Source organism: Sorex fumeus, unplaced genomic scaffold, assembly GCF_029834395.1.
Source record: "Sorex fumeus unplaced genomic scaffold, SorFum_2.1 ptg000026l, whole genome shotgun sequence".
Lineage (NCBI taxonomy): Eukaryota > Metazoa > Chordata > Mammalia > Eulipotyphla > Soricidae > Sorex > Sorex fumeus.
The window spans coordinates 7,148,031-7,208,978 of NW_026606083.1; the positions used below are offsets into that span (position 1 = coordinate 7,148,031).

At 49.9% G+C, this 60,948-nt stretch overlaps 3 protein-coding genes and 1 non-coding gene across 6 annotated transcripts; 2 read left to right on the plus strand and 2 right to left on the minus strand.

Moving 5' to 3' along the window:
- Positions 1-31,596: 31,596 nt before the first annotated feature.
- Positions 31,597-32,253, minus strand: LOC130024017 (malignant T-cell-amplified sequence 1). The gene has a single exon (XM_056114629.1). It carries the CDS (start codon positions 32,161-32,163, stop codon positions 31,618-31,620), a length of 546 nt encoding a protein of 181 aa, XP_055970604.1. The 5' UTR covers positions 32,164-32,253; the 3' UTR covers positions 31,597-31,617.
- Positions 32,254-34,092: 1,839 nt separating this feature from the next.
- Positions 34,093-41,013, plus strand: AKR1E2 (aldo-keto reductase family 1 member E2). The gene is made up of 10 exons (XM_056114650.1): positions 34,093-34,199; positions 35,988-36,155; positions 36,860-36,976; positions 37,413-37,490; positions 37,828-37,950; positions 38,526-38,623; positions 39,064-39,136; positions 39,227-39,310; positions 40,470-40,552; positions 40,889-41,013. The coding sequence occupies exons 1-10, from the start codon at positions 34,158-34,160 to the stop codon at positions 40,929-40,931; spliced, it is 909 nt and encodes a 302-aa protein (XP_055970625.1). The 5' UTR covers positions 34,093-34,157; the 3' UTR covers positions 40,932-41,013.
- Positions 35,689-35,795, plus strand: LOC130024106 (U6 spliceosomal RNA). Its single transcript, XR_008792552.1, has one exon. It is a non-coding gene; the product is annotated as a U6 spliceosomal RNA (small nuclear RNA).
- Positions 41,014-43,629: 2,616 nt separating the features above from the next.
- Positions 43,630-60,109, minus strand: LOC130024001 (aldo-keto reductase family 1 member C1-like). 3 transcript variants are annotated; one of them, XM_056114596.1, is made up of 10 exons: positions 60,009-60,109; positions 51,710-51,859; positions 50,511-50,678; positions 49,217-49,333; positions 48,813-48,890; positions 48,331-48,453; positions 47,851-47,960; positions 46,494-46,659; positions 46,068-46,150; positions 43,631-45,049 (listed from the first exon to the last, which is right to left on the minus strand). In XM_056114596.1, the coding sequence occupies exons 2-10, from the start codon at positions 51,797-51,799 to the stop codon at positions 45,007-45,009; spliced, it is 978 nt and encodes a 325-aa protein (XP_055970571.1). In that variant the 5' UTR covers positions 51,800-51,859; positions 60,009-60,109; the 3' UTR covers positions 43,631-45,006. The 3 variants fall into 3 exon arrangements, with proteins under 3 accessions (XP_055970572.1, XP_055970573.1, XP_055970571.1); XM_056114597.1 differs by lacking the exon at positions 49,217-49,333 and having other exon boundaries at positions 43,630-45,049; XM_056114598.1 differs by lacking the exons at positions 46,494-46,659; positions 47,851-47,960 and having other exon boundaries at positions 43,630-45,049.
- Between the last annotated feature and the right edge of the window lie 839 nt (positions 60,110-60,948).

The window sequence follows — 60,948 nt, forward strand, 5'->3', positions numbered from 1 at the left end:
ATCTTCCACCTTCTGCTTTCATTCTCAGAAATGAAAGCAAAAATGTGTGTCTTTTTCTGTCTTATCTGCTAATCCGTTCAGGTCGCCTCGGCTGAAAGGGATCACCCAGAACGATCTCCTTTAATACAAGGCCTTGGCGAGGTTCAATTTTTAAAACAGCAAGAGCTATTTCAACTGACTGAACCTTGAGCCAGAGGCAATCAGGAGTGATGGGAAGTGTCCTGAGTCTGCATCCCGTGGAAGGGACGAGGCTTTGGAGGTTGCACGCAGCTCAGTCACTGCCCTCTGGTCACTCAGTGCGGCTTTGTCCAGGGGCTCTGTGGGACCAGGGAGAAAGGTGGATCTTGACAGTAAGGGAGCTTGGAGGCCACAACAGGCACAGGTACCTTTTGTGGTGCTGGGAGGAGGTGCGGATCTGAGGGTACTGAGGAACCAAAGTCATAGCCGGGGGAGTGAGCACATGCCAGCCTGGACGGAGAGGTTAAGACAGACGCAGCCTCCTCCCTGATAGGAGGCTTGGGGACGCATCCATATGGACGGAGTCTCTCGAGGAGGTCACCTCTGCTAGGGCAGGAGGCAGAGCCTGGACGTCTATGCACAGGAAGTGTCTCTCAGGAGAGACAGAAGCAGAGGCTGAAGAGGGAGACTGTAATCCCACAATTCTATCATTCTACTGGGACAATTTTGTTCCCACTGACGTTCGTCCTGCTCCGCAACCCAGTTTAACTCCCTGTCCTAACCCTTGCATTCCGCGGGATCCAGGCACTAAAATGGTTTGACAGGGAATGGGGCTGGTTCTGGCTGAGGCTACTTGTTGCCACTAAGGTAACTGATCCTCATATGTATATTCAAGGACAACCAGCTCGTCCTGAATTCACAGAAACAAAACAGAAATGGCTGCAGGCCTGAAACGTTCCAACAGACTACTGCTACAGGACTGATATGCAAATGGAGAAAGGTGTGATCTGTGTTCATTAATAACACCCTGCCTGTACAGTGATCAGCAAACATGGGCGAGACATAGGAAAGAGGGTGGATAAGGAAGAACTTGCATTTAAAATCCGACTTGCCCCACTTGGCAAAGGGAGCAGGAAAAGTGTCCTCGGTGCTGGCCTGGGTAAAGGGAAGCACCCCTAGGTGAGGGAAGGCCCCCCCACCACAGACGAGAACAGAGCACAGCAGAGCAGTAAATGGGATGAAGAGCCCGGTGGAGGAGGACCCCGTGAGAGCCCGCGGAGAGGGCCGGGCTGAAGTGCCCCCCTCACCTTGCGGGCGCTGCTGAGGTGGACAGGAGGGACCCCGCACCAGCCACATGCCATGGGTGTCCTCCCCACCCCTCCTCCTCTCTGAGCTCTCCACACTGAGCCCCCCTGAGTCCAGCTGGACAGGACAAGTGTGGGGGTGCATTTCCCCTTTCATTTCAGTGTAGAATCTAGTTTTCTTGTGGAGAAACTTGTGAGATGGATTTCAACTGTGTATGGGAACATTCTCTCAAGAGGCACTTGGTGCTTTTAAGAATCTTCAGAGACAGAACTGAACGTTAATTAATGCTGGCAGTTTGCAGTTCCAGTCTGTAGTGTGATTCAGCTAATAAAAGTGCTTCCTAACCTCAGCGACTATGTCTGGGAGGAGGTGGGTGTCCCTTGGTCAGTACCCCACATGCTGTTCCGCACTTTCCGTGGAACTGGGAAAGCCTGAGATCAAGGTCACCGCCAGCCCACCCTGCCTCACCTATGAGGTACTGTACCTGCTAACTGGGCATGTGAAGCTTCTACAAACCTGACGCCCAACTGCAGTGAGGAGAGAGGCCCAGATCTGTAGTGCCTGGGAAACAAACAGAATTGGGGGGAATCTCAGGGATGACACGGTGTGGTGGCATATAAGCAACCAAACACGTGCAAACTAACAAACCAGGCTGCCCATGCAGCGGCAGGATAGACCTACCTGTCAGTGGGGCTATCTCTGGCAAGAGAGACGTCTCCATCCAACAGAAGACAAACTGGCTTATCAGCCAGGCCTCGGAGCCCTGCCTCAGGCCAGTTGTTGGGGGGGGGGGGGGCGGGGCACCTATCTCCTGCCCAAGCCAGCGACTACTTTGCATCCAGGCTGGTTACAAAGAATCCCAGATTCTTCCTATTACCCATGTTCCTAGAGCCTGTGATGGCGCATAGATGCATCTCATGTTGTAGGATAAAATATGTGTGAAACATGTCACAAAACATTGTCATCCTTCAAAACCCATTTTCAATGGATTGTGATCATTCCAATATTTAGATGTGACCATGACAACTATTTTTAAATGGAAAAAGATTCTAAAGGAAATCATTGCTCGGAGGGGACAGGAAGCACACGAGTCAGACTGACATGCACACACGTCGGTGCTGAGTCAGTGCTGAGTTAGTGGCAAGAAAACCCAGAGCATTCTGGGAGATGGAGGGCACACGTGTGGGACAGGGAAGTCTTCTCTGGAATGTAGCATTCCAGAGCACGAGTCTGTCTCCTTTTTATACAGCCTTCTTGTCCTTCCGGCAATGTCAATGAGCTGTTCATTGAGTGGGTGAATTAATGAATAAACGTGTAACAGGGAGAGGACAGCCTTAACTAACAGTTCGCTTTTTAGTGAGCAAAGATCTTAACTGGCCTTCTCGAGCTCTCTAAACAGACCAGGTGGAAATGAAACAGTGAAAGTGCCCAGCAACCACCCTGAGTCATGTTCCTGGACCTCAGCTAACAAGTCTGCAGTGCCCCAAGCGCAAGTGACCCTTTGTTCTGTTTACCTCGGCCAACTTCGGTCAAAGATAGGCCAACTGCTTTCACCAGATCAGCAGTATAAAGCCCAAAAAAGAAGGTGCATGAAGTGGAATTCAAAGCAAGGGAATCAGAAAATATGTTACTGAGGGATTTCTCTGGCTGGCAGCTGGCAGAGGGAAACTTATAAAGGCCACAACTTATTCCCAACTTTGCATAGAACACTTGAGTTTGGGGTCCCTAGTTCTTTGGCTAAGCCTCCCCATTCTTTAAGAATATTAATTACGCAAAGTACTCTTCCTAACACCCTAGCTCTGAGAGCGTCACGCTGAACAAAGTTAGCCAGAAGAAGGACAGATATAGATCCATCTCTCATCTGTGGGGACAGAGTGGGGCATTACAAATACCCAAAGGCAACAGGAGCTGAGAAATGGTCTTCAGTGGGAAGCTCATAAAGGGGAGAACTTGTAAGCAGGATATAGCGGGGTGGGGGTGGGGGACACTGGAGGGAAGTGGACACTGGTGGAGGGTATGATGAGGTGTTTCATGTATGAAACCCTACCATCAACAATCTGGAAGTCATGATGCCTAAAATTTGAAAACAACCTCTAGATTCAGTTCTCTGCACCATTGAACATCGCTGCCCGCATGTGTCTCTTCAAGTGTTGCCAGAGCAATCTGATATGGAGCATGAAGGCCAGAGAGATTGTAGCGGGTAAGGCACTTAGAGATCCCTGATACCCGCTATGGTCCCTGAGTCCTTCTGTCTGCACTCAGGAGCGATTCCTGAGTGAATACAGAAGGAAGCCCCGAGCACCCCCGGGTGTGCCCCCCCAAAATTGAGCATGAAAAATGATCCTTGTCTCTGTGTAAGACACCTCATAGGTGAGGTGGAGGAATGGATGGATTCCCCTCAGCAACTCAGTGCCTGACGGGTATGCAAGCGCCTTCCCTACAAGCTGCTCCTCCGCAGAGTTAAGATTCCTTGTGCTTCTTATGAAAATAACAGAAATATAGAAATGAAAGAAAATCATAAGAAACAAATATTTAAATGGTGCTATCCAAGCCCTTATCTCAGAGAAATAAACATCTCCTGCTTTAGTATTCTTTTCGCCCACTTATTTTTTGAGATTAAAAATCTCCATAAACACAAGTTTCTATCCTGCTCTTCTCTTCATCACTAGCACTAGCTTTCCTGGACCCCGGACCTGTTAGGGAACGCCTTCCGCAGGACAGTGCCTTCTCCCGCACTGGGGCCCTTTCTGTCCTTGACTGGGAAGGTTGGGTAGGAAATTCTTTCTCAATATATTTTATCAAAACCAGATTTCAAGATAGATCCCAAAACTGGAAACCTGGTATGCATCAAGAGTCTCTCACTGGTAACCTCAAGAAGGCCGTGGGCATCTTTAAAGCCTGTAGATTTATTTTTCTTTTCAGGGAGAGCACAGACCCCGTCCCCACCATCACAAGCAACTCAGCTGATACTCCCACACTGGGGGACTTGCAGGAGTCAGCACAGCTGAGCCAAGGATGAGCCTCACACTGGGACATCCTGGGGCGGGATTCTAGTACTTCCGTGCCAGGTTTGAGACACGCGGATAGTTTATGTTAATCCATGATAACACTTTCACTCCTAAAGGCAAAGTACCAGGAAGCATTTCACCGAGTTATACCACCTCCACCAACTCTGAATCTTCATAACGTGGTAGAAGTTCTCTCCTCACTCTCCTGTTTCAGATATTCCCAACCTCGAATGGCGTTCCTAGTGCCACCACATCTGTAGATGCTTGTGGTTAAGTCATCAGGTGAATATTTTCACCTTGGCATTTCTTTAAGGAACTTTTAGAGCTTTTTGAACTTTTATATGTTCAAATATACATACACACACATGGGGGCGGGGGATAATTGAGGGAGGGGAAGGAGAGGACAGAGAGAGGGAAAGAGAGGGAGAGGGAGAGAGAGGGAGAGAGGAAGAGAAAGAGAGAGAGGGAAAGAGGGGGGAGAGAGAGAGAAAGGAGGGAGAGGGAGAGAGAGGAGAGGGAGAAAGAGAGGAGGGAGAGAGGGAGAGAGAGAAAGAGAGCACATCTTTTTATCGTCCTGACTTGCTAATGAAGCTGGATCTTCCTTGCTTTTTACCTGGCACTTGTCCTTCCCTCAGCACTGCAGGTGCTGGACCCATTTCCCCCTGGAGGGGGTCCTCCATGCCAGTGTGTGTTTCTGATGTTTTGCCTTCAGGCTTAATTGTTGGATTTCTGGTGTTCAGAAATGTCCGTGATCTCTGCCACCAAACGTACAATCTTTTTTTTGGTTATGTTTGCCCTCAGCTGTTAAGCCTTCGAGACACATGATTGATTCCGGTGAATCTGCCCGGCGGCCCCTCCTCCTTCCTGCCAGCTTCCCCATGGCCTCCTCTCCCTCCCGCCCTGCTGACTCATTCATTGACTCACTAGGTCAGTGACTTATGAGTCTGGACTTCCTGCAGTGTTGGGTGGGCACTGGGCATGAGACCCAAGCAGGGAGACTGGCTGCCCTGGCACGGGAATGCAGCCTGTATATCTCTCAGACCGTCCAGGGCAGACGGGAGGCTCTCGGCAGGTCAGCGCTAAAAGACTGATGCCACAGTAAAGGGGAGCAGTGGCAGCCTTTGTGTTAATTTTGTGTTAACGATGCTCCAGCATCAGCTGTTTAGTGTGATTCTCTCCTCGCTCTCTTGCTTTCAATATTCCCAGACTCAAATGGTGTTCCTGGTGCCGCCACATTTGCAGATGCCCATGGTTAAGTCATCAGTGAAAGTTTCACCTTGGCACTTCTTTGAGGAGCCTTTGAGACTTTAATCAAGTCTCACTGATTAAGGACTGCGGATCTGGATCTGCTTCACCATTTGGAAGATCATTTGGTCCCCGGCCCAGGTCTCCCCTCTGCTGTGCTCAGTTGCTTGCTTTTCTCAGACCTGTCATGGCGTCAAAGACAAATCCCTCCAATACAATTTTTCTCCACAGAATGATTTTACAAAAGGTCTTTCTTTTTAGCCTCTATATTCTGTACTGTTTTCTGAGAATTCCTTCCCAAGCCCATAAAATATTGGTATTAAATTGATCCACTTAATATTGGAAAATTCTGACTACAGGGGTGAGTCATGCTCTCTTGACCAAGAACACAACTGTTCTTTTAAAGAAGGAAGTTCTGATTTAATGTTCTTATAGAGAAGATTCAAATAAATTATTTTTCTGTTTGAAGAACTTTAAGGGAACTTCCCAAAAAGAAAGAGGATTTGAGGTCTTTGAGCTTTATATGATCCAATTTTGGAGTCTCGAAATGATATTACAATAAGCACCTACCTAGAATTTTTAAACAGGTGAAGGCTAAAATAATATTGTTCTCAAACAGTAACAACAGAGAAACTCAGTCCATAGAAAGAAAGAAACGCTTCCGATTGCCTGCAGCGTCCCTTAGTTTTATTGATAGCCACTGATCGAACTGCCCCTTCACCAAGAGGTCTCTTGAAAGGAGCTTTACTTGAGCCTGGTGGTCTTTGCCCCAGAAGCATTTCTAGCGGAGATCTATCACAAAGGGTAGAGTGTGGCCTCACAAGGGGCCCCGCTTCTGTTCCAGGGCCGTGTTTGCTGTCTGCACTGTGTCCGCCATGACTCATGCTGACATAAGGTCAGGTAGGCTTCCCACCTAAAGGTGACTCTGATATTTAAAGAAGTCATGAGATAATGCTTGCACCCTCCCCAGAAACTGCCCTATCCAGACAGAAATCCTCAAATACACTCTGCAAACAGAGGTGAGCACGAAAGAGTTTCAGAGCCAGTGTTTTTGGAACATGAAGTTCTAATGCCACATGGAACTATCTCTCCTGAGGATTAGAGGAGTGAGGTTATTTATTTTTCAATGTCTTACCTCCCAAGTTCAAAGCCCAAAGCCACAGTAAGCTGACTCGAGATAAATTAAATTTAGTCATTGTTTTGAGTGTGGTTGCTCGACAGAGTGCTTACCAAATAAAAAATGTCACTTTTTGTCAGAGGCATTCACTCAGAAACATTCATCTGTATTGGAAATAGATTTTCAATAATTTATATAGCACTTAAAATATCAATTTCCAAGATTTTACATTTTCACGCAGAGAAAATATCTAGATTTTCTTGTTTTTTTTTTTTAACTTTGGTTTATGTACTTGTGAGAAAACCTCTCAGTAACTAGAGAGAGATTGGAGGCAAAGAGTTATCAGGGATGATCTCTGAGGCTAACCACTGAGCTCACTCAACATAAGCACAAATTTTGAACTCATCAAAAGTCAGAGTCCTAGCACAGATTGTAGCTCTAAAAAGGGGGAGGTAAGAAATGAACTCACAGGGAATCACAATTTCCTAAAAATTCAACAGTTTCTTGTTAACATATTTTGTCAATTTAAAAGGTTTCACATCTTTCATTTCCTAAATATCTGCAGTATCGACAATTTTAAAATAAAGTTCCCACACAAAACAGTGCTTTATACTTGGGGCTTCCATTTAAACATGCTTCTCTCCTTCTGAGCTATTGAAAAAAACACTCAAGAAAAATGCAACAATTTTCCACATGCTGGATTGGTGCTGGCCCAGCTGCCAAGAAGCCATAGTTGACCCCAACTCCAGATCCAATGAGCACTTTACCCCGAAACGCAAAACAGCTTTGTCGTGGAAGCATGCTGTAAAGCACTGTGGAAGAGTCATTACAAGAACTTTGGAATGTCCAAAATTCCACTCATTTGAAAAATGGCTCAAGGGGGAGGGGGCTTGGGTCAACACTTGACAGCATGTGTTGTGGAAGAAGGTCGCTTTGCTTCGGACTGCAAAATGCCTGGAGCTCAGCCCAGGAGGAGCCAAGTGGCCAAAGCACAGCTTCCCCTCCAAGCACCTGCCCTTTGCAGGGCTGGAGCTTATATGTGAAGGGGAGAGGTGGGGAGGGATCCAGGTTTCAGGAAGAGTTTCAAAATATTGAGACTATTAGACCCACAGTTCTCCCTTTGATCTCTGGTTCCCAGTGATCCCCTGCCATGTCCCCTGATGTGGCAATGACAGTGCAGGACTAGAAGCCACAATGGGACTCGAACCCTGGGGCACTGGCTCCCCCTGCAGGCTGCTGGGCACAGCTGCAACCAGGGCCAGTCCCCTCCCTGGCGTAGCTTCAGGCTTCGGGTGGGGTTCTCCTGTCCATTCACACTTCACTCTCAATGCCAAGGTTGCCAGATTTGCTGTCGCCTGATGTCAGGCCCTACTCCGTGCTGTCTTTGATGTGTCACCAGAATAGAACTTTCTGGAGCAGGACCCTGGGTGTCCTCTGCCCTTGGGGAGTGGCTGGACCTTCTGCTTCCCACCTGGTCCCACCCAGGCAGGTCAATTCACTCTAAACATTTCACAGAAGTTGGCCACTTGTTTTGAAAGTTAACAGATTTTCTCTTTTAACATTTAACAGTTGTTAATTGCTTTTCTCTTTTCTTTTTTTGCTTTGTCCTTGGGACTGGGTTAAGTGAAAAAAAATTAATAAAGGGGGCTGGAGTGAGAGTCCTGCCTTACACATGGCAGGCCCTGGTTTCACTCCAGCACCCCATCTAGGACGATCCCACAGGAGGGACCCCTGAGTGTAGAACCTGGAGTGAGCCCTCAGCACTGGCAGATGTGGCCCAACAAAACAAAACAAAAAATAGCAAAGAAAACTATATGGTGGAAGAGGCCACTCAGGAGGGTAGTACACGCTCAGTCTGCAGAGGTGCGGGCTCAGTCCTGAGTCCCACGAGGTGCCCCAAGCAGCCCTGGCAGCTGCCCCCAAGAACCGAGCCAGGCTGGTCCACAAGCATGATTGGTGCAGCCACGGCCACAGAGCTAGGTGGCCGAGTGGAGAGCATGCCTTGCCTGCACGCCGGGCTGGCCTCCAGTGTGCCAAAACAGCACCATTCACACACACAAACACCACACAGCAAACACCCCATATGAAATTAATGTTTCAATCCTGTTTAAAAATATGTTTATGGGGCTGGAGCAATAGCACAGCGGATAGGGCATTTGCCTTGCACGCTGCCGACCTGAGTTCAATTCCCAGCATCCCATATGGTCCCCTGAGCGCTGCCAGGAGTAATTCCTGAGTGCAGAGCCAGGAATAACCCCTGTGCATTGCCGGGTGTGACCCAAAAAGCAAAAAAAAAATATGTTCACATTCTAGCAAACCTCTCTTATGAAGGAATTTCAGAAATGTTGAGATAAAACGATGCTTCCTGTTTTATAATGCAGAAAGAAACAACACAGGAGGAAAGAAACAATGCTTTTAAAAGTATTTGAAAAGCTGGGGCTGGAGCGATAGCACAGCGGGTAGGGCGTTTGCCTTGCACACAGTCAACATGGCCGACACAGGTTCGATTCCCAGCATCCCATATGGTACCCCGAGCACTGCCAGGAGCAATTCCTGAGTGCATGAGCCAGGAGTAACCCCTGAGCATCGCCGGGTGTGACCCAAAAAGGAAAAAAAAAAAGTATTTGAAAAGCTGTTCCCATGTCAACTCTCCCAAGCACATACAGAATCGGAAACCATCCTCACTGTTAGTGACCTAGTGGGACACGCAACCCACTCGCTGTCCCACTGAGACTCTGACCTGCAGCCACACCAGCAGCCATGCCTCTCCTCACCCCATACACTCTGCCCACCGGCCCTTCTCGGGGCCACTTCTCAGAGCTCACATGCCAGGGGGGAGATTCCAGGCTGGAATGAGAAAGGCCCAGGACAGGCCATTGTGAAGGCAGATGGTTTTGACAGAAGCGTCTCGGACACAATTTATGGCTGATTTGCCTGAGGATTTGGGCAGAAATTGGGATATGAGAGAGAAGTAAGTTCAGCCTCTGAGCAGAAAAGGTACGAATAAAACCAATAGAATTTGAATTGTTTTATGATGGCCGGAGCTGCAAAGGGGTTTTCATGGGACCAAGAGAAAACAATGTGTGCAGACAGCAGGAGAGGCAGAGTGCCTAAAATCAGTGCACTTGGCACTGGGAGCAGGTGGGGGATGGGGGGGCGAAACTTGCGCCCACGTCTTTCCTGGTCATCAGAAAAGAGATGTAAGGAATTTCAGTCCATAGCATCTCATATCTGTCTCTATGTCATTCATGATGAAACCACTTAGCACAGCAAAGAAGTTCTCGCATTTAGGTAAAGCAGGATGGGGTATTTGAGGGAAGAGAACTAATTCCAGGGGGAAAATGTGTCATTATACACTAAGAGATCAAGTTATGGTTCCCGGTAGTGGCAGTACTGCATTGGGTTCCTTTTGGGTTTGATTTTTGTTGAAATCATAGTATTTTATGCCATCCATTCTACAGCTCTGACATGCAACTGATTTGTTTGTAAATGTGTTTCTATGTGGTCTGAAGCTATTCCAATATGTCCACATTCTTTATAAGCACATGACCTTCAAGAGCTTTCATTGCCTAATACTTAACAAAAACCATCATCATTCCAAATGTCAAAAACAAAAGATGTTGAAAGAAATGTTAGGTCAATTCAGTAAATAGTTATAACATGTTGTGGCCCCACCACGTTGGAAATTTCTCTGGTTGCACGGGCCCAAATAGTCAGTTAGCTGGCATACACAGCACAGGATTCAGACAAATGCATGCCAGGTATGTTACTGAATGGTCTCCAAGCATCAGACTGTGTTTTTTTTTAAATCTGATTGTTATTTCTTTCCCAGCACACCATGCTCTGAGCAGTGACTGTACAATAAAAAGAGGAGAAACATGGAAACCAAAATAAATGTCCTAGTAGCTAGATTAACAAATAAAAGCAACTGAATTTCAACTCACTTTGCTTAACCCAGTATCGAGTACTATGGGTCCACTCAGAACTGACCTAGAAGTATGAATATATGCATTGCAGACTCTCCCTCCAGCTGAGGTGTGTGGGGTGGGGCCTGGACCCTTCCAGCTGCTTCCGAAGCACTTGTGACTCAGAAGCCAAGGGCTCCAAGCTGGGCAGAACTGAGCAGCTCATGTTCGAATCAGCATCGTATTCAGTATCCCTCATCCTCTGTCCTAAAAGCATTTAGAGTGATTTTCCTTTCATTCTGCACTTTTCCCCTCACTCATTTCTCATAAACACAGATCTCTGAGATGTGTCTCTATGTGAAGGAGAGGAATAATTGAGTTACTTAGCAGAAAGTGCCAAGAAATTTCTTCATGTCCTCATTGTGAAAATGGCTTCTTCTTGTGGTCTAACAAGCTGACATTGCCTTGGTGCTATCCTGACTTTGAGACACATCCCTGATTTTCTTAACTCCTGGTTTGAAGTTTCCATTTGTTCGCAATTACAAAGATGATACACTTCAGATCTAATGAAAACTTATTTATGGACTTGGCTAAATTTTTTTTACTTATTAACATTTTCACAACTGATTAGGAGCAAAAACTGATATCCTAGCTGGACAATCTTATGTTTCTCTGGACCTGTATGTGCCAGTCTGCAAAGGAAATGTCTTCCTTCCACAGTATGGCTTGAATTCACTTGGCAAAATTATCCATTTTCACTGAAATGTAGTTTGGGTAAGGCATGTCCTAAATGTGAAAAATTGCAAAATATTTTCAGAATGTTTACACAATGTATTATTTTGAAAACTTGGATGAACCAAGAATTCCATTTTTAAAACCATTCTAGTTCATCAGCTAGTATATTAGTAAGTTTTCACCGTGACAAATTTAAAATCAAATCAAACAACCACTACAGAATCTTGTGTGTCCTGCGGACAACCACCTAACCTGGGATTCCTTAAAGCCCAGATTCTGTGACTTTCTCTGCAACTGCTGTTCCTTTTTGAAGCGGTTTGGGGCTATAATCCCTGCCCTTCCAGAACCTCAGCTGCTATCTTCTTTGGAAATGGGGTCTTTGCAGCTGTAATTAAGGCAAGAATTCAAGTGGGATGGTGCAGTATTCTAGAGGTCCCTAATGTCTTGTCTTCCACAGAGACAGATGAGGACTCACAAAGTCATGCCCAGACGTAGCAGATTCACCAGCGCCCCCATCCAGGGCACCCCATGCTTCGAAAGGTGCCTACTACTATTCATCGCTTCTCCCCATTTTTAAATGTGGTTTGTTGGTTTTTCCTTCTTGTGAAATTCTTCCAGTGCTGAATGTATCTTAGATCTGAACCCCTTATCAGAAGAGCAGTAAGAACATTTTTCCCTCTCTGTGGGGTGTCTTTTTATTCTGGTCCTCGTTTCTTTTGCTGTGCAGACACTTTTTTGTTTGATACAACCTATGTGTCTGTCTTTGTTTCTGTTTGCTTGGCCAACAGCACTGAGTCATTAAAGATGCCTCTAGCTTTAATGCTATGAATTGTTTTTCCTGTGGTTCTCTCAATATAACTTATGATTCAGGTCTGATATCAAGGTCATTAACCCACTTTGACTTAAATTTTGTGCATGTCTGAATTCACTTATGCATGTGAATTACCAGTTTTCTCAACACCATTTGTTGAAGAAGCTTTTTTTGGTCCACTTCATACTTTTTTTTTATCTTTATCTGAAATGGGGAAGGGGAAGAAGGTGAACAGAAATACCTTCAAGGAAGAAATACAAATGGCCAAAAATACAAATGAAAAACTGCTCTGCATCATCAACCATCAGGAAAACAAAAACCCAAACAATGACATATCACCTCATGCCAGAAAGACTGGCACACATGACAAATAAATAAATAACCAGCGTCAGTGAGGAGGTGGGTTAAAAGGGACTTTCATTCATTACTGGTAAGAATGCTGACTGGTTCTGTCTTTTAGAAAACAGTATAAACACTTTTCAAAAAAAACAGGAATTGAGCTTCCATACAACCCAGCAATTTCACTTCTTGGCACCTGCCCAAGGGGCAAAAAACTCTGTTCAGGGTCTTAAAAATATTTGTACTCACATGTTCATGGCAGCGCTATTCCCAATAGCCATGCTCTGGAAACAACCCAAGTGACCAAAAGCAAATGACTGGATAAAGAAACTATGAGATTTATGTGTACACACATACACACACACACACACACACACACACACACACACACACACACACACTGGAATACTATTCAGTTTTAGGAACAGATGGAATCATGCAATTTGCAGCAATTGAATGGATCTGAAGAGTATCATCCTGGGGAAGTTAATCAGAAGGAGAGGGACAGACATAATGATCTCTTTCAAAAGTGAACAGAGAGAAACAAAATAGGAGCATAACAAGTGCCCAGAGCAACAGAAACTAAGAACTGATCTTGTTTAAGAAGCTTATCACAGGGAGGAAAGAATTGTGGGAGGATTAGAATGGATTGCGAAGCGAGGACAGTGGCGGAGAGACATGGACATTCTGGTGGACAGTGGTCATGAATTATGTTATGCATGAAACCTTCCGGTAATAATATTGTTAACTATCCTGCCTAAAATTAAATTAAATTTTAAAAAAAGGTAGGGGATGGAGGGATAGTACAACGGGTATGGCGTTTGCCTTGCACATGGCCGACCTGGGTTTGATTACCAGCATCCCATATGGTCTCCCAAGTACCACCAGAAGTAATTCCTGAGTGCAGAGCCAGGAGTAACCCCTGTGCATCGCCAGGTGTGACACAAAAAGCAAATAAATGAATAAATAATTAAAATAACTAAAATGAAAATAAGGGTAGCTAATATTCTGTAGTGTATTGATTTTTTTACCCTGGGTTTTCCATGGAAAGTGGGCATTGACAAAATCCAGTAAAGGTTGGCCTACTTCTTGTCAGTTTTTTTTTTTTTGCCCTGAGTATGAATTTTATTTCCTCCATAGAATGGTACAGAGTGCAAATATTTTTGTCTTTTTGCTTTTATTAAAGCTTTCTTATCATATTATTTTGCCACAATAAAAACATGAGCATGAATTTCAGTGACCATAGCACTGTAGGGGCTCTTCTAGACCGGTTTTTTATGTTCTCATTTTCTGATATGTTTATGTATTTATGTAAATACTCAAATGTAAAATATATGTGTGCTTCAAGCTACATTAAGATAAATGGAATATACACACCTGAATGAGTCAAACAACATCAATACTAGTGTACTGGAACCTTTTGGCCCGGGGTGCCTATGGCCTTGTGGGATGCTTCTGAGACGAGGGACAGTTTCCTCAGGAGAATCCTTCCCCTGACTCCCAATGCTCGCACTCCTGGGGGACACCCTGAGCAACTTTACTGTGCCCAGCACCTGGAATAAGACCCACTGTGCCACACGTGAGAAATATTTATATCATTTATAAGCTCTTGTTCTGGTAACAGATCACTCATAGTTTTAGACTAACTAGAAGCTAAATTATCAGTAAGTTCAGGCCTAAAGATCAATAAATTAGTAAGACCTAAAGATCAATAAATAGTAATCTAATGAGATACCTAATGCATTTGAATAGTCAAAATAATATTCTGCTACTATTAAAATAATAAAGTTCTACTTCCTGGATTTTATTATTTATAAATTATTTGGGAAATTTTCCTTTTCTAATGGTAGAAGTTTTCATTATTTTTTGATTTAGGGGGAAATTGCAGCCTACTTCCCTTCCCAAGAGCAGCCATGCCCAGACCTCCTGCCAATGGCCCTTTTCTCTGGCTCATGCCCTTCTTCTTTCTCTCTGCCAGGTGTAGATCCCCTGGTCTTCATTTATTTTTCGGCAAGAGCCAATGAGAACACTAACATCCTATCCAAATTCTACTTAAACTTCCCTAATATTTATGTAAAGGGGCATGAAAATGTCAAACATTCTCCCTGATGAGTGTATATGAGTTAATAAGGAAAGTGTTTCATATTAAATTATTTCCCTTTAATTACATAAACTCTTCAAAGATGTGTTAAAGATGTTGAAATCCACTATGGTTGGCTAAATCTTCTGCACTCTGCTTATAGGACTTGAGTTATGAACAGTTGCCAGTTCAATAAATAACAGACCTCATTTTAAACATAGCCACATTTTTGAACTGCAAGCTTAACTTGTACTATAAAAGCTACTGCTGAAAAATAATACCTGAATGAAGAGGCATTTCCACTGGAGCCAAAGAATGAGAATAATATGTTAAGACGACAAAGAACTTATATTGGAATTGTAGTTACATGAGATTCCTTACTTGGAAAGTGAAAATATAAATACGAAAGAAGATAGTAAACTTTTTAAGGAATATTTAAGCATGAATAAGATAGTTATAATACTTCAAAATTTTCACTCGACTTTGGACTATTTTTTCCTTTCCTTTTTTGCTTTCTGAACCATACCGGCAGTGCTCAGGTTTGACTCCTGGCTCTGTGCTCAGGGCTCACTCAGGTCAGTGCTCAGGGAACCATATGTGGTGCCGGGGACCAAACTGGGTCACCCACGTGCAAGGCAAATACCACCCTCTGTTCTACCTCTCTGGCACCTAAGCATATAGACTGTTATGCTCAAAATGGCTCACCTGGTCTGAGGAACAGTGACGCGGGTAGGATGCAGGTTTGCTCTCCAGCCCCACGTGCCCCCTGAGCATCACAGGGGTGGCCCTGGAGTACTTGCTTAGCAGGACTCTTGGCAGCTCTATTTCCACAGGCTGGAGCACTGAACAGCCTGTTTAATGGGGTATTGCTAGGGAAGGCTCCACAAGAGAGACCCCCAGAAAACATCAGAAAAAAACAAATAATATTTTCCAAAAAAAAAATTTAGTAAGAATTATTCATATCCTTTTCAACTTTAATCATTTGAAGTTATAAAAAAAAGGATGTAAAGAATTAAGAAAAGGAGTCCTGACCTAGTCACGTGGTCCCATACTTGTCTGTACCAGGTCAGGTTCCTGTAAATAAGAAATGGAATTGGCATCCATGGATGTTTCCAGAGCCCTTTTTTTAATGGAAAAGAACCATCGTCTTGAAGAGCAATCAGGGTGGGTGGGTAGCCAGACGCCAGCCTTTCCACACCCCGGGTTCTCGCTCAGGGAGCAGAGTGGAGATACACACCTGGCATCACTCAGCAAAGTCCTCTGTGGCACTGAGCTCACAGGTCCCTCTGTCCCAGCCACCAGCCCGGTTGGGTGCCCTGGCCACAGTCGCAGGACAGAGTCCAGACACTCCTCCGGTTGTGGCACTTCTCCTATGAACAGCCAAGGCTGAAAATCCTGGGACGCACACACGAGCCTGACTAGCCATCTCGCCATCACATAAAATGCCACATCATTCACATGAGTGGAGCAGGGCCACACAGAGCAACTCGGAACCAAGGTGGGAGTCTGGGTCCTACGGGTCAGATCCAAGTGTCAGTCTGTCTGTGAGAAGCAGCCGGCAGCAGCCCCCGCGGAAGAGGACGTTCTTCTTGACCTTTCTCCGTGGAAACAGTACATAAGTATTGCCGTTTTCTCTGAGATGCTCGGGGCTCCTGTCAGGAAGCTCAGCGTGTCCACGCTGGCAGAGTAGCAGAGCAGATGGCAACAGAGCAGGAGGGCTTGCTGGGGAGAGGCATGCGGGTCCCCTTTGCTATTCTGTGGCAGCAGAAGGCCGGTAGCAGGGAACTGGCCTAGTGTCGTAGGCCACGGGGTCCTTTGTTTTATTTAAAGCCACAAGGATGTGGAGTTCATGCCCGATTCAATCAGCTTAATCAATGGCTGAACAAATAGCAGTATTCTAACATTATTAAAAAGTAATAATAATAAACTCACAAGGATTTGTGCTGGATGAAATGAAGTTGATCTCACCTGCTCACTCCATGTCGGTGACCAGTCAGCAGAGATTCTTGATTTACGGAGAACCCTTCAGAGGTGTGCGACCTTGGACCCAGGTTGCTTGCTACTTTCTCCTACTTCCCTCTTTTTTCCTCCAGACATTGAAAGTCAGAACACACACATATGTGCGCACACATACACACACACACACACAGGCACGCACACAAACATGCGCGCACACACACACACACGCATGCACACACGCACGCACACACGCACACAAGGGCGCACAGCCTCACCTGCTATGAGGCTGGGAGCTGGTGGCTCGGAACAAGGGGATGAGGGCTCCAGGCAGTGTTAAGCAGCAATGAGCCTGAGCTCAGCCGCTGGCTGAGACACAGAGACACAGGACAGATAGTCAAGGTTTCAGTTGCACACCAGAACACACTCGTGGGAGGGGTTCAGCGCCGAGCGTCCGCAAGCTGGGATGGCTCCTTGGGTGTGAACCCTCTGGCACTCAGGGGGAGGGTTGTAAGCACTGTGCCCTTCTGCCTGTGGCCTGGGTGCCCTTGCCACGGAATTCTCACAGCCCGGAGCAAGCAAGTGAGGGCACAGGTGCGGTTCACACGTGTTCTCACACTGACTCGAATCATCCTTGTTACCTGTGGTCAGAGGTCTGGGTGTCCAGGCTCTGGCAAATTTTTCTTACTAGGTGGTAAACGCATGACCCCGAGACACAAAATGGACTCCGGATTTCCAAAGTGGAACCATGATGGCAGGAGAAAATCTGGCAGAGGGCAAGTGACTATGGAACAGAGGCTGAGCAGGCACAGACTACTCCAGGGGCCAATGGGTGGCCTGACACCCTCCGGGCCTGCACATTAAAGTGAACACGCCATGACAGCTTTGTGACCACGGGGCATGACCTGGAGTGTCTAGTGCTATTAGAAGGCCTCATTGTATAAATCAGGGGCTTTCATCCTACATGACAAATCACTCCACCCACCCATAGCCTCTTCAAAGTGTTCAGAACACGGGGGCAATATTCACCATACGTTTGTTTTATTGCGATGTGTGAACTAACCCAATAGTCATGTGTATCACAGAAGGAAGCAAGTGAGAGCGGAAATATACATATTCCCGAGAGGAAGGCTGGGGGCAGGGGGCCCCGCCCATTAACTCCGGGCACTGAAGGGCTTCTCTTACCTCCCATAACCTCCAATGCAGTTATTCTGCCATTTAATAAAATTACTTGGATTCTGGAGAGGACTATTCATGTGGTAACTCAATTAGCTGGACTCAAGGCTAATCTGAGTGGTTTGGATTTGATTTGGTGGCACTTGCCCAGAGGTTCAAGAGGTTCCATAGAGATGGGGCCCATCTCTTTCATGGGGCTGCAGCGCGTCCATCCTGGTCTCAGCCACCGTCTACCCACTGATATCCCGGCCCTGCAGAGCAAATCACTCAGCTTGTGCCCTGGCTGGATCCTGCCTTCGTGTGGCAGGGGAATGCCTTCTCTGGGGTGGGAGTGCATGTGGTCTCCCAGTGACACTTTGCTATTCATTCCATCAATGGGTACAGTCACCTGATGGGAACCAGGCTGATTAAGGCAGCAGTCCCCTCCCCCACTGCAGAAGACTCTGCGACGGGAAGGCAGCTCAGTGCTCAGAGCACCCAGAGCCCCTCAGGCCTCCATCCAGTAAGTCAGCTTCCTGGTCTCGCCTTGGCAGGATCCCTGGGCACCCCCAGCAACTCCCTTCTGCCAAGACTAAATGGGCAGAGGGTCACAGTCCAGCCAGAACCCTACCCACACTGGGTCACAGGCCTGTGGAGTCAGCAGTGGTCCCTGCACCTGGGGCTGCCTCTGGGTGCCCCTTCCAACTCAAACCTGCCCTGAGTCACCTCTGCTCAGGGCTCACAGGGCTATGGAGGGTCCCCAGGGCCATGGTCAGTGTTTTCCACCTCAGAAGGGGACAGCCTAGTGGGCCTGATCCCAGACCTTCATGCACCCCTTGACCACTGGGAGCACAGAGTCAGGAGTATCCCCGGAGCACCACCAGGTGTGGTCCAAAAACAAAAACAAAAAAAAAAAAAAGAGAGAAGAATCACCTAAGAACCCCAGTCTCTTCAGTGTTAAACAGAGGACTTGGAGGTACCCTTCAGTTCCAAAGTGATCTGTCACACACACGAGTCCTACTGCTACTCTGGCACGGTTATCACGGCGTCTAGTGCCCTGTGCTGGGATCTGGGCTCCCTGTCTGTTTCCTGTGTTGAGGAGTAAAAGCCAACGCCGGTTTCTGAGCCTTCCTGCTGACTATGGATAGGCTGTTGCGCCACCTGCTGGCAGTTCTGAGATTACCTCACGAGGCAACCTCGGGTCCTTGTTTTAAAGGTACATTTTCTTTTTCTCCTTTTTGCCTCCAAAAGTTTTCAAAAAAAAATTTTTTTTTGTCGTCCTGTATGATGATATAAATGCCCGTCTCATTGTAACAGTCTAAAGATTTAAAATCATGAACTTTTACACATACATTTTTGTCTCAATTTCTCAAAATCTGGGACCATTTTTTCCAAAAGAGATGGCTGGGTTGCATTTATTGGTACATAAAAAGATTGCAGCCAAACTCGCAGTACCCAAATCATTATCTCTAAACCATCTGGAGGAAACTTTAAGGCCATGAAATTACGTGTCTTCCACACCTTGTGAGTTGTGCCCTGGACAGACAAGGGGCCAAGCTGAGCCGGGAGCGGGCTGGGAAAGGGTTGGTTTGACTTCAAGCTGTGATGGGAAGTGTCTGAGTGAATAGAGAGGAAGAAAATGCTTTCTTGTAAAAATTTAAAAATACCCCTTGGGGAAAGGGTAGAATTATAGAAGGAATGAACGAAGGAACCCTCCAGAACTCAGTCAGTTCTGAAACCTGGATTTCAACCTCCTAGAGTGCATTTGAAGGCGTTTATTCCAAGGAAGAACAGAGAATCTGTCCCTTCTCATGGACGCGCCAAGCTCTGCTGGCCCTGATGGCTGGGTACTGCCAACATCATGTGCCTGGCAGCCGGCAGCTGCAGCTGAGAGCAGGAGGGCGTCTTTCAACCCCGAAAGCCCTCTCTGGGGACTCCCAGCTCCGAAGGCTGAGCAGCCGATTGTTCTTCTTGCATGGAGCCAAAAACACTGAGCCCTGGGCTGTGGGAACTGGGAAACAGGGAAGCCCACAGCACTGAAGGGGTCAAAAGAGAAAATTCCCGGGTCCTGGGGCCTCCTGCCTTAAATGTGGCAACCAGATACAGAAAAACATCCAGAAGGGCTGGATGGAATCTAAGGGCTGCTCAAGTCACACCTTATTGAGCAAGGCGACGCCAAGCCCCTCACCTTACCTCACCCACCCTGAAGGGTGCCCAGTCCTAACCAGGTGCTCGGTGTGAGGGGTCCCCAGCCCTAACCAGCATGCATGCCCTGAACCCCCCAGATCTCTCACCTGCTTCCTGGATCAGATCCTCCCCACTTCTCCCCCAACCTTCCACACCCCCACCAATCCCTGGTCTGATTCAAATGTGTCCACACACTTTCATGATTTGTGAAGCCATCGAAGGCCCACATGTTAACGATCTTTCCATCAGGTTGGCAGCATATAAGATTCATTTAAATGGTTTCTGTCATGTCGAACAGTATAAGCTGTGACCCTGTTCCATTTTCAAGATAGCGTTCAGAAGCGACCTCACAAGGAAAAAGAACTGGAGTTGCTAATAGTTGGCCTTGTAATGCAACAGGGTTAACAACAGGGTTAACTTACAGGTGTTTTAAAATTTTTTTAAATCATATACTTAGACTCACACATGAGTAAAGGAAATGGCCCAGGCTCCTTGGGATGGTCATAGGGCCAGGTCTCTCTCCCACAGGACGGAAACGGACTCCTTCCTGTGGTCTCAACAGCTTCCTAAACACATGAAGTTCAAATAATTACAAAGGTTTTCATAATGGAGTCCCCTTGCAAATCAATAGAAGATTGCTAACTGGCCTAAGAGAGGACACAAGCCGGAAAGCCATTTATTTTAATGGAATCTTGAGAAAAATTCATATAAAATAAATAGCCTTTAATGCCTTCTTAATAAATCAAGAGGTTGTTTATATTATATGTGACTGTGAGAAAAGTGAATGTTTCTATTTCAGAGAATATTCATTAAAATAATTTTGAGAACCACAGATTTCATAATTTCCCTCTTTTAGGGTCAATATTTTTCTTTACTCCTCTAAACTTCATAAATTAATACTAAATGATATAGCTGAGTGCTAGTCAGTCCATGAAATTGAGTAATTCACTATTTTGAAATTTATTTTAATTATAAATCTAAATTTTATTTTATATTTTGGATTTGGGGCCATACAGATGGTGCTCAGAGTCCACTTCTGGTTCTGTGCTCAGGGCACACTCCTGGTGGTGCTCAGGGCTGAGTCCTGGTTCTGTGCTCAGGAATCACTCTTGGTCAGGCTTGTGGGACCCTACATGGCACCGGGGATCAAACAAGGGTTGACCGTGTGCCAACCCCTGTAACTATCTCTCTGACCCATATAGCTCATATAATAATGAAGCTAATAAAATCTGAAAATTAATGTTTAAATGAAAAAAATCTGTTTGATTATTGAAATTGTCACATCCTCAGAGTTAAAGGGTGCAGGAGATACAAGAGGGTCTTCCAGGCAGCCAAAATACGTGGGGCATGAAACTGATTTTGCTGCCAACATCTCTTGCTTCCTAAACTTCAAAATAATGCTGATGACTCATGCACAATAACATTTTTCAGACCGCAATTAACATCGCTGGATCATTTTTATTTTGCCTGTGATTTACTGTCACTTGATCACTTGACTTCCCGTTAATCGTCGATTTGCTCGAGCGGGCGCCAGTAACGTCTCCATTTGTCCCTGTCGCGTGCTAGTGTAGCCCAATGGCATCTGTTCGCTCTGGGAACATGAAGAGCCTCAAATCTATCGTTCATGATCTTGATGAAGAAGTCTGACCATCTAGTAGGTGGGCGGCCACGTGGTCTTTTGACATCCCGTGGAATCCAGTCTGTAACAGCTCTAGTCCAGCGGTCATCTTTAAATCTCATTACGTGACCAGCCCATCTGATTTTTGACACCTTGGCAAATGAGACAGCGTCCCTGATTCTTGATCGTCGACAGATGTCGGAACTCCAGATTCTTTCTCTCATTTGAGTGAAACGTGATATTCCAAGCATAGCTCTTTCAATTCCTCTTTGGGAGACCCGAATAGCGTTCTCATCCTGTTTAAGTAGGGTCCAGGTCTCTGAGGCATATGTTAATGCAGGAAGAACAGTGGAATCAAAGAGATGTGCCCGGAGCCGGAGGTTCTTCGTCCTCTTAGCTATTTCTTCGACGTTCTTGAAGGCGTTCCAAGCCGCTCTCTTCCTCCTGCGCAGCTCGGGTGCCAGGTCATTTGTCATGTTGACTTCTCGACCTAGGTACACATAGCTGTTGCATTCAGAGATGGTCGTTACCTTGAGAGCAAATAGGGCGTCAGGAACGAGGCTGTTTCTCATAAACATTGTCTTCGTAAGATTCAGCTGTAGTCCGACCTTTCCACACTCACGGTCGAAGTCGGCCAGCATTTGTGCCGCTTGGTTGATGTTTGGTGTTATTAAAACAATGTCATCAGCAAAGCGGAGGTGGTGTAGTTGCCGACCATCTATCTTCATTCCCATTCCTTCCCATTCCAGTCGTCGCATGATGTTCTAAAGGGTGGCACTAAAGAGTTTAGGTGAAATGGTATCACCCTGCCGAACCCCTCTCTTGACATCAATGATTACTTCTTTGTAGAATGGTGAGATCCTGGTAGTGAATCCGTAATACAGCTCACGGAGGATCTTGATGTATTGAGCTTGAATGCCCTAATTGGCTAGGGCTTCAATGACCGCTTCCGTCTCAACAGAATCAAAGGCCTTCTTTAAATCAATGAACGTTAGACAGAGCGGCATCTTGAACTCCCGAGAAACCTCAATGAGCTTGGTTATCGTGTGGATATGGTCGATGGTGCTGAATCCTTTGCAGAACCCGGCTTGCTCGCATGGTTGTCCTTCATCTAGTGTTCTGCCAATCCTATTTAGGATGACTCGAGTGAACAACTTGTAGATGATAGATAATAGGCAGATCGGGTGATAGTTGCCAATGTCGTGGATGTCTCCCTTCTTGAACAATAGTACAGTCCTGCTGGTTTTCCATTGGGACGGAACCTTGCATTCAGACAGGTAGCGTGTAAAGAGCCGAGCCAGTGTATTGATGAGTACTGACGGCAGGTGGTTCTTCAGGTGTTCAGGTCTGATCTTGTCTGGGCCGGGTGCTGTTCTGACGAAATGGCATGTCGAATTTCGGAAGGGAGGACATTGGGAACAACATATCCATCCTGTGGAATTTGGTATGTCGGCAAGTAGACATGGCTATTAAAGAGATTTGAGTAGAAGTCATGGATAATCTTCTCCATTGCCATTCTGGAGGATGTGATGGATCCATCAGGATGTCGGAGGGCAGTCATCTTGGTCTTGTAGTTGGCTAAGGACAGGCGGGCGTTACGAATACTTTTCCTGGCTTCTGCCGCATCTACCAGCACTTCAGTGATTTACTGTACTAGCTCCAAATTTGGAAGCTAACAGAAAAGGCACTGTAGCACACTAGCACTGTCCTCCAGTTGTTCATCGATTTGCTCGAGTGGTCCAAGTAACGTCTCCATTGTGAGACTCCTTGTTACTGTTTTTGGCATATCGAATACATCACGGGTAGCTTGCCAGGCTTTGCTATGCGGGCGTGATACTCTCGGTAGCTAGCCGGGGAAAGGAAAAAAAAATAATTTCAGGGCTTTGGGAGGGTCAGTTTCCCCTTGTTTCAAGAAGTAAAATGTAGTTGATGTCTAGCTGGTACTTTAAGAGGCCTTGGTACCACTCAGCTACAACAAAGCAGGTGTGTGGGATCCTGCAGCTGCAACAACGTGGACCCACAAGGTACTACTGTCCTGTTTATGAACAGGCGGCAGGAGAAAGACACCTGTTCTGCGATTCCACTCAGAGGTGCCACATAGGGAAACAGACCAAGTGAAAAACACACTTCCCAGCTGTAAGAAGGATGAACACTTCCAACCAAGGGGACACGGACATGGCACAGTATCAACTCCAACGGACACAGAGGTAAGTGCAGACGCTGCTTTGAGAAACGGTGCCCCAAAGCCAGTTCTCAGCTTGTACGAGAATGCCAGGCACAGGGAAAGTCAGGGTCAAAGCGTTTTTGAAATCCCTTCCCAGTGCTCTATGTCCTTTCCTGGAGCCCAGGGGCAGCCTGCTGTGCAGTGTGTGTTTCTGTGTTCCAGGCCCCTGGCCTGGGGAACCCCATAGGGAGGACAGCCACTGGCGAGGGCTTCTGGATGCCTGGCCTGCAATGAATGGCCACCAATGCCACCAAACCTGGGTTCATTCCACCCTGGGACCACACACAGCCGGGGAGCAGTGAAGCCAGCCAGGTCAAGGCATGTTTCTCCAGCTGGGGCACCATCGGCTCCTCCCTGAGCCTTCGGGGACTGTCACCACACACCTGAGAGCAAAGCGCCCTCTGCCCGGAGCAGGGAGCAGCGCACCCTCCAAGCGATGGGCTGGAGTGAAGATTCCCTTCCCTCCTCCCAAGGCTTTCCTAGTGATGCCACCAGGGAGAGACAAGGCAAATGAGGAGACGGACAGTACATACTTGGACAGGACACACAGTATTTCTCTCGGCTTGCAACTCTGTCACTGCCCAGACTCCGGGTGTGCCTGGGATCTTTGTGAACCATCTCCAAGAAGGAGGATGGGTACCATCCATGACAGGGTGCTGAGGGGAGGAGAGTGGTGGGGGTGGGGGCTCAGGGACATGGGACGTCCTCCCAGTGGCCTGTCGAGGGATGAGCTGGCTCCAGAGGAGACAGGGGTCTTACAGCGAGCAGGACGGGCCCAGCAGGGTCTCTGAGGGGTGAGGATGCTGGTGGGCATTACATTCGGGTACCGCCTTCCAGGCTGATGGCTTTGTAGTGGTGGGGTTGTAGCTTTGAGGATAAAGCTCCCCCTCAGCCCTTTCCATGTGGAAACTGTCATGCCTATGACCACGAACACGGTCACTGCTCACGAAACTCATGAGCAGACCCGCACCACGCCTCCCCTGTCCTGCCAGCCCACCTTCCCACCTTAGGGGAAGTGGACAGGTAGGGAGCACCCGAAGGCAAGAGATGGGCTTCCCTGTTTTCCAAACTTCTGAAACAGGTGGCGATGGGTAAAGAGGAGCACAGCCTCCTACGGGCATGAGTGTCTATGCAAACAGAATGCCCAGGGCGTGCCAGTTTCCAGAAATCCCTTTATGGGTTTCACGCCCCATCCTGGGCAAACACTTGCTTCCCCAGTTTTGAGCCAGATCCCAGAATCAAAGAGGATAAAACAAAATTAAAATAGTTGATCGGTGAACTCACTTTGTACACCCAGAGCAGAAGTATTAACGGTACGGTGAGCTGTGTGGCCTTAAAATTCAAAAAGAAACAGAAGGAAATGTTCTGCTGTGTCACTCCTTGTGTGGCCAAGGACAGGGTTGCATCCATGCCAGTGACACCGGGGCCCAGGTCCGGATCTCACTGCCATGACACCGACTCAGCCCATCCTCCCCTCGCTGCATTCCTGGGCACCCTGCACGCGTGGTGGGCTAGACCTCCAGGAACTGGGGAAATCATTTCACGGCATATGCTCTATAAAGTTGGGTTTTTTAATTTGTTGCAACTATTTTTGGAGTTCACTTCTTTCATATTTTCCTTCTGAACAAGGTCAGAGAAGTGCTTGACTGCCAAGAGCAGCGGGGGTCTCCCTCCGACACAGGTCACCCAGTGAGCCTGGACAGCTCAGCATGGGCCAGATGGCACGAAGGGTCCGTCTCTCATTGCACCTCCATTCTGGTTTGGGTCTGAGAATCTGAGGTCTGTCCCTGTCGTCCAGGACATCCATGTTCATTGCCATGGCTTTGCCACATCTTCTCTAGCACATTGAGTCCTAGCTTAGAAATGAGTAAACGAGTACAGAAAACGAAGATGGGTGGGTCGGACATATTATTCAGTGGCAGGGAATTGTGCCATTGATATTGTCGCTATATAAGGAAATAGCTAATCAATGGTTTTATATGACTTTTAAAAATAAAGTGTGATCCAGTGACTCTCACAATATTTCCAAACAGCGATTTTGTAGGTGAGTAAAAGGTACTTGAGCGCACACAGAACTGAAATCAGCAGAAACAATGATCCAGAAGGCATTTTTTAAAGTTCACAATTTCTAAACTACAAAGCAAAAATTATCTGTATTTTGACATTGATTTCCAGGAAAGGAGATTACACATGTATATATGCAAGTGCATTTCAGAACCCCTTATTAAGATTTTAATTTGCTGTCAAGGGTAACTTGTCATAGGAAGAGGAAACTGTTTCATGATTCATTTGCCAACTGTGACAGCCAAGATTAATTTAATCTGGGCTTTTAGACATTAGTATTCAAGAGGAATCTTAAACAGAGAAAAGCACTTTTGTGTTTTTGTTTTATTTCTTTAACAAGGAAGGAAATGTTTTGTGTGTCTCTACTGTGATGATTACAATGAGCGGGTGGATTAAATGGTTTTGTGGTCAAACACAAAGATGGACTGGGCATGAAAGCTACTCAAAAGATGTATTTCTGTCATCTAGATGACTGTTTGAATGACACACAGCTGTGTATGACAGCAGCTGGACAGACTTGTACCTGGAAAAGAAAGGCCTCCCTCCCGCAGTCATTTCCCTTCCCACCGTCCGCCAGCTCTCCAGACACTTTCCACATCTCATCTGGTGGCACAGCCTTGGGCCCTAGTCCAGGATCAGACGCTCATCCTTAATCCTGTTTCTGAGACATTTACATGCAGATCAGGAGCACAATCACTAAATTCAGTCTTGGGCTTTCAGAACTGAAAGAAGGCAGCAGAAACCATGGAAACAGGGATGCTGCAGGAAGGGAGAATGGTTTGATCTGCTCCACCCAGAGATCTGGGCAACCAAGGCCTCCCGTGCCACCAGATGTCCACACCGCCTGATTCCAAACCCGGTAAACCCCACCCTTGTCACCTCCTGGGTACCCTTCCCAACATGAAGCACTGTATCTCAGGTCCCCTTCTTAGACCTTTAGGCCAACAAAGTCCAAAGTGTCCTCATTTTTTTTCAAGAATATGGAATGTTTTAATGTTCTGAAAACGAAGAGAGCCATCTGAAAGATTCCTAGGGGCAGGGCGGGAAAGAGGCACCAGCACTGGGAGAATCTGTGGCCCTAAGTCACCAGCCTTGGCATCAGAATGTCCCCTGCATTTGTCTCTATGCAGGTTACTATGACCGCTGCTGGAGCACTGGTCCCAAGAACAGGCACAACCCAGGAAACATTTGACTCCAGTCTCCTGGGTGACACGGTGACAGAAGTCCCCCAAGCTCAACAGGACATGTCTGCATGACGAGTCACTGGGGAGGACCACTCTGAGGACTGAGAGTGCCTCACTCTAGCTCAGTGAGGTGTGCCTGCAAGCAGCATCTGAGGTCTGGTGGGATCATGCTGGGCGGGAGCACAATGGGATGGTTCTGTTCTAGAACATTTCCTTGTAGCAGGGTGTGAATGTAAAGTTGGATGGGAAAAGCCAGATGTTTTCTAAGTCTGACTAGTTCACTGACTAGTTCCGTGTTTTATGGAACCACTTTTTGTCCTTTCCCCCCCAAAAAAGGAAAGGTCGACCTTTAGGCTTACATGCATTTTTAAAAGAATTGTTAGAGGACTTCCCCAGTCCTCAAAATCAGTTTCTTCAAGGAGAAAATAGTGTCTTTCATTCCTGTTCTCCCTGGGTCCCCCTCTCCCACCCCCAGCCCTGCCCCAAGCCCAACACAGGCACACGGTTAGGATGTGAGCACTCACTCCCACCAGGGGGCCCTTGGGATACCAGGGCTCAATTCAACCTGACAGAAAGGTTGGGGTCTCCAGGCAGAAACAGCTTCTAGCAGAGCCCACACCTGCCCAGGGTGGCTAAGGGTGGGCAGGAGCAGTGCGGGAAGGGGGGCACACTTTAGTCATGAAGTGTGAGCAGGACTGGGGGAGAAAAGAAATGGGAGGACTCACTTAAGAGTATCATTTTTGGAGCCAGCGACCTTTAAAAACTGTAAAGGTCAGATGCCAGATTCCCTGGTGCTCTGTCCTTGGTTTCCGCCTGCAGAACCGGCGAGGTGCGCCCCCTTCCACATGCTCTAGGCACTTTCAGGGTTAGAAAATTGAAAGGCAGGAATGAGCAAGCTTTCTATAATCATTTCTTAGTGGGTGTCAGCAGAAGAGCAAGGCCACCCTCTCAATAACCCGTCACACATGACAGCAAGACTTTTATGTGGACTCTAGGCCCAGTGTTAACATGCCCCATTCCCCAGACCTACAGCTCAGTCTTGCAACATCTCTATTACTTACCTATACATACATTTCTCAAAAGATGTCTGGGCACCTAAGGACAGTAGATACACCGGACAGATAGATTGCTCCATAGCTGGAAGCCTGCCTCATGAGCAAAGGGGAGAAGGCAGCTGGAATAGAGAAGGGATCGCTAAGAAAAAGATGGCTGGAGGATTCGGTCGGGAGATGTGAGCAGAAAGTAAAGGACCAAACATGATGGCCTCTCAGTGTCTGTATTGCAAACCATAATGCCCAAAAGTAGAGAAAGATTATGGGGAATCATGTCTGCCAGAGGCAGAGGGAGGGTGGGAAAGGGGGGGTTATACCGGAGATACTGGTGGTGGGGAATGTGCACTAATGGAGGAATGGGTGTTTGATCACTGTGTGATTGTAACCCAAACATGAAAGTTTATTAACTATCTCACGGTGATTCAATAAAATTAAATTAAAAAAAGAGAAAGATGTCTGGGGTCTTAGGCCAGTTCAAGTAAAAATAGGTGTCACTTCCCAGCTTTGAACTCATGTAATTTTCCCACTGTAATTGTTTCATTAAAACTGTTGGTTAAAAAAAAAAAATGTTGGCTACCTCTTCCTGATAAACTGTGTGTATCATATGTACAGGCTCTCAGGTCATCTCAGAATATTCCCGAGGCTGGAGACAGCAGAGGTTAAGGCACTTGCCTTGCATGCGGCCAATCTTAGTTTGATCCAGGCATTATATGCTCCCTCGAACACGGCCGTAAGTGGCCTCAGTCCCTGAGCACTGTTGGGTGGGGCGTACCCCCCCCCAAGTAAAAAATAATAGTATTTCCATAGTATTTGTGATCAACCCTTAGCTCACTCATCTCTTGACCTACAACAGCTTAACAGGTCAGTGTGCTTCTCAGTCAGGGCTGCTCAAATGCCTGGGTGCCAGCTAGAAAGGACACTTCCTCTCTCATCTCAGAATCCTCTTGGCTGGTTCTGGGAGTTCCAGCATCTCAACTCTAGTGTGTAGGGGGATGCTGTAAACACATTCACAGACGCACCATTACTTGAGCAGACCCCACTGAGGCCTGTGATCACCTGCAGTGAGACACCTGAACTCAGCCCTGGGACAGGAGCACATGGTCATCACAGGGCCTTGGACACCTCAGTCGACAAGCCCATGCTGTGGGGTGAGGGGGGAACAGGCTGTCGAGACCATCCCGGTGTGACTATGGGAGTGAAACTCAGCAGGGGCTCTGAAGGACCTCTCCATCCTGGGCACCCCAGCATGCACTGGCAGGTCTGGAAAGTTCTGCCTGTCTCTTATCTCTCCTCGGCCCACCTGCTTCATGTAGTGGGCTGAGTCAGTGAGGCGCTGCTCTCACCTCAGGTTTTGCATAGGCACTTGCGCATGCATGGGATGCAAACTGACTTCCAAAAGTCACTACCCTGTTCTGGAAAGTGAGGGCGAGGTAGACCCTGCATGGCCCCAGCACTGTGGTTCTGAGTGGGCCTGCATCTGCCCGGACCCCCTGAGCATTCCTGGGGAGCCCAGGCCCCAAATCGAGTAATGACAGCAATGTCGGGGTCTCAGCTGCGTGGCTGGCCCTGGCACATTGTGTGTGACGCAAGAAAGCGTGTCTTTCTAGGCTCTCGCCCCAAATGTGTGCTCGAAAATGTGATCTTTTGCATAGTCAGAAAGACTTTTTCTGCTTAGAAAATGTTTTCCTGTAACACAGATGTGCTCTTCAAAACCTCGGAATTTCCTCTTTTGAAAATATGTTGAGTCAACTGAATTTTTAAAGGAAATAATTATATCCTGAATTTAGCTCTGCTGAAAGAGCATACAAGAATTGCAATCATGCGCTTTGTGAATGTTTCAAAGTTTTCTTGAAATTTATCATGTAAGTGAGAAATGAAGAAAGTGGGGCTGGAGGCCTTACGCAGGATCTGAAAGTGGGAGAAACCACACAGACGTGTTTCAGATAGATGCACTGAGACATACATTCTTTCTCATCCTCACATGGCTGGCATTTAAATCGTCTACCTGTAAATCAAAATTCCAATGGGCTACTATCTATACTATTTTACTGTCAGAAAACTAACTTTCCTTTTGCTTAGAAAATGGTAGCCACAAAAGCCAACTTGGTTTGTTCCTGTCCTGTACCTCTATTGAATCTCTCAAACACCTGCTGGGATTCTGTTCACTGGCTTCCCTTTGTAGGTCAGTGTGACCATACAGGGGACCACCTCTCCTTGACAAACATGGGACAATATGCCCTGTCCATTCACACTGAGAGGTGGTTCAGACCCTGGGCTCTAAGGCAGGGGTAGGCTTGCCTGGAACATTGCAGGCACCTGAGTTCTAGCCTGCCACTGTGGTCCAGGCAGCCGCACTAACAGTCACCTGCCTAGCTGACTGCAACGATCACGAGTCTACCCAGGACCCACTTCGCAGGTCCAAGTTAGGGCCCCCCGCCCCACACCCATCCCCAGAGGACAACTGAGATGTTAAATACGAGCATATGTGCATGCACATGTCTGGGAGTGAAACTGTTTGCTTTCCTAAGTGGGTGCTCTCGCCCAGCCCTGGCCCTAAAGCCCCTGGTGCCCTTGGCTGAACTGTTCTGGGTTATGGAGCACTGGCAAGTGACTGCAGAAGGCTGAGCCCACGAGGCAAGCACCCAGCTCAGCATTCCCTTGTCCAACATGAACACTCATGACCGCCAGCTCCCAAACCGCCTTCATCTATGGACTAACAAGGCAGATGCCACTTTCTGTGTGAGTCCTAAGAACGCTATTCTTAGGACTCTCACCTGTCCCCTCCCCACCTGGAGCTGCAGGAATGGGAGAGGCCTGGAAGGTCCCTGAGGATTTCCCATCTGGAAGTGGCTGGCTGGGACAGATCCCCCTGCCCATTGCTCAGAGCAGGCGGGTGTCTCAGAAACGTTCTTCTACTGTCCTAGGCCTGCACCCAGCACCTGTCCACCAAGCTAGCGGAACCGGATACGAGTATCCCACACACCCGCTGCACCCAGCGCCAGTCCTTGGAGGAGCAGTGAGCCCCGAGTGGGAAGAAGGATGGTCTCAGAGTTGGACACACATACACGCCCGGAACCGCCCTGTGCATGGGTGGGCCCCAGCGACTCTGACCCACCCGAGGCTTCATCTCTACCTGCAGACAGGCAGGGCCCAGACGTGGGGAGACGCTGGTGTGGAGACCCTGGGCAGGGTCCACCGGCAGCGAGCGGGGATTAGCAGGGCGTGCTCAGAGGTAAGTGGCGACCCTGAGGAGCTTTGCACATCTGGGGGCGGCCCGCCCTGGTCCTGGTCTTGAGGCCCTTCTTAACCGTCGTGGGCTCCCTTCGTCCCCTGACTGGAACCCAAGTTCTGTCAGTGGCTCCGGGGCTGACGAGACGACCCTCAGCCCTCCCCTCAGCGTGTCTCTCGGGCCAGGGCCGTCAGCGAGGAGCCTGGGGCGCCCTTCCCCGAGGGCAGTGAGAGGGGCTTGCTGAAGGGGGGCTTGCTGAGGGGGTGTGGGCCCGTCACACGGCCGGGACATCCCCCCACAGCGACTTCGCGGGCTCCGCGCACCCCACCGTCCCCTCACGGGAAACGCCCGCCCCGCCGCCCGAGCACCGTCCGGGGAGCCCCCGACGCCCACGCACGCGCACACACACGCACGGACACGCGGGCCGGGGCAACGCTTTACTGGGTCACTTGTACGTCTTCATGTGCCACAGCCCGTCGTTGAGGTAGTGGATGTTCTCCACGCCGATGCCCTTGTTGACGCGGCCGATGTCATCGGCCGACAGCTTCATGACGCCCACGCAGAGCGCGTGGCGCTTGCCCTCGGCCATGATGGCCACGACGGTCTCGGCGGCGGCGGGGAAGAGGCGCGCGCCGGGCGACGTGAGGCCCGGGCACATGATGTTGGCGCCGCTGAGCACGAACTTGATGGCGCCCTTGTCCACCTGCTGGCGCGGCAGCAGGCACGGGTACTTGTGCAGCAGGCGCAGCGTGGGGTAGAAGGGCCCGTCGCGCTGCCGGAAGAACAGCAGCTCACCGTTGACCGTGAGGATCTCCACGTGCTCGTGGCAGCGCACCATCTTCACGGGGTCCTTGCGCGGCATGATCTGGCCGAGCCATGGCTCCACGCCCGGGAACTGCTCCAGCAGCTGGCTCTTGATGCCCTTGATCACCGACGTCTTCAGCTGGATGCAGTTGGACACGTTCTCCTTCTCGTCGAACTTCTTGAACATGGTGGCGGCGCGCGCGCGGCCGGGCGGCCTCCCCCGAGCGAGCGGCCGGGATCGCCTCGGCGGGCGGCGGCGATGCGGCGGCGGCGGCGGCGGCGGGCGGCTGAGCTGCTTCCGGGGCGCGCGGGCGGGCCACGGGGCGGGGCCCGGGCGAGCTGCTTCCGGGGCACGCGGGCGGGAGTGGGGCCCGGGCGGGCTGCTTCGGGGCTCGCGGCGGGGACTGGCGGGCTGCTTCCGGGGCGCGCGGGCGGGGGCGAGGCACGGACAAGCTGCTTCCGGGGCACGCGGACCGCGAGACGGGACCCGGCCAATTGCTTCCGGGGCGTGCCGGCGGGGGCGGGGCTCCCGGGACGAGCGCGCTACCAATGCCGGGGACTCTCCGCGCGGCCCGAGCCCAGTCCCGCCCCGCCGCTGGGCGATCGTCGGGATCCGGGCGCTCCGGCTTCCCTGGGCTCCCCGGCCGCGCCGCTCCTCTGTCGGGCTCTGCATGGCGCCCTCAGAGGTGTGCACGGCTGGCGCCGCCGGTCTCTCCGGTCGGGCCTGCCGTGTCACCGTGGGGGTCTTGGGGACCCTCCCAGCGGCCGGCCCTGCTGCCCTTGCGCCTCCCCTTCAGCTGCGCTTGCCCGCTTCGCTCCACACAGCTGGACGGCATAAACCCCGCCGGTGGCGTTTTAAGTTCTTTTTATCAAGGCACCGTGATTTTCAAAGTTGTTGGTAATATGAGTTGTCTCGGGTGGGTATCATCGATGTTCCAACAGCAATCCCAGCACCAGTGTGACCGTCTCTCCTCTCCACCACTGTTCCCAGGTCCCCTCCCACCTCCCCAGACAGCCCTCTTGGCAGACGTTTACCAAGTGAATTTCGTGTTGCTTGCTCCAACAAAAAGTAAAAGAACAGCGAATGGAATTTTTCAGAAAGTAGATCAATCAAAGTCAACTTGGGACGGTTTCTATATGATTTTAATTTATGTATATAGATTTAAATCATTTAATACACTAGAATATGCCTGTTTTATTTGCATAAATAAGTCTTCGTTTCTGGCATCTAAAACCATTAAATTGTAGTCTGCACTGATCTCATTATGGTAATTACCATGCCTTCCCTGTCATTAATAAAACTTTTAAATTCTGTGCAAATATACTTTCGAGTTTACATGAAATAGGTAAATAGGTCCTGCCCTTGGTGATGACTCAGCACAGTGGCCCTGACCCCACGTTTCCCTGAGCAGCACTCGGCCTTTACTGTGCAGCCAGGTGGGCGGCAAGTAGATGCCCAGAACGACACTCGGTGTCCCTTCCCGGTCGCTGGTTCCATTGCGCTCAGCGCCGAGGACACGGGCAGTTCTGCGTGGCCAACATCAGCGTGCTCGGGTGGTGGGACTCCAGACGGGGGGCGGGGGCACCTCGCTTCCTCGGGATGTCTCTTTCGCTCACAAGGGCCTGTAGGAGTGCACCGACAGGGTCTGATCCGAGGTCCCGACGTAGTTCCGTGCTCTGGCCCATTAGCGCTACCCAGGAGCCCCGGGGATATTCGAAACATTTCCAGCCGGGCTTTCGGGGCCGGCGCCAAGCCCTTCGGGTTGTGCAAGCGGAACAGGGACTCCCTCTGTTTCCGTACCCCTGTCGCCCGCCCCTAGCTCCGACCATCGCAGGCTGCCTTGGGAACCACTCGACCCACGCTTCGCGGTGGCGCATGTCTCCGCATCCCGGCTGCCGGTGCGTTGCTAGGAGACGGAAGCCAAGTCTGGTCCAGCGCAGAACGCACAGTCTCGCGCGTGCGCACATCACGCCCCGACGCCCGCCGGGGCGGCCTTTTGAGGTTCGGGCAGATGCACTGCCACGCTCGGCACCGCCCCCCCGGCGACGCCAGCCAATGAAACTCTTCCTTCTCCCGGCCGCCAGCCAATCGACATGCCCAGCGTTAGTGTGGTTAGCCAATCGGAGCGCCCGCGCGGCAGGTGACCCTGGGCGTCCCGCGGTTGCTGCAGACGCGAGAAGATGATGGGAAAGATCCCTATCCTGGGACTGGGCACCTGGAAGGTAAGGGGCTGCGCGCGCGGCCAGAGCGCCGCCCCGAAGTGGACGGACGCCCGCGAGACGCCTACACGGGGCCTGGGAAAGCCGCCAGCCCCCGAGGTCATTTCTGCGCCTCCGCCGGTGTCCAGTCCCGGTGCCCGCAGCCCGGATGGCCCCTCTTTAATTACCGGGTACCGCTTTCTCGAAGTGCGGTAGCCCTCGGGGGGCAGCAGGGTTGGAGGGAGAAGGCAGAGCCTGGCAGGGGAGGGGACACGGTGCAGGACACGGGAACCGCAGGAAGGGGCAGCCCTCCCTGGCCTAACGAGGGGACTGGAGTCAGCCTTCCTCCTTCCCTCTGCACTTTGAACCCTTTCCTTATCGGGGCGTCCGCTATCGGACAGTGGCTTGAGGGAGCAGCAGGGGTGCCAGCGCTGTCTGCGTGTGCGTCGCTACTTTCTTTGCTGAATTAACAAATGCTTAGATGGAGCAATAATCAGCACCCAGCCTGCCTCTGCGTGCTTCCGTTTAATGAGTTGTGATAGTGACACCCGCTTGCTACGTTTTAGCCTCCTGGTTCGTGCTTCTGTGCAGGGGTCAGCCTGATGCTGCTTGGCATCTTGGCGAAGTCAAGTTGCCTGCACTTTTCTGGGAATTTGCCTATTTCCCCCAAAGTGTCAGTTTACGTATTGTTGGTATGTTCTTCTCTTTGAAAAATCCAGTTTTACCTGGGTTTTATTGTTTTTCATTTTTTGCCATTTTTTAATTAAAACAAATGGTCTTTGTGTTTCCAAAGTTTAGAATCTCATTGAGTCAGCATCTCCATTGCTCTCTTCTGCCTCTATTTGATGTTCATCCTTATTTTTCTTTTCTCTCTCCCGATTTCTCAGTGGTTCTTTCTCATGCTGGGGTGGGTGCTGCTTCATTTTCTCCCAGCCCACACAAGTGAGTGACTTATGAAGTGAACTCATTAGCCAATGTTCTCTGCTGGGGTCCCTGTGCAGTTCTGGTGAAAAGTGCTTGAGAAACCCAAGCCCAGTTGTGTCGGTGCTGGTTTGAGCTGCTTGGATTGTCCCTGCCGTGCTGGTTCCTTCTTTTGATGATTCTGGAAGGCAACAGTGTATAGCGCGGTTATTTGCAGGAATGCAGATGTCTGGGTTTCCCCAAATAAGAAAGGCATTTGGGGTTTAGATGAGCTGCAGGTCTTGTCTGCATCTGAGGCCCAGCCCTGCTTTGAAGGCTGGAGGGAAATCCAGGGCCAGCATGGGGTGTGAGGGCGTGTGCAGAAAGCCTGGGCACATCTTTTGCAAACCACAGTACTCAAAAGGAGAGAGAGAACAAAAGGCAATGCCCTGCCACAGAGGCGGGGTGGGAGGGATACTGGGATCATTGGTAGTAGAGAATGGGCACTGGTGGAGGGGTGGGTACTCGATCATTGTATAACTGAAACCCAAGCACAAAAACTTGTAAGTCTACAACTGTACCTCATGGTGTTTCACTAATAAAAATTTTAAAAGTGCTCGTTTTGGCAGCACATATACTAAAATTGGAACAATACAGAGAAGATTAGCGTGGCCCCTGCACAGGGATGACACGCAAATTTGTGAAGCGTTCCATATTTAAAAAAATAATAATAAAAGGCCCGGGCACAGCGCGGGATGTGCGGGCGCGAGTGGAAAGCCCAGGCACAGTGCAGGGTATACAGGCACGAGTGGAAAGCCAGGGTGCAGTGTAAGGTGTGCGGGCGCAAGTGGAAAGCGGGGGTGCAGTGCAGGGTGCGCGGGCGCACTTGCGAGCTCCTCATTCTCCTGGCAGGCGGCCCCGGAGGAAGTGGTGGAGGCAGTGCGGACGGCCATAGACGTGGGCTACAGACACATCGACTGCGCCTACTTCTACCACAATGAGAGTGACGTGGGAACAGCTGTGCACTCCAAGATCAAGGAAGGTGTGGTGACACGCCAGGACATGTTCATCGTCAGCAAGGTGGTGACAGGCGGGTGAGGGATCTGGTGGCATGTGGGGGGGGCGGGGGGCACCTCACCAGCAGAGGGGACAGCCAAGCCAAGGCACAAAGCTGCCAAGTGCACTGGGGGGACCACTCGGTGAAGGGAAATGCTCTGGACAGGCCATGGTGTGGTCCTGTTTCCCACAGGGCACCATGGGGGGTGCCTAGCGCATCTGTAGAGAACGTGTGGTCGGAACTCATGTCTGAGGTGTTGGGGGGGCGGGGCAGAGAAGAGGAAAGGGCCTGGAGAGGTAAGCACAGGCCCTAGGAAACGTAGGCGGGCGGGAGAGAGGCAGACAGACAGACACCCATTCCCGGATCCTTGATGCCACTCATCAGAGCCGAGGTCGCCATCCAGTCCTGGTGCCCTTCCGAGGCCAAGAGATGGACTCCAGGTGCGGCTGGCTCTGCACTTGGTCCCTGTGCATTTATTGTGTGTGCACGGACGATGTGTGTGCATGGACTGTATATGTGTGTGTGGAGTGTGTGTGTGTGTGGACTATAAGTGTCCATGACTGTGTGTGCATGAACTCTGTGCATGGACTGTGTGTGTGGACTATGTATGCATGTGTCCGTGGACTGTGCATGTGCGTGGACTGTGTGTTCATGTGTCCGTGGACTCTGTGCACGTGTGCACACATGCGTGCTCGTGGGAGGTGCAACTCCACTCGCCTGCCCGCAGCTCTGGTGCACCAGCCACAAGAAGTCCTTGGTGAGGGATGCATGCAGCAAGAGCCTCAAGGCCTTGCGCCTGGACTACCTGGACCTCTATCTCATGCACTGGCCCATGGGCTTCAAGGTACCGTCTGGGAGGGGACGATGCCCTGCGATGCCCTCCCCACGCGCGTCCTGCTGAACCCTGTTTGCCATAAGCCTGCGGCTCTTCACTGCCCCCTAGTGGCCTCTCAGGGGTGACCACGGTCCCGGCAGCATGGTAAGGTGCCTCCGGCCTCCCAGTCAGGGCTCACCCGCGCATCCCTCAAGGTCACTGATTCCCTCTAGTTGTCTGTCCCTGTCCCCATGGCGGCCTCTCGCAGGCAGAGAAGATCCTGCTGTGGGCCGGAACAGGGGCTGGAGTGCCAGGAACTAGTCCCAGCTGAGACCCTCATGTTGGGTCAGGCAGTGGCCAGGACACACATCCTCCCTCCCTGCCCCAAAAGGTGGTGGATAGCGGGTAGGAGCTCCTAGGCCGGGCCCCTCCCTCATGCGCTGCCCCCCGCCCCCGGGCCCTGCAGTCTGGACAGGAGGACCTTCCTGTGGAGCGCAGCGGGATGGTCATCCCCAGTGACACGAGCTTCCTGGACACGTGGGAGGTGAGCAGGGGCCCAGTGAGGGGAGGGTCACATGCCCAAGCTCTGCTCTCCTGCTCTGTCCCCCACACAACCCTGGGCTGGGAGCTGGTCAGCGCCCCTCCTCCGGGCCCCCTGTGCCTCCCACTTCCTCAGCTCAGGCACGGGAACCAGGCGCAGTGCAGCTTGGCTCAGGGCAGAGACCCTGCTGGAGGCCAGGCTGGCTGCAGCGTCCACAACCAAGTCCCAGGAAGAAGAGGGGCGCAGTCCCCCTGCGGCCCCCATGCCCTGGACCCATGCCCGAGCTGGAGGTCAGAACGTCAGGGTGCAGCCCTGCCCCACACAGCTGTCCACTCTGCAGGCCATGGAGGAGCTGGTGGAAGAGGGGCTAGTCAGGGCCATCGGCGTATCCAACTTCAACCACGAGCAGCTCGAGAGGCTCCTGACGAAGCCTGGCCTGAGGGTTAAGCCGCTGACCAACCAGGTGAGCTGGACAAGCTGCCCAATGCTCCTGGCTCACGCTGGGCTCTCCCTCACTCTCCGTTCGTGTCCCAACTCACTGGGCACTGTCCCTCACTGTCTACCCATATCCCAGCTTGAGCTGAGCTCTGCCTGGCTGCCCCATCCTGGCTCTCAGTTGCACCCACTGTGCGTGCAGCCTGTCTCCTTGAGGTCCGGAATGGCCTCAAACAGTGCCCCACCTGCCTGTGAAGTGTGAATCCGTCCCCTTTGGAGCTAGAAGAGAGGATGCTGGGGTGGACACCACTCCCAGACCCTGCGCTGCCTGCCTGTGTCGGGCTTGGAGCCCGGGAGACGTGGCACGAGGGTGAGGGAGGAGGGCGGGGTCCACGTGGGCCCCAGGACTTCCCAGGAGACATCAGGGCCGGGGCTCCCTGGGAGCATGAGGAGTTACCTCTCCAGCTCTGCAAGGCTCCCACTCGTGGGCACCCAGTGGCCCCTGGAGCAGGTCACACGGGAGAACTTGGTCCCTGCCTCGTGCTCCAGCACTCCCAGGGCCCACCCAGGCCGCTGTGGACAGTGCCTAGCTGGTCTCTGCAGATCGAGTGCCACCCATACCTGACCCAGGCGAAGCTGATCAAGTTCTGCCGCGCCAGAGACGTGGTGGTGACTGCCTACCGGCCCCTCGGCGGATCCAGGTAGGGGTACCAGGCGTCTGTGGGTCTCAGCAGAGGGCTGGACGGGACGGGGGCACCTTCAGGAGGAACCGGCAGCCTGGACGCTGGGGACCGGAAACTGCACCCGAGCAGGAGAGCCCTGAGGACTGCCTGGAGAAGGCGGCAATTCGTTCTGGCTCGTACATTGGCTGGGACGGTGGACAGGACAGGCTTTTTGTCTATCTGGAATCCAGACTCCACATGTCACCCCCCTGCTCCCCAAAACTGACCCACCGAGTCACACACCTCCACTCCAGCACCCACCCAGGAATGGGCCCCCGTCCCTTCCCCACACTGGGTGTCAGCGTCCCAGTGTCCAGCGAGAAAGAGTGGCCCTGTCGGCTGCCCCCGCTTGCCTGGGCCTGCCCCTGGTGGGTCGGCCTCACATGGAGGTATACGCCCTGCCCTCTGCTCTCCCGTAGTGGCGGGGTGGACCTGATGGACAACCCTGTCATCCAGGAGATGGCCAGGAAGCATAAGAAGTCTCCAGCGCAGGTAGGGCCACCCGTGGCCAGTGAGACTCCTTGCAGGGGACAGGAGCAGCTGCCCCCAATACTGGCCACTCATCCCCGATCTGTCCCGCAGATCCTGATCCGCTTCCACATCCAGAGGGACGTTGTCGTCATCCCCAAGTCCGTCAACCCAAAGCGGATCCAGGAGAATTTCCAGGCAGGTGCCACCCTCTCGATTCTGAGTGGCGGGTGTGGACCAGGCATGTCTTCAGCTGCCCACGGGGGGGCGGGGGGGGGGGGGAAGCAAGGAGGGGCAGGCAGTGCTGGAGCTCCCAGGAATCTTCCAGCACTCTGTCCCCCACCCCAACTCCCGCCGGTCACACATCCTGTTGCCGCAGCCCCTCATCTCTGCCTCCTCTCACAGAGGGTCCCCATGGGTAGAGCCGGGTGGGGGGTGGGCTCACACAACACCTGGACATCAGCGTGGCTTCCTGAGTGCAAAGCTGCCCTTGTAGGTTCCAGGTACTATCCTGGTGCCCAGGGGTGAGAAGAGCAGAAGGGGGTTAGAATGTTCTAGAAGAACAGGTGGTCACTTAAACCTTACGGTACGTTATGGATACTGTTAGAGATCACAGTCCCAGGGCTAAGCATCCTCCGGCTGTGTGTGTGTTTGTGTATGTGTGGTGTGTGACTCTGTGTGTGATTGTGAGTGTGACTGTGTGTGACTGTGCTTGTGAATGTATGTGATTGTGCATGTGACTATGCATGTGTGATTGTACCTGTGTAATTGCTTGTGGCTGTATGTGTGCATGTGACTGCGTGTGACTGCGTGTGTGACTGCGTGTATGATTGTGTGACTGCATGTATGATTCTGTGACTGGGTGATTGTGTGATTGTGATTGTGTGTGTGACTGCATGTGTGATTATTTGTGTGTATGTGTGTGTGATTGTGCATGTAACTGTATGTGGTTGTGCGACCGTGGTTGTGCGACTGTGGTTGCGCGACTGTGGTTGTGTGTGTGACTGTGTGTGTTTGTGCATGTGATTATGTGTGGTTGTGTATTTGTGTGTGGTTGTGTGTTTGACTGTGATTGTGCATGTGACTTTGTATGTGATTGTGCGCGTGACTGTATGTGTAGTTGTGTGTTTGACTGTGTGGTTGTGCGCGTGACTGTGCGTGTGGTTGTGCATGTGACTATGCGTGTGATTGTGCATGTAACTGTGTGTGTGTATCAGACGGTACAGGGTGGGGTAGAGTCTGCCTTCGACTGTAGGCCGTGTCCCTCCACCCCTCCCATCCCGGGCAGCCCAGGGCCACCTGTGGACACCTGTGGCAAGCGCTCACGCACCACCTCTGCCCCTTTCCTTGACTTCAGGTGTTTGATTTTCACTTGTCGGAGGAAGACATGAGCACTCTCCTGGGCCTGGACAAGAACCTGCGTTTGGCCGCCTTCCCCATGTAAGCTGGCCCCGGCCACCTCCCAGCCCACCCACCCCCCGTCAGCTGGCCCCTGGACACCCTCCACTCTGCTGTTGGCTGCCCCCTCCTCCTCCCCTGTCACCTCGCTCCCGCTGCCTCCCCCGTCATTGGCCCTTGGTCTTCTGGGCCCCAGCCAGGCCACCTGCTCAATGCATCTGGGCTGCCCCATCCCCAGGGAATCTGGCCTTGGGCACATGCTGCTGATGCTCCGTGAGTGCACCCCAGCACGGGCTCAGGTGCTGGCGCCTGCCGTCTCCACAGTCTTGCCCCCTGGCAGCATCCATGCTCTCCCCTTGATGTGTGTTTGTCTTCCAGAGCTCAAAACCATAAGGACTATCCATTCAACATCGAGTACTGAGTGCTGGGGGAGCCCAGGCGGCCCCCCCTGAGTCCGAGAAGATGCGGGCTATGGCGCCGTGTGACTGTCCCTTCTCATTAAACTCCAGGCTGGCATCTTGTCTCTACACTCACATCTGCGGCTGCCCCAGGCTGGCCCTCACTCCCTCCCCACCAGGACCCCAGGCCCCGTGGGTCCCCAGAGCTCAGTGCAGGCCGCTCACCTTTCCACTGGTTTCAGACGCCGTCCCAGGGCCCGTCCAGGCCATGAGTGATCTGAGATTAGGGTGGGGGGGGCCGGTCGTGCTCAGCTCCTGCCTTTTTGCCCTTGGTGACCTCTGCTCTCCCTGCTGTGACACGCACTCACTAGGGGCCAGGGGGACCAGCCCTGTACCTCTCCACCCGTCTCTACTGCAGGACCCCGAGTGGTTTGGGTGGGTGGTTTGGGCCAGTACACACCACACACACACACACACACACACACACATTTCCGTGGAAGACTCTGTGGTGCAGCCCCAGATGGGCTCTTGGGCCCTCTCTGCCATCTTACCCGCCTGTGGCTCTCTGCACCCCAGGAGCAAGACTGGGATTCTGATACCCCTCACCCTTGTCCCCAGGGTCCCCAGGAGCCTTCCCTGAGGGCCTGGCATGTCCTCTAGCCCTGACACTCACAGATGTCATGAAGAAAAAAATACTTGTCAGCAGAGAAATAATGCAAGAGCACCTTGCACACAGCCAACCCTGGTTTGATCCCTGATGTCACACTCCACCCCACCCCACTAAGGTCACTCCTGGGCACAGAGCCAGGAATAGACCCTGAGCATCATTGGCTGTGGCCCTCAAACACAAAATGAATATTTGTTAGTGACACCAGAAAGGACAGGACAGGGCAGGAGCAGCACCATGAGAACATGGCCAGTGCAGGTTGAGTTGTTTTGTTTGACCCAACTCTAACGAGAGGTTGAACCACTTAGGAAAATGAGGCAGGTATGGCTTTCCTTTGGGGAAACCATACATAGGTATCTCTCTGAGGGAAAATGTAGGCACATAGGACTTTGTACCCGAGGAAACAGGTATACCGGCATCACCATTAAGGAAAAGGAAACCATCTTTACCCAAAGGAAATGGAGCTCTGAGAAACAAAGTCACAGAGACCTCCCGAAGAACCAATGCCCACATGGCCTTCCAGAGGAAAATGAGGGACACATGTTCTCTTCCTAGGAGACAGTCACAGCTTGTCACATAGGAAACAAGCACATGAGACCTTCTTCCTGAGAACACCGAGGCATACACTGTCCTATCCCTGAGGTTACTGATTCATACATTGCCATCTCCCTGAAGAAACTGGGGCACACTTTAGAGGAACACTTAAGAAAACGACACACTTAAGAAAATGAGACACAGCTTACTCCCTGAAGAAACAGAATCATGGTCTTCTCTCTGAGAAATGGGTATACAGGGTCTTCATGAGGACAAGAACACAAATACTCTGCCATGGCCTGTGAAAACAGTCACACATGGCCTTCATATGAAGGAAAGGAGACGCACATGGCCTTTTCCATGAGGAAATAGCACAGGCAGTATTCTTCCTGAGGAACCACGAATACAAAATGTTCTTTCCAGAAAACAAAGGCAAACAACACATTGAGGTCAGTGAGAAAATTGAGCCACAGATCACCTCCCTAAGGAAACAGGCACATCCAACCTCTGTGAGAAACTGAGGTAGCATCTTTTCCCTGAAGAAATCAAGGTACACATGACATTCTCCCATAGGAGAATGAGGTATTGATACTTTCTTTAAGAGGAAACAGGTATAGCCTCCATTTCCCTGAGGAAACTGGAGGCATGGACAGCATTCTTTCTGACAAATAGTGCATACGCATTCCCCTTGAGGAACAGTAGAGAAATGGACTTGCCCTTAAGGAAATAAGGCACAGAGCATCCATCTTGAGGAAACAGGAACACAAGAGTAACATGGATAGTCCATGAGAAATTTAAACCATGGCTGATCTTCTCACTGAGGAAACAGCCTTAAGTAGATACTCCCTGAGGAGACAGGCACACATTAACAATTTCCTAAAGAAATCACTGTCACTGTCCTCCCGTTGTTCATCGATTTGCTCAAGCGGGCCCAGTAACATCTCCATTGGAGACTTTGTTGTTACTGTGTTTGGCATATCGAATACATCACGGGTAGCTTGCCAGGCTCTACCGTGCGGGTGAGATACTCTTGGTAGCCTGTCGGGCTCTCTGAGAGGAGCAGAGGAATCGAACTTGGGTCGGCCATGTTGGCTGCGTGCAAGGCAAACGCCCTACCGCTGTGCTATTGCTCTAGCCCACCTAAAGAAATAAAGGCACACAAAGTTTTCTCTCTGAGGTAATTCAGCCACACATAATTTTTTCCATGAAAAAACTGGGGGGACATGGTCTTTTCTGTGAAGAAACAGGCACACTGCATCTTCCCTGAGGAAAAGGAGATAGCATGGGCTTATCTTTGAGGTAACTGTGGGCACATATGGCACTCTGAGGAAAGAGCAGAGCACAAAAAACTTCCTGAGAAAAACGAGATGAACACGGAGTTCCATGAGAAAACTGAGCCAAAGATGGCCTCCCTGAGGAAACAGGCAAACACGGCCTTCTCTATTGAAACAGTGGCACTGTCTTTTTCTGTTGGAAAACTGAAGAACACACAGGCAGTATGCCTGAGGAAAATAAGATAACACAACCTCATCTGGGAGGAAAATGAAGACACATGTGGCATTCTTCCTGAGTAAATATGCACACATGAATTTCTCCCTGAGGAATCCTGAGCCACACACAGCCACCTTCCTGAAGAAAAAGAAGCACACATGACCTCTGTGAATAAACTTAGGCACATTGTTCTCCCTGAGGAAACTGGGGTAGTTGGGGCTTTTTACTGAGCAAAAGGAGACAAAGTAGCTCCTTAGAACACGGAGGCATACATGACCTACCTGAAAAAAGTGGCAAGAATCTGAGAATTACACAAGGTTCTCTTTGAGCAGACAGAGGCTCCCTGAGAAAGTTGTATTTGTTACTTTGTCCTTTTGGAACAACACTCCACACTCTGTTCTGAGTGGGGAGCTTTCTTGCAGCACAATTCCCACCACCCTCAGTGGAGGAGAAATTCTGTTCACTGACTTATCTTATGGAGGCAATGTTACAAACTTGCTGTGTGAAGTTGCCCGACCTTGGTGAGCTGGGTATCACCTCTGATACCTCCAAATATTGTGATTTTTACATGTTCAGGAATGATAAGCGTTGCCTGAGAGGTTCATTTGGGGCTACATTAATTTTAGCAGATAGGCAAAAAGTGCAAATCTGGAATCCACAATCCGGCTTTTCGTCTAGGGCTCTGCACTGTCACGAATTCGCCACTAGGTGGCACCAGATCCTGTAATGATCAAGTTTATGGGCGGCTGAAACTAGCTTGTTAGATTATCTCTGACCCATGCCCTTCTTTCCATCTAGTTTGATATCTTCCTTGTTTGGGAAGGAAGCATTTTCCTCCTTTATAAAAATTTCAAAAGATAAATATATTAAAATTATTGTGAATAGTTTAAATATGGAGCAGTGGGGATTTTATATATTTCCTATCTTTTTTTTTATTTTTCATTGAATCACTGTGAATTACAGAGAGTCACAGAGTTATTCGTAACTGAGTGTGAGTTCAGATGCCAATACCTTCACCAGTACCCACTCCCACCAACATCCCTGTTTTCCTCTTTCTTCCTCTTCCCTTCCCTTTAGCATGTGGTTTTCACTGTTTAAAGGTTCTGCTAAAACTTCACTGTTCTCCCCTAGAAAGTCCCAGGGTCCCAGGCTATGGAAAGCTGACTTGGAGGACAGGAAAGTCATTCACTCTACCCGAGAGCCAAATCTGCTGGGATCAGTTCCCAGCCTCAGCACCCAGCCCTCGGTGCCACTGGAAAGCATAGCAGTGCACAGCAGGAGCCTGGCTGTGCCAGGCGTATCTTGCTTTGTATCTTGCTTTGGAGGAAAACGCTGGCTTAGAGACTTGTTTTCATTCCGGGGACTGGAATCTTCCCGGGCCGGGCTGAGCAGTCCCAGTGCAGCTGCTAATACTCCTCAGTGTATGGGTAATTGGGATGTTGAACAAATCTGAAAGATAAAGAGACACTGTCCGGTAACAATGTCTGGGCTGGAGTAGCCGAGTTTCATTCTGGGGCAGGCAGGTGATGGGGAAGGTGCCCACAGCAAAGAGCTCCCGGGAAGTGGGAGGTCCAGCGGCCGTGTGTGGACACAGGGATACGGCCTGACAAGACCATCACCTGGCCCCAGCACAGACCCTTCTGAGGGAGGCTCGGTGGGCAAAGGCCAGAAAGGAATGTCAAAGAAGACCGTCCACTGCTCCCAGCTCTACCCCCTTGGCAGCCACTGCAATGAACTCTTACCTGTGCAGAAAGCTTGGGAGAAACCCCACAAAAGCCGACAAAACAAAGGAAGCACATGCATATGCTGCCCGAGCCCATGGCCTGTGCACACGTGTCACCCGCATCTCCCCTCTGGACATGTGGACTTTTCTTCTTTTCCACCTAATGCTGCGTATGTACGGGGTCTCCCTCTCCACTCTGGAGAAGCCTGTGGTCTCACTTGAACATGTTTCTCTCTCTCTCTCTCTCTCTCTCTCTCTGTGAGTGTGTATGTGTGTGTCTCTGTCTCTATGCCTCTCTGTGTTCTCTCTCTCTGTGTATCTCTCTCTGTCCTCTCTCTCTCTGCAGCCCCCTTTCTCCCCTGCCCCCACTCCTCAAAGCTTCCAAATCAAATCTGTTCAACTTCATTGCTCATCTCCTGAAATTCTTCTCTGAGGGAAAGGCAGGGACCTGCAAGGCCTGGGGAAGGTGTGGGACTGACTCCTTCCTACGAGGAACCGGCTCACAGCCGGTCCCAAGTGGCAGAGGTAGAGAGAGAAAGTGGCAGGCCCCCTTCCCAGGCTTCTGCCTCTCTCCTCCCCACACTGCATAAGTCACCTGGGGACCCCCCCCCCCCGGCATCAGACAGACTTTGGAAGGGGACCTAGAATCAGTGGGGGAGTCTGGGTGCCTGGGTTGGGAGCAGGCAGCAAAGACACGTTTGCCCCTGACTCCCGGGGCTGCCCAGGGGCTGGGCCCAGCCTTACTCCAGGTTCCTGAAGTAGCGCAGACCCCTGTTGAGGCCGTCGAGCGTCTCCATGTCCTCTGGACTCAGCTGGAAGTCGAACACCTGAGGAGATGAGGGGTCTGAGCTCCCCCAGAGGCAGCAATCCCTGCTTGGGGTCTGCCAGTTGTCAGGAGCCCGGGGTGTGTCTCGCCAAAGTCAGGAGACTGAGTCTGTTTGGGAGCTGCGGGTTCCCGAGCAGCCGCCACTGGCTGAGGGATGCCCCTGCCATCTTCCGCCTCCGCAGACAGCAAGGCATGCTCGGCCAGCCCAGGGGTGAGGCTGGGCAAGACCCTCTTCCTCTGCCGTGGACACTGACATAGGGCACCATTCACCAGCACCCGGCCTCGGCCTCGGCCCAGAGGGCCCACCACATGCCCTGGGCGCGCTGTCTGCTGCCTGTCCCTACCTGGAAGTTCTCTCTGATCCTCTTCTCACTGAAGCTCTTGGCCAGCACCGCCACCCCCCGCTGCAGCTGGTAGCGCAGGGCCACCTGGGCGGGGCTGCGGCCGTGCTTGCCAGCCAGAGCCCTGAGCACTGGGTCTTCCAGGAGACGCGGGTTGTCCTTGGTCACCCTGAGGGAGAGGCCGGAGAGCCAGTGGCACGTTTGCCAGAGGGTCTGAACCCAGGCCAGGGAGACGGATACTACCCTGGCCCCTCTGACTCTCTCCGCCTGCCCTGTGGCGTTTTGTGAATCCAAAGAGAATGTAAATCAAGAAGGGAAATTCTAGGATTTTTCTTTGAACATTTTTCTAAAGTTTCAAAAACTCCATCTTTGAAATATTTGCAGGAAATTTACTACATGACTGAATAAGTCAAAAGAAACAGACTTGGGGGCTATAGCGATAGCAGAGCGGACAGGGCGTTTACCTTGCACACGGCCAACCCAGGTTCAATTCCCAGCATCCCATATGGTCCCCTGAGCACTGCCAGGAATAATTCCTGAGTGCAGAGCTAGGAGTAATCCCTGTGCATTGCCAGGTTTGACCCGACCCCCGACCCCCACCCCCACACACAAATAAAAGACAGACTTGTCCAAACAGAATCTCAGCAATCGCCATCCCAAACAACAGGCGACCCTTGTCAGTGAGTTTGCCTTTCCCAGAAATGCAGTCAGATAATTCCGCGCCTTTATTCGCATGTTTCATTCTTGGGGAATAAGAGAAACACAGAGTCCAAGGAGAGCCCCCTTGTCCGCTATCTCTCAACATCATGCCTCAGTCCCCGCCTGGGTTTTCGTGGGCATTCTGGAAAGTCCCTACTTCTCCTGTGTATTTCTATTTTGGGGCCATGGCCAGCAGTGTTTGGGGCTTACTCCTGGCTCTGTGCTCAGGGTTTTGGGAGATCATATGGGGTGCTGTGACAACCAGCCAGCTGCCTGCAGGCCAAGCATGTTGTCCTCCACTGTACTCACGTGCCCTCTCTCTCTTGCTCTCTCTCTCTCTCTCTCACCCCCATTTGTCCTTTCTAAGGAGTCAGGGCACTGGTCTTGCACACTGTCGGCCTGGGTTCCATCCCCAGTGCCACACAGGGTCCCCTGAGCCACACAGGTCCCAGGAGTGACCCCTTCGTGCAGAGCCACAAGTGAGTCCTGAGCATCCTTGGACAGCGAGAAAGAAGAAATCTGATTGTGCAACAGTGTCTTCCTGAGCCCTCCCAGTGTGGCAGGGCCCAGAAACAGGCTTCCTGCAATTCCTGCTGTCTCACCTTCAGCTCCCCTGGCCCAGAGCTCTCCCCCAACTCAATGGCCCCGTGGCGACCCTTACCACTGTTTCTCCGGGTCAGACCCCAGGACTGCGTAGGCGATCAGGACGATGTCCCTGGCCTTGCAGAAGCCCAGCAGTCGGTGCTGGTTAAGGTAAAGGTGACACTCCACCTGCAGGGACACCGAGACCGCAGCTGGGCTCCAGGCCCCCAGCACCAGCTTCCCAGGAACCCACAGGAAGGCCAGCGATACCAGCATGCCAGCAAGTGTTCATCGAGGCGCTGGGATGAGGGAGGCCCTGTCCACCAGTGCCGCGGGGGGAGCAGACCCATCTTTGACTGCCCATTCTACATTTTTGGCTTCCTGCAAATTCCTGGGCAAATTCCTGGGCTTTTCCAGATAAACAGGGAATTGACAATTCTCCAACATCAAATTCTCCAACATAAAGTTCTGTCGGACCCTGGCAGTCCCGGTGACACTCCCATGGCTCGCTGGAAGTGCCAGGAACCCGACTTCCACGCACAGAGAGAGTGGGCCTCACCTGGTTGCACACGGGTGGGTACTTCAGCTGGGGCTTGTTGAGGATCAGCTCCAGCTGCCGGTGGTTGAAGTTGGACACGCCGAGGGACCGGACCAGCCCCGCATCCTTACACTCCTCCAGGGCCTGGGAAGGAAGGAGCTGAATGACCAACACTAGGGAAGTGCAGCCATCCCAGCCAGGGCAGGAGAGGGGCCAATGAGTCAGGGATGGATGGAGGAGCAGGAGGATGGAGGAGGAGAGAGGGTCAGCAGGCATGCAGGAGAGGGCATCTTGCCCACCAGCGGTCAGGACTTCACCCCGTTGTCCATGCATGCCTGGAAGAACGCAACTGTGCAACGGGTCCCTGGTGGGGCCTGGACACCGAGCACCGAGACCCTGTCCGCCCCGAGTTCACGGAGGATAGGTGGGAGGCGACTGAGTGACTGGGCAGAGATGCCCGGAGGTGACCCCAGGCCAGAGATGGGGGTTCCCATGGCACTCACCTCCCATGTGGCACAGATGTCCACTGTGTCCAGGAGCACTTGGCCCTGGGCATCCCTTGGGATCATCTCTTTCCCAGGCTGTGAGGAGAAAGGAGGTAACACAGGACACCTCTGCCTCCCCCACGCAGGGAACCTGATGCCCAGAGGCCTGAGATGGTCCTTCCCTCTCCTGGGACCCGGCAAGGCCTCAGATGGTTGACAGGGATGGCTTTCGACTGCAACACTCTGGGCCACTGAGGGCCCAGCTAGAAGCAGAAGCCAAGGGGGTCAGCCCCCATGCCCACCCTCTTCCCTGGCACGGTCCTGCCAGCCGTGCGCTGGTCTCAGACTAATTTCCAGCACAGCCCGGCATCCTCAGGGGGACACCTTGAATGTCCTCCTCCTCCCATGCGGGGTCCCCGCACCTTCAGGGCTGCTGGGAAGTGCATCAGGTAGAGGTCCAGATAGCCCAGCTGCGTCTGCCTCAACGAATGCTCCAGCGCCGGGCGCACCAGCTCAGGGTGGAAAGAGGTGGCCCATAGCTGCAGGGACGGGAGGGCGGAGGCAGGTGGAGGAGGCCGCCACAGTACTGGGGGCCATGGGGATGGGGGTTGCTCCCGGGGGAGGCTCTGGGGTCAGGCGTGTGGTACTAGACCGTCTCTGCACAAACCCCACCAATAACAGCATTGTGAATCATTGCACCTAAAATAAAATTTGGGGAAAAAAATGTTGTGAAAATGTTGTGATCTAACAAAAGTGATTCCTAATGACCAAAGTTGAAAAAGGAAAGAATTCTACAGGAGTTGGGGGGCGGGGGGCGGCAGCGCCACTGGGACAGCCACATGCTGGTTCTGCGGCAAGGCGGGGGAGGGGCCTGTGCCCCGGCACCCGCGGGGGCACCCTCCCTCCCACAGACCTGCTTCCTCTCTCCAATGCCATCTTTGCCTTCAGTCAAAAGCTGCTTTTGTGGCCAGGGGGGCGTGGACACCCCTTCCTGCTGGCTGTCCCTGTCCATTCTGAGCCAAATATCTAAGTCCTGCCGCCTGCTTTCTACACCCATGTGTGGTGCATGTGAGGAAAGCAGGCCAGGAATCTGGAAGCACACATGGTCTTGCATTACCCTCAAGAGCCCTGAAACTTTGTTGTTTTATGGCACAGGAAAGAAATGAGAGAATGTCTTAGACAAAGGTTCACAGAGACCGAAGAACTCTACATAAGTAATGTCCTGGTCAAACATTCATCAACTCAAACTCAAAGTTTCTGAAACTATGATACCTGCACTTTCTAACGTAATGCTGTCCTCCCTCATGTTAGGGCCAAGACATGCTAAGCTGGTTTGTCAAAATTTGAATGGGGCAGAGTTGAAAAAGCCAAATCATCCCTGAGTTTTAAAAATATGATAATCATGATAACTAAAACCTTTGAGCAGGTACAATGCTATATGCTTTTCCCAAAGCTTCATGTGTACACTTTGAAGCAGTACTGATAACATCCCCTGAGGTGAATAGCGCTATCTTTATTTTATATTTGGGGAGAGAGAGTTCACCATTTTTCCAAGATCACACGCTTCCTGGCAAAGTCTGCCTGACGTGTCTTCAGCCACAGTCCCGTGACCGAGCTTCCCAGCAAGGCCTCAGAACGGCAGGAACAGTCAGTAAGAACAGAAATCGACCCAGGAGTTCCCTCAGGCAGACCTCCCCCCAGCACCCACGAACACACCTTGGAGGTGTAGAACACATCTTCCCTCCTCAAGGTGCCGTCGGAGACCTTCTTCCGGATGGCCCGCCCCACCTGCTCTTCGTTGGCGTACAGGTAGGCTGAGTCTATGTGGCGGTAGCCGACATCAATGGCCATCTGCACGGCTGCCTCCACCGTGCTCTTCAGGACCTTGAAGGCATGGAAGGGAGAAGACCTGTTTGGTCAGAGTTCAGTGGCAGAGAACCAACTGCCTTCCTAACCACCAAGAGCTGTGACGGACCCGCCAGACGTGGATTTTGTGGCCAATACTGGGTGAATGACTAATGAGGCAAAGAAGTGCCGGGTGGGCCTGGATTTAACCCCCAGAACCTGGGGACCCTCTGAGCATGCACAGGAGCACCCCCGGGTATGGACCCTGAGCACTGCTGGGTATGGCACCAAACCAACAGAGTACTCCAATGAGATACTTCTACCGTATGAGTTTAAAACTACCAAGATTGGTGAAAGAGGCTCATGGTTGATGTTCTGTGAGCCCCTGAGTCGGACCCAATGCCCCACTGGTCTGAAAACCCCCCTGGATTTACAGTATCTATGTGAACCATAGATCAAAGTCACATGTATGTACATTTCTATATGTTCTTAAATAGTATGTGTTTACAATACTGACTTAATTCGGTCTATGAGATACCATTATACCAGCTTTATAAATCCATTGCTAAGATAACTCTCAGCAAGCACATGTGGCTTCAGACAGCCCGTGCTCTTACTCACCTTGACCTATTCAATCAGAAGATGGTGAAAGTCCCAGACCTTCATTTTAAAGAGAATTCTCAAATGTCTTGTGCTATTAACATTTCACTTCAGTTTTGGTTTATTTTGGGGGGGGGGGAGGGGGTATAGATAGTCTTCCAAACAGTGCTCAGGATTCCTGAAAGGTACTAGCAGAGCCGTCATACTCTACCTGGTGCTTGCAGAACCATGTGGTGGTGAGTATTAAATCCCAGGTACCCACTCCTGCCCCAGTGCTTTGAGCTATTTCTCCCATCCTAAGACTATTGAATCCTTAAAAGCAAAGACCCCATGTACACAATAACCAGCCCTGCCCGCTAAGGAAAGCATCTTGTGAGTGAGGAGAGTGTGGCCCCACTGGACTTATCAGCTGTCCACAGGACCTGATCAGGGTCCTCCCGAGTGCCTCCATCCCAATGCTGTGCAGTTACCTGACTCGGAGCAGAGGTGCCAAATCCCAGAAGAGGCATTATGTGGCCATCGCTCAGTTTCACAGAAGGGACTTTCATCATCTGATTCATCTTTTGTCACTCTTTTGGTTAAACTGAAGCTGATTTTATCCTTTCTTTGCTTGGAGAAATCTGAAGAAAATAATACAATTGCTATTTTCTTAACAACTTGAATGAGATATAATTCACTTCTGTAAACCAACCCCTCTTAGTTATATGATTCAGCAGGTTTGGGTGTGACAATAGAGTTGTCGGCACCAGATTACTCCAAGCATTTCCTCTTCCTCAAGACCCCCGTACTCCAGAGAACTAGCCTCTCTCTCTCCTGCCAGTTGGGTCAGCCACCTGAGTCTCGCTGCCCCAGGAGTTAATTTAAATGCTGGTGCAGGGCAACAATCTTCTCTCGCTGCGCGTGTCTTCACGATCTGCTCACGCGGTAGCAGTGTCAGGGTTCTATTTCTTTCTACGGAGAGACAATGTCCCACCATATGAACACCCATTGCATCCATTCACCTGCTGGTGACCATTGGATGTGTCTGTCTTTGGCTCCTTGTGAGACAGTACATCTGTAAACATTTGTGTGGGGGCTATCATGGGCTCATCCTTTGGAGTTCTTGTCACTAAACTTAGTGTCATGACAGAAGAGGAAAGGAGGGTGGCCAGGTAATCTAGTGAACTCACTTGGTCCTTTGAAATGTCACCCACCAAAAGGGTATCCAGTCCAAATCGAAAATGCACTGGCTAAGGGCGGAAAACAGTAAGCTGCCAATGGGGGCAAGGCTCAGGCAACTTCCTCTTTGACCTCATACAAATGGCAGCATCTCTTCTCCCCCTGATCTGACTCAGATGGAGGGACGCTTATCTTGGGCCTCTCCCCTGGGCCTGGGAGACAACAGGAAAGCAGTGGTTCTCGGCACCTGATCCTAAGAACAAAGCATCATGGGCCAAGGCCTCGAGAGGTAGCCGCAGACCAGGAAGCGAGCAACAGACTTCCAGGGACAGAACCAGTAAGCAACCAGCCCAGATCAAGGCTGTGGTCCATAGAAACCAGCGAACCAGGGAGCGTCCTGCAAGCAACCAGCATAAGACGGAGATGTAAAACACAGTGGGTTGAAAACTGCCTGCTCAGAGCTGTCAAGAGAATGGCTCTGATTCGTGAGCATCCACGTTTAGGATGCAAATCTTTCATATTTCACTCAAAGGCTCCAGGGACTCAGGAGTAAATCCATCTTGCTGGGTGGGAGGAAAAAGCCATCTGGAATATTCTGAGCAGCTGTCACCTGTTTTCCCAAAGGGCCATGTTAGTTAAATGCCTCCTGTTGATTTGTGAGAGCTCCAGTTGGCCCCCTCTTCTCTGTGCCATGATCCCCTGAACCTAGCCGTCCCCAAGGAGAAGTCGAGTCACAGTGGACGAAGGGCTGGATTTAGACCCGTCGGTCTCAGAGACGGGGATGTGGTCTCCGGGGCTCTGGGACTGGGTCATAGCAGTGGCAGTTTCAATTTTCAGAGGCTCTCAGACCCTTTCATAGTGACTGAGCAACCTGAAGTCCTACGACAGCCCCACAGCTTCCGGTGTCTCCACTGCCTCCCACTAATGGCTCCCTTTCTGTGTAAATAATGGGCATCAGACAGGAATCAATGATTTCTCATTGTGGCTTTAATTTTCTCTTCTCTTCAGAATCATCTCCCTCATGATGGGACCCCAACAGTCCCTGCTGGCCTCCTCCACTGTCTCCCTGGCCACTGAGAGTGGACCTGTCTGCATACTGGCTACCAGCTATATGCTGAGCTAGGGGGCCTGAGAGGAGGGACATTGATATCCACCTGTCAGGCTGCCATCTCTGCCCTTCCTCACAGCTGGATGCTGCAAGAGCTCAGTGCTGAACACTGGGCAAAGGCTAAGGAACTCCTCCCCACCCCCAGGGAAGCTGGAGCAGGAACTTTCTGTCCACTGACGCTGTTCGGAACAGGGCAAGGCTTTATAGCTCATCAGCCCAGGGAACCTTCCCTGCCTCATGAGAATGCAAGGCCATTCTCATCAGGGCTTCCAGACAGTGGACAGAAGTCTGGCCTGGAGGCCTTGGACAGTGGGGAGAGACAGGAGTGTGTGCGAGGGTCTCCGATCCATCTGGCATTCACCATGCCATTTGGTATTCCGTCATGATCCAGTTTCAGTTTTGTATGTCATAATGCAATATATTGTTATACCTTAGAAGCAAATCGATTTCAAGGATTCTGTCCAAGACAGCAGAGGCAATTCATTTGAAGAAGGTGTGTGCAGAGGTGTTTACTGCAGCATCTCGCCTTGTGAAGTTTTAAGGACCAAAGACTTAAAAATCACTTTAAAAAGCCAGTTATAAAATCTAGATAACATGATGGAATAACAGAGAATAAACAAGCAGTAAATGCGAGGGCACAGCTTGGCTGGAGTGGCTTTCCTGATGGAGCAGTGAGATGCAGTGTGTCCAGAAGGGACCAAAATGAAGTGTCAGCCCGGACAGGCCAGCACTACCCCTGCCCGAGACAGCGTCTCTCAGGCCGTCTCTTTCACTGGGCAGACCCCATCCCCGAGGCAGGTGGCTATGCCACCAACAGTTCCTGTTGCTTCCTCCCGCCCCTCCCTGGTTAGGAACAAACCTTCCACTTCTGCCACCCTTGGGAGAGGAGGTGTCAATGCACAGACAGTCGCTAAGGCCAGGGAGACCGTCAAAGCTGCTGGATGGGTTTTGCTGTTCAGCACAGCAGTGGCAGCTGGACCTGGCATGAGCGCAGTCGTGCCCTTGGACCTGGTTCCTGAGGCTGATGCCCGAGTTCCTAGTGCTTTCCTCAGAGACCTCCCCAATTGGCCCAGGACTGAGTCTAGCCTGGATTTGAGCCAGACTGAGAGAGCCAGGCTGACTGAACAGATAGCCACTTCATTCCCAGGGCCTGGTGTGCGGCGACATAGGCCTCACTTGGCAATGCTCAGGGACAACTCATGGTTAGGTGCTTAGGGCTAGTACTTGAGGAAGCTTGCATGCTTTCCCTGAAAAGGGTCAACCTGTCCTCTTTAGAAATTCTTATCTACACCATTCTTTTTACAACATCAAAAAGATAATCTTTAACAGAAGGGGTGAAAACAGAGGTTACTTTAAAAGGACAAATGAGCCCTGAGTACAAAGCTAGGAGTAGACCCTAAGCACCACCTGCCATGGCCACAGCCCTCCACCCCCTGAATAAATAAATAAGAAATACAAACCACAAAGACTACATAAATTCTTTGTTAGAAACCCTTGTTTACAAATTTTGACAGTCTTTTCTGAGGGTGTAAGTGAAAAGTTTAGCCATCTGAGTGGGTCACTTTCATTCATTTAAACTCCTTTGATCACCAGTGGATCTTTAGGACTACATCTGGATCTATTTTGCCACAAAGATGTCTCTGTGTGTCCCTGTATGTTATGTTTGAAATGATCACTATTTTCCACTACTGCCTGGAATTGCCAAATTGATCTTTAACGACCCAAAGTGAATCAACTTAAAACTTAAAGCACAGTATAAATGGAAGATTGTAAAATATTCAGAAATCATCCCAAATGTTTTTCAAGTTGACTTGATCTATGATAACTCTTTGGTAAACAAAAACTAATTGAAGTTTGTTTCATTAAAATAAGCTCATTTCAGTATGACCAGCATTAAGGACAAAACACTCCACTTTTATTCCACATATATCAATTTATATATCAACTAAAGTCACATTATCTCTGAAAAGACTTGTCAATAGGCCCTCACCAAAAAATAAAAGAAACAAAGAGATGTATCAATAAGAAAGTTGGAATAATGAATGACTAACTAATGGCTAATGAATTTACCATAGGAACCCTAAAGCTGAGTACTAAGAACATTAGGTACATGAATATGACATAAACATTAACAAATATGCTTTTCAATAATTGTGTTCTCTATATGTGCAGTTAAATATTAAAAACATCATTTTTGTGGCTTAAACCCTTCAAGCTTCGTCAATCCAAGTAAAAAATTGGTCAAATGTGTTGACTCTGAGGTTTATTTTACTAACAAGAGTAATGCTGAAGAATGTTTGAATCATGCATTTGTCTATGTGGGGCTTCTCACTACAGAGAAAACAAAAGATTTGGGGACCTATTATAAATGTGTATTTCACCAGAAATCCTCACGAGGAGAAATAATACACTTTTTGAAAATTATAAGATTTTTTTCCTGAGTCTGCCAGTGGAGAGAATGCTAGCAGAGGGAGGGTTCAGAACTCCTGAGTTCTTGTTTGCGCTAGAATTAAGGGTCTTTAGGGGTGAGGAATCTGGATTATTAGGGTTTTGTTTGTTTTGTTGGGAGCCACACCCAGCAGTTCCCAGGGCTTATTCCTGGCTCTGTGCTCAGGAATGTCTCCTAGCAGTGCTGGGGAGACCATCTGGGATGTCAGGGATCTAACCTCAGTCAACCCTTGTGCAAGGCAAACGCCCCTCCCCGCAAACACTTCTCCGCCACTTTAGGGCTGATGGTTTTAAGGAACTCATGTGATGAAAACATGAGGCTCATCATGCAACAACAGAAAATCACGGCAGAATCTTTGTTGGAGGAGGTGGGGGTCTGGAGGTGAATCTGGAGAGGGAAACGGTCTCTGTCTGCATGAAGCTGCTCATTCCACAATGGGAAAGAAGAAAGGCACAGGCAAAAGTCTCAATGCGGCGAAAGGAGCAGGAAAGGAAAGAGGAAAGGAATGTTCTGTGTGACCTAATCAGTCCAGATGTGACTAGTGTGTAGGAAGTATTTTAATATTAAGAATATACTTATATAAATCTAAATCTTAAATGTATTTTACTTGTGTAAAAGATGTTTTCTTATAAACTGAAATCGTCTTGAATTGTTGTCCAGCTTTGAGATATTTTATCTTTGAAGTAATCTGTAGAAACACTGAGTTTTTTCAGAATAGTTCCGGTTTCCTGTGTCCTCCTTAGAGACTCTGATTACACAGAAATGTCAAGGCTTTATTCAAAAACAAAGTTGTTTGCAACCTAATAGTTTTCTGTGTTGTCCAGGGCCAGATAATTGCAAAAACAGATAATGGGGTGATGAATCACAGTGACCTATGATTTTACTGACTTAGCAGATTTCTAGCCATGACCGTTTTTCAAAGTATTACACACTTGCACAATTTGTTGTTTTACTCTGACACCTTTGAGTGCTGACAAGTACTCAGAACTTAAATCAGTGATTTTGAGATGATAACACTATGTTTGGTAAGATTTTACAGAACTCTAACTGAGAAACTTCTACCAAAGGCTCCAGATGGCAATATGCATTAGCCGGCATGAAAAACTATAAGAGGGCTGTGATCTCGTGATCTTTATTTTGAACAACTGCTGATTCCTTAATGTTTTACCCAGACGTAACTGAACCTTTTCCCCTTAACCTGTCTGTGACTTCTGACAGTTTGATATTTACATCACTTAGGAATAAATTTAACAAGGAAAATAAAGGAAATAAACTTTTAAAATATCATCAAAGACATAAATTAATATCTGAACAGTGAAAATGAATGAAAAAATCCTATAAGGACACATATCATAACAGTCCAAATTACCTTACAATAATGTAGATTCAAGGGATTCTATCTTAGTTTCTACCAGTATTTTAGAATTAGACACAATCGTTTAAAGTATTTATAAAAATTGGTTGCCAGAGAGAAGGTATTCTGGAAAGGAAAAAGAGCAATGAATGCCTCTTTACTGGTTCTCAAAACTTCTCACAAAACTAATTGCATCTGAACAGTAGCATGTTATCAGCATATACTGGGTAGCATGGTGGAACAGAATAGGAAGCTGAAAATTTATTTTGACTTCTACAGTATTTAAGATATGACCAAAAAAAAGGTAGAGTCATTCAAAGGGAAATAATAACTATTTAATACTACATGATGTTTTTTTTTATCAAAAATGGGATTGGATCTCTCCTTTTAGGGTTTATATAAGAAAATTTCAAGCACAGGTTATGTAAAGTATTAAAAATTAGAAGAAAAGTACTTATAAGGAACTCAAATGCACAATTTATTTAAGTAAAGATATTGATAAAAACACCAGAAAAAAAATGCTATGCAAGAAGAAATAAAAATATTTTGCTATAGAATACTGAACACTTTTCTGATAAAATTTGTTATTAGTAAACTCTGCTTTCTGTCATATGGAGTTAAAGTCGTTTTGAAGAGATGAGTTATACCATAAGCAAAGGCAATACCACGGCAGACGCAAAAATGAGAAAAATCAGCTAGGCCTCAGGTTCAGTTCCTGGAACTGAAACAGTTTTTTGGTTTCCCAGAAGTCAATGTATAACTAGCCAACCTGAACTCACCTGGAGAGTTCCTGGGCTCAGCAAGTGGGCTCAATCAATCACCATATGCCAGAAATTATTTAACTGTTGCCTGACCACTGTTGCCATAGTGCTTGCATAACTTTGAACCCTATATAAACTGTTTGTGATTTGGAGTCGGTGTCTTTGTCAAGACTCCACTGCACTGGATGAGACTTGAACCCTAGCTCGAGCTAGCAATAAAGTTCCTCTGCTTTTGCGTGATTGCGTGTAGACTTAGTCTCTCCATGACTGGGAATTTGAAACTAGGGCGCAACAGTTTAAAATCTTTGTGGGTCTGTGACCTCAAATCTTCAGGATCAACTCGGAAAATATTTATGAAGGGAATGAAAGGTAGCCAGTACCTGAGGGCTTAACAGCGCAACTAAGAATGCCCCTGGAAGACTAACACCCAAGAACAGCAGAGTACCAGGAGGTTTACTCCGTGGCTTGGTGGCCAGCCGCACACGCTGGGGGAAAAGTCAGCTCGGATAGAGAAGGGAGGACCAAATAAAAGGTGTTGGGAGGATCCTCCCAGGATAGGAGATGTGTGCTGAGAGTAGACTCTAGACTGAACATGATTGCCACTCAATGCCTCTTTTACAAACCACAGCACCCAAAAGGAGAAAGAGAAGAAGGGGGAATGACCTGCCACAGAGGCAGGGTGGGATGGGGGGGATGGAGGGTGGGAGGGATACTGGGATCAGTGGTGGTGGAGAATGGGCACTGGTGGAGGGATGGGTATTCCATCATTGTATAACTGAAACCCAAGCACAAAAATTTGCAAATCTACAACTGTACCTCATGGTGTTTCACTAATAAAAATCTAAATTAAAAAAAAAACTATATATAAAAAAAAGAATGCCCCTGGAGAGCAAGGGCAAGAGGAGAAGCATGGAGGCCCCGGAGCATGAGGCTGATGCCTGGAGCTCAGGCACCACCCTCTCTGCACCCCACAACCCAGCACGGCTGAGGGAGACCCCTCTTAAATATGGAAAAGAAAAAGACGTGGAGAATTATAAAACTTTGAGTAAGGTTCTGAAAAGGAACAACTGAGAAGAAAAACAAACTGCTGCAAGTGTGGTAGGAGAAGCCCTGATTCCCAGGCAGCCAAGGGGAGGGCCAGTGGCGTGACCAGACCCTGGGTCCCGGACACCCAAGCGGGGTGGCTAGAAAAACTCAATTGGGGAATCAGAGCCGAAAGACCATGCACACTCTCCATCTGCCCCAGCTGCCCGGCTATACAGAGGGAGCCCCAGACACTCAGTTACACAGGAGGGAGCCCCTGGGTCAGCACCGGGAAGTCTGAGGGTTTGGCTCTGCTCAGCCACAGCAAACCCTGCCACAGACTCTTTCTAAGAGGGAGACTTGTTATTTAACTATATGTTCTATGAATGTGGAGAAAATATTATGTTTCTTCCAGAGGCATAGTAAAGGGTTAAGGCATTCGCATGACATACAGCTGACACCCAGTTGACCCCGGCACCAGATCTCTATGTCCCCCAGGCACCACCAGGAGTGGCCCTTCAGCACAGAGCCAGGAATAATTCTGGAGCACTGCCAGAAAAAAACAAAACTCAGAAGTCCTTATTGATCTGTCCAGTTCATCATTGTCAGGGGCTGTTTGAAAAGAGTAAAGAGGAGAAAGAGGGCTGTCAGCAGAAAGGAAACTATTTCACAAAAAAGCATGTATTTGAGAAATAAAATGTTTTAAATGTGAGCTTCTCTTTACTGCTGACCATTAAGTAAATTTATAAAGGAATATCAGTTACAGAGGCAGTCAAAGGAAATCATTCAACATAATCACCTAGAAGACCAACAGTCATGCCTTCTCATTTGCAGCGGAGCTCCGGGAATGATTTCATTTAGAGAAAAGAAGAATTCCAAACCTGAGAGAATTATTTTCCAGCATTTGGGAACTTACCTCTGAGAGGACATCTAGAGCAGGTGCAGCCTCGAGGAGCTGAATTAGAGACAAGGCCCAGCAGAGTCTGGGGAGGGGTTTGTGTGCGCATCTGACTCTGATCTTTGCACTGCAAAATTCGCAAGAAAGTTGGGGCTGATGCCAGAGGACTTTTGCTTTGAACCCTCCCTCAGTCATCTGCCACGGTTAAAGTCATACATCCAGTGAGTTTTCTATACCGGAGGAGCAGCAGTCCATAGGCACAGCTGGGTGAGAGAGAGTGGGCTCCATCTCGGGTGCTCCTGACCCTTGCCCTGCTTTTTCACAGTTCACATTGCATGATTTCATGCTTATGACAGATGCACATCACTGTCTGTTTCCACCGATGGGCAGACTTCCCTGCATAATTTCTGCACGTATAACAAGACAACAGCAGAGCTGGCAGGCAGCTTTGGCTTTGCAGTCGCTGATTCCGTGGCTCCTGGGCTGCCACCAGGCTCCTGCTCTGGACACTGCAGACCCTGGAATCCTGCCCCGCCTGCAGCTTTGTGCTTGGTCCTTTAGGTTTCATGCCTTTGCCCGGCCATGACTCTGTAGATTTTGTCAGGAACTTGGGGTTGCTCCACAGTTTCTCCTATCAGTGGATGCCATTTGCTTCTTTGCTGTGCTTCAATTTGGGTTTTCGGGTTCTGCTGGATTTCCATGCACAGGGGAGACTTTGTCCCTTTTCTCCAAGCATTCCTGACGTTCAGAATTCATCTTGTCATCCTACCTAGCCACAGAATGGCAACTGTCCTGAAGCTGGTTTCCAGACACCAGCGTCTGTGCACAGCAAGATTTCATGCACCCAGTTCAGTGGGTGTCAGGCACGTGAGTGTGGGGAGCCTTTGACTGTTCAACTGACTCAGCGAGGAGCATGTCCTCTTCTCTCTCTCTGCCCCACAAAGCCCAGGGCGCTGGC

Bases quoted from the DNA above. Each gene is read 5' to 3' on its own strand.
- LOC130024001 (XM_056114596.1), bottom strand. From the start codon at position 51,799: ATGAATCAGATGATGAAAGTCCCTTCTGTGAAACTGAGCGATGGCCAC. The intron at 46,151-46,493 runs GTAGGGACAGGC...TCATCTCCTCAG, and splicing joins GGATCAGAGAGAACTTCCAG to GTGTTCGACTTCCAGCTGAG. The intron at 45,050-46,067 runs GTAAGGCTGGGC...TTTATCTTTCAG, and splicing joins CGCTACTTCAGGAACCTGGA to ATTTGTTCAACATCCCAATT.
- LOC130024017 (XM_056114629.1), bottom strand. From the start codon at position 32,163: ATGTTCAAGAAGTTCGACGAGAAGGAGAACGTGTCCAACTGCATCCAG.
- AKR1E2 (XM_056114650.1), top strand. From the start codon at position 34,158: ATGATGGGAAAGATCCCTATCCTGGGACTGGGCACCTGGAAG. The intron at 37,491-37,827 runs GTGAGCAGGGGC...TCCACTCTGCAG, and splicing joins GCTTCCTGGACACGTGGGAG to GCCATGGAGGAGCTGGTGGA. The intron at 37,951-38,525 runs GTGAGCTGGACA...TGGTCTCTGCAG, and splicing joins TTAAGCCGCTGACCAACCAG to ATCGAGTGCCACCCATACCT.